This window comes from Papaver somniferum, chromosome 6 (genome assembly GCF_003573695.1).
Source record: "Papaver somniferum cultivar HN1 chromosome 6, ASM357369v1, whole genome shotgun sequence".
Lineage (NCBI taxonomy): Eukaryota > Viridiplantae > Streptophyta > Magnoliopsida > Ranunculales > Papaveraceae > Papaver > Papaver somniferum.
The window spans coordinates 175,158,211-175,230,299 of NC_039363.1; the positions used below are offsets into that span (position 1 = coordinate 175,158,211).

The 72,089-nt window shown below is 37.0% G+C and overlaps 3 protein-coding genes and 1 long non-coding RNA gene across 5 annotated transcripts; 3 read left to right on the forward strand and 1 right to left on the reverse strand.

Moving 5' to 3' along the window:
* The first annotated feature begins 24,286 nt into the window (after positions 1 to 24,286).
* LOC113286456 lies at positions 24,287 to 25,083 on the forward strand. Its single transcript, XR_003329305.1, has 4 exons — positions 24,287 to 24,494; positions 24,604 to 24,675; positions 24,782 to 24,929; positions 25,054 to 25,083. It is a non-coding gene; the product is annotated as an uncharacterized LOC113286456 (long non-coding RNA).
* Positions 25,084 to 48,447: 23,364 nt separating this feature from the next.
* Positions 48,448 to 49,017, forward strand: LOC113291858. The gene has a single exon (XM_026541345.1). It carries the CDS (start codon positions 48,448 to 48,450, stop codon positions 49,015 to 49,017), a length of 570 nt encoding a protein of 189 aa, XP_026397130.1.
* LOC113290190 (pentatricopeptide repeat-containing protein At3g48810-like) lies at positions 48,472 to 53,565 on the reverse strand. Of its 2 annotated transcripts, none has more exons than XM_026539746.1 (2): positions 50,612 to 53,565; positions 48,472 to 49,496 (listed from the first exon to the last, which is right to left on the reverse strand). In XM_026539746.1, the coding sequence occupies exon 1, from the start codon at positions 53,477 to 53,479 to the stop codon at positions 51,458 to 51,460; it is 2,022 nt and encodes a 673-aa protein (XP_026395531.1). In that variant the 5' UTR covers positions 53,480 to 53,565; the 3' UTR covers positions 48,472 to 49,496; positions 50,612 to 51,457. The 2 variants fall into 2 exon arrangements, with proteins under 2 accessions (XP_026395531.1, XP_026395532.1); XM_026539747.1 differs by lacking the exon at positions 48,472 to 49,496 and adding an exon at positions 49,542 to 49,955.
* Positions 53,566 to 53,739: 174 nt separating this feature from the next.
* On the forward strand, positions 53,740 to 56,588 carry LOC113290191 (release factor glutamine methyltransferase-like). Its single transcript, XM_026539748.1, has 3 exons — positions 53,740 to 54,528; positions 55,245 to 55,490; positions 56,247 to 56,588. Exons 1-3 carry the CDS (start codon positions 53,782 to 53,784, stop codon positions 56,376 to 56,378), a joined length of 1,125 nt encoding a protein of 374 aa, XP_026395533.1. The 5' UTR covers positions 53,740 to 53,781; the 3' UTR covers positions 56,379 to 56,588.
* Positions 56,589 to 72,089: the final 15,501 nt, after the last annotated feature.

Below are 72,089 nucleotides of genomic sequence, written 5' to 3' on the forward strand. Positions count from 1 at the left end.
AGATGAAGAGACGCTGAGACGCGGGATTCCACTACTTTTCATATTGTTATGGTTCAGTCATTAACTCTAGACAATATAGCTCAAACAAAAGAAGTTGTGACTCTAGTTCTTTGCCAAAAATAGATTTCGTAAAATATTATTTGTAAGTTAAAAGCATGACGCATCTAAAGTAGTTAGAACTAAGCATGCGACATCTAACAAGATAACAAATAATTAATAGAAATCATAAAACAATTAAATCTATGCAAAAAGTCAATAAAAGAATTAATTCATTTACCACAATCATGAAAAGTTGCTTCCTCCGTTGTCCCGGTGATGGGGTCTAGCTCTGCATGGTGAAAACACACTCAAAGGAATTTTTCATTGCTCAAAAAGGTGTTTACAAGGAGAAAATGGAGAAATAATTCAAAATCGGGTTTGTAACAATTATATTTGCTTAAGACAACTACATCTAGTTATGGTTCAGGTTCAGGCTCTATAAAAGGGTCTAAATAAAAAGCTTTCATCGGTTGGATTTCCTCAAAGCTAAGATCCGGTTCAGGCATTAGAGTCTGGAAAAACTCAACTAAGAACTTAGAAGCACATAACAACAACCTGAATAATTAGGGATCCTCTAAGTCAATTAGATTTGACTCACAAATTTGACCATAATAATGGTCATTCTTAAGAAAATGTGTCGACCCTAATATCCTAAAGTAATTAGGTTTAGTCTCGAAACTTAATAACCGACACATCTGAAAATCGTAAGTTCCCACAATTGGAAGAAAAGTTTTTGATGGGAAAACAAAGTCAATCTTGGTATCATAGCCTGGGTTAACCACATCAACCATAAGATGGGTTTCTAACAACTGAGCTCTCTTATGGACACAACTAGGTTCAGAAAAGAGTGTATGGAGATAATTTTGTAAAATGGCTGAGGCACAAATGTCAAGTCCTACACGAGGGAACTTAAGATTTAAAGGTAAGGCACCGGGAAAGTGATAATCACCCCCAAACTTAGAGTTTTATGTGTCTCTAGATAGACTAGTCACAGTCTCCCTAATTTCTAGGTCATCAGATTCCTGGAAATGGTCAATTGATTCTTCTAAGTCTGGTTCATCCTCACTCATATCTACGAGTTTGTGGTTTTCTAAGATTAGTGTTTCTAAATCGCTAGACTCGAAAACATTATTCTCAGAGTAAACTCTTTCCTCTAAACCATCATCACAATCATATAAAGGATTATCAGCGAAAGTTTCTAGTAAAGGCTCATTACCTAAGGTGTTAATCATGGTTACTTCCTCTGATTTCACTGATAGGCACATCAAATAATGGATTATCCAACAGACTGCAGGCTAAAGGATCATGAACTACATCGTCTAAAACGGTGGTATCTCTAGTCAAATCCTCATCCTTTTGAATAGGTGAATAATTATTAAAATTATTTGGATTTGTACTAGAAAAAACACTATCATTATAAAGCTCAATCGGAGCAACAAATTCCTGATCACTATACCTACATATTTCATGTTCTTCATCAATACTATCCTCATCATGATCATCTTTATAATAACATGAAAAAGATTGAACCTCATCAAAACAGGTAGTGTTACCAATTATAACCTCGTCATCTCGATTATGTGAATAAAAACTATCCTTATTTTCAAGAGTGGTATTGGGAACACTATACTGGAATTTAAGACTATCCTGAGCAAGTTTTTCCACAATCTTATTTGTACTCTCAGTAAATTGCTTGAGGGTCTCTTCTAGAGATAACTTAGTTGACCGCTCTACGGACTCTTCTGGGAGAAGAATATTATAAGTCTCTTTCATAAATAACTTCCGTGTTGAATCATTGAAACTCCTGAGAGACTCTTCTAGAGAAATAGAAGGATTGTTTTGCTCGTATGACCTGTGGGTATGTGGATAGTAATTGGGCTCACAATGGTATGGACCATAACCTTCAAAAGTTTCGCGTTCCCAATCACTATTCACACTATGGTCATAAAAAGGATAATGTCCAAGCTGCTCAGTCGGATACTCATTGTATTGGCTATTATAATACCAGTTCGACATCCTAACTGCAAGGGAATTCTAAACAAACACAAAGAAGGCTGACTCGACCACAACAAGCTTATTTTATCTAGCAAACAAAAAGCATGATGGCTCCACTTAGATTGTTTCTAGACCATCTTCTAATCCTTCGAAAGGGAATTCGTTACAATTTGAGCAAACCCCTCTGAAATACATCCGAGTCAAAGTAAGTTGAATAGAGGCGAGAGAAGCTGCGTAGAGCTTTGATACCCAAGGCCTTACCGCATTACAAGGCGGCGCAGTCACGCATTCAACTCACACAAACCATCATGAACTTCGAAGTATGCTTAAAAGAGTAACCAATATTTTCCGAATGACTTTCCTATTAAGCTCGTTACCCTATCGGTCTCGTTCTAGTCCAAATTTTAAGGCTTAGGTTCACGTAGGTTACGTGTTCCTAAGGCGGGCAAGAAGGAAACGGTGATGAAAACCGAGTCTTTATCTTGATTTGGCCAGGCCTTGCCCTTTACTAGAAAATTAAATCCGATTCCAGGTCCTCAACATATAAGCATACAAAATCATCCAGTAAACCCGCTGACAGGGGATTCACGGGTGTTTAGAATTCTTACCTCCCGTTCCATACGGGGGATGAACCGTTGAAGTCGACTCGAGCCACCGACTCCAATGTCAGTGTACGAACCCGAGGGGCCGAGACGATATCGTAATCGTCGTCCTTCTCTGCACACAGCTTATATTTAAAACTACCCTCCCTTAGGGTTTTAAAAATAATGTCCAAAAGAATGTCCCAAAAATAAAGTCCAAAAAGTACAAAAATAAAAAGAAAAAAATTACAAAAACAAAATCCTATAAACAGTTTCTAAAAATAAAATAAAAATAAAAATAAATTAACTATATACAAAATCTTCTTCTTTACTCCTTTTGGATCCCTTCTTTGTTTCCTTATTCAGCTTCGCTTTTCTTTTCAACACTTTCTCTCTTTTTCTTTAGCTTAGCTCCAAATCTGAAAGCAAATAAGAAATACCAAAAGGCGTAAAAAGGAACAAAAATAATAAAAATAAAAATAAAACCTAAAAACAAATCCGCGTCGGCGGCGCCAAATATTGATGGTATTTTTCAATGATGTTGTAATAAGATGACTTGTTCACTCAGATTTGTTGAGAATTTGTTTTAAGACTTAATAAAGAAAATAAGGAAAAATATATATACACAATTTGTCACGAGATGAAGAGACGCTGAGACGCGGGATTCCACTACTTTTCATATTGTTATGGTTCATTCATTAACTCTAGAGAATATAGCTCAAACAAAAGAAGTTGTGACTCTAGTTCTTTGCCAAAAATATATTTCGTAAAATATTATTTGTAAGTTAAAAGCATAATGCATCTAAAGTAGTTAGAACTAAGCATGCGACATCTAACAAAATAACAAATAATTAATAGAAATCATAAAGCAATTAAATCTATGCAAAAAGTCAATAAAAGAATTAATTCATTTACCACAATCATGAAAAGTTGCTTCCTCCGTTGTCCCAGTGATGGGGTCTAGCTCCACATGGTGAAAACACACTCAAAGGAATTTTTCATTGCTCAAAAAGGTGTATATAAGGAGAAAATGGAGAAATAATTCAAAATCAGGTTTGTAACAATTATATTTGTTACAAACCAAAGAACTACTGTTGCTCTAAGACTATCTCCTGAACTACGACCCTCGGTTGTGGGTCGTTACCACTGTAGCATAAACGACTGTCCTTAGGCGTCCAATGAGTGGGTCGATGTTCTTCGTTTTCTTCATAGCAGCAGAAACGGTGGTTTCCTTCCACTTGATTATCTCGACTTTCTGATGCTTTGCAACTCTCCCAAACTATTCATCCCCTTGCTGACTTCTCAACTCCTCATTTCTATACGCCAGAACCAAATATCTTCGCCTTAATTCCCAAATCTTCTCTCCATTAAAAACAATACCGGGGAATATCTTTACGAATTTTCAGCTCATATAGTTTCCCATTTTATCTCCATCACGCGTCCTCTGGCAGCTAAGAACATGTAAACATGTTTAGAGAGAGTCAAACACCCTAACTTCACACGCCAGCTCATAAAAATCCCTTGGATGTGCTCCTGCAAAACTCGTGCTTCTCTGTTTTCTTCTCGCGGAATATCCAGCCAAATTGGATCAAACCAAAGACCCATACCAAGCCTTTTAGGCTATATCACGTCCACCCATGAAGTTTCAGCGATTTAGTCTACCTCTAACCCATCCAAAATCCGATCGAGAAAACTGCCAGGAGCGAACTCTTCTTCCCGCCAAAAAATGAATTTGAAATGAAGAAGAAGGGTTTCCCCCTATCCAGTCCTGGGGTGCGATTAGAAGATGCCTAGAAATGGGGTTCCCCTTAGTAATTAGGTTACCCCTTATCCAAAGTGAGGGTCCGTATAGCAAATGTCCTCCGGGGGTGCCCTGAGTAACTTTTCGAGCCGATTTTTCCAAGAATGTTTATTTTCCCCACAAGCACATAAAACACCATAATAAGTACGAAATCGACTACTAACAATACGGAAAATTGAGGACACATTAGACACATAAATGCGTCTATCAAGTATGCAAACGGGTACACACACTGTCGTACACTTCCAAATTTCAGTTCAATTCCGTACGCGTACAGGTACGCATACTATAGTTACCGTTATTCAACTGACTTTGCCAGTACGTGTACATGTACGCATACTTTAGATCCCATACTTTACCTGACCTCGCTAGTGCGCATACGGGTATGCATATCGTATACAGGTCTTGGATCAACACCTATGCAAGTACGCATACTGTTCACATAATCCAATCATGGTTAAGTGTTCTAAACTCCCATTTTAATCATTGAAACATTCTTAGAAGACGAGAATAGCTGTCTCACACAAACTATTAGCTTCAAAGCAATTTTCAAGCGATCGAATGATAAATATGAAACATTCCGAGTCTACATCAAATGTCTGTCTCAGACAAATCATGTAAGATGTTACAAGGAGATTTTCACATGATCATCTTTTGACTTTCGTCAAGATTATAAGATGAACTTGGTTAAAGTGAAAGCTTACCAACACATATTTCGAGAAATATGTGAGCGAGTTAAACTCAGCTCGAAATATCAAATGTGTATAATTGAAGTCTATATAGCTATACGACTTTTGTCTGAAATAGGAGATAAAGTATATAAACTTTTGAGTGATAGATGAGTTCAAGTCTCCACATACCTTTTGTTGATGAAGTTCCACAAGATCCCTTTAGTAGTTCTTCGTCTTCAATCGATGAACGTCGTGAGATCTAATGCTCAACTACACTTTCTATCCTAATCCGAGACTTAGCTATAAGTAGACTAGAAATCAAAACTTATAGTTTTGACAAACAAGCTTGAGATGGCAACGCTTGCGAGTTCGACCGAGCAGTGCTCTAAAAATCTCCCTTTTTGTCAATTTTTGTGATAAAACTATCAATATATATAGAATACAAAATAGAGAAACTTTGTAGCTCTCAATCCAAATGCTTAATTTCCTTGGTTCTTCAACATTACTCGAAATCTTCGTTACTTCCAAGTACTCCAGTGATTCTGAACGTGTTCAACTCAGCATCATAGTTGTTGAAGATCCGTAGCTATAACAATGAGAAAATAATTGATCTCGATCATTGTTATACAATGTCATAGTATCATTACACAACATCAAAGTCCAATTGTATCACAACGTTGACAACAATACTATGATGATATATATCACTCCACCTTAGTCAATACTTCATCTCACATGAAAACCACTCCCCCTTACATAATGATCCGTAAATCATATGTATTTTTAGTGTGAACTACACATTAATTCACCCCCTTTTGTCAATAAAAATTGGCAAAGGTACGAAACTAGTGGGATCCTAATGAAATTTCCATAGAGATACTTCATGAGCAAAAGAGAATATATCAACTTTGTTTCGATGATTTCACATAGTCGAAACTAGTGTATTCATCAAGGAGTTTATAAAGATACAAGAAAACTCCTACAATATTCCATATCCGCACTCCCTACAAACATTGGGCAATTAAGAACAAGTTCAATTAAGAAATCTCCCCCATAAAATGTCATTCAGGAAACAACAGCAAGAGCGACCTTAATTTAGCATGAAAAGAAGGATTTCTTTGGACATTAAAAAATCACATAAAACATGAATTTGTATCCAAAATACTGAATTAAATTAACCACAAGAGAACCCATGATTAATTTAATCGAAAATGCTCAACATAAGAGAACTTACGGAGCCACGCAGTACTTACACAAAGATGTGGATCATGGAAAGACCAATACTAAAGAATATTGAAAGATTCATTCTATTTTTCGTCAATATTTGCATAAAGACATATAATAGACTTAATATTTGCAGACAAAAGTCCATCCTATCTTCATCAATATTTGCATACTGACATAATAGGCTTAACTTTTGTTGTCAAAAGTTCATTCTATCTGTTATCAATAAAGACATATGATAGATTTAACTTTTGAGCAAACACGAGACAATCATAGTTCACAGACGCAAACACACATATTCCATAACAAGGTGCAATATATGAAACCATAAAGATTAATACTGCAAAATCATATTCCAAAAAAACTTTAGAATTTAAATAAAGAAATCTAAAAACATTGAAAGATGAAAATCGTCGGCAATAGCTATGTGTACTCACAATAATTGCTATTCTAAACCCTAATTATCCTTCTTAAAACACAAGAATAAATTCTCATAAGAAGTTTCCTTGACAAAAGAAAAATCAAGTTTCTTTGATAACATCATACCTTTGAAAGGGTCCATCATAAAAGGTATCACTGATATCCTTGATTCTTTTGTTGATAGAGACTCCATGTTCATGGGTTAGAACATTGACTTTCCGATCAACAATGCGGGCAAGATGCTAGCTTTGACACAATCCATGATGAGTTTCTTCTGATTTCGACTCAAGATATTTTGATTTTCAAGGATTTTAGTCTGACTATCAATAAGATGATTTATTTGCAGTTGAAGATTCGCAAATTCGACTTTTGAGTCATTCTGAAAGAGACTTAAATCCTTAACAGATTCACCAATCCAGGAGTTGTACTCTTTCCTTGGAATCAACTTTTCAATACAAGTTCTTGAACTGAATCGCATCCTTTAATGTCTTCTTCCATCTCAAGGTTCACAGCTTACTGAGGTGTTGAGGAGTTCTCCATTTTTTTGTTAGGGATGGAAAAAATAGTATATAAAATATATGTTTATAAACAAGAGGAGAATACCCTTGTTAAGGAAACCCTAAAAATTCCCAAGAAAAGACATGGACGATCGTGGACTGGATAAGAGAGGTTAATGGATCAAATGGATCCAAGGAAATACACTCTCTTACTTTCATATCTCAATAATCAAACGAGTCAATTACAAATCATAAAGAAAGAATACATTAGTTAATGGGAGTCAAGAATTGGCTCAACGTTCACAAAACTAAATCAAACACAAGACTAATGGTAACCTACAATAGACTTGAGCAACTCTCAAAAATTATCCTTGCAACTTTCAAGTTAGATACAAGGATGAAGTTACTTAGAGTTGGGTGTCAGAGTGAGATGTAATCCCACCATGAAAATTGAGAAATGAATTGTAAATACCATCTGAAGGTTTGATCCTTCTATTCCTTCCCTTTCTTCGGTTATTCCTTTTTCTAGATGAAATAGTTATAACCCTTTTAACAAATTCATCAGAGAGATTATTCAGAGGATTAAGCCTAGGACCTATATAAATCGGTTCAAGAGGATCATAAGAGAGAGGTATCCACCTTCTAGACTTAGATCTACCAGACTTATTCTCATAAACACTGGGAATACGTATTTTTGGGTGTAAGAGTTTGCACCAAGAGAAGAACCACGATCCCTGTAGAGATTTCGGGATGAGTGATCATTGAAGTCCCTTTTATGAGAGTTCTGGCTTTCTGTAGGAATGAGATCCATTCTAGATATCGTCAGGAAATTTACTCTGTCGACTGTAAAAAGAAGTAGATTTTGAAGATCAGAAATCTGTTTCTTTCTAGCAAAACAATTTTTAACATATTGATTCTTTTTACCACAGAAGGAACAGGTTCATGGAAGAGAAATATTGGAAGGAACCTGTTTTAAATTCATAGCCCTATTAGAAGACTGCAAGTTATGTAAACACTTCTTAGCAGCAACTTCCTTTGGAGAATTTTTCTTCATGTACCGTGATTCTGTCTGAGAATCAGAGATAGACACAGAAGATTTTCTCATTAAAACAGAGTTTTCCTCTTTCAAGGATTTGCACTGTTTTTGGGATAGAAGAAGGGAAGCAACCAATTTATCCTTTTCAACACGAAGGCTGTCCAGATCTGATGAATGAGTCTCGATCAAATATTTTTCTCTAATTGAATCTTTTTTAACAATATTGTCAAGAGTATTAATCTTTTCACGCAGTAAAGTAGTTTCTTGAACAAGTTTTTCGATATTGTTAGAGAAGGACTCAATGATGCTGTAGAATTTCTGTTCTCGACCAAAAAGACTTTTCAAGTTCATCAATAAGATGATCATGTTTTTCTTCAAGAGACTTTATCTTAGCATCTTGAAAAACAATAGTCTCAGCTGTATTTTTTTGACTTCTGGTGAGCTTCGTTTCAGTTTTATACATGATGTTAAATGTCTCATCATAGGGAACGTTATCAGAATCTGATAGCAAAAAATTCCTACCTCGGGATTCAGAAGAATCATCAAAGGAGTTATCCTTGGAGGTAATCCCAAGACATTTATCATAATAAAAAAATTTAGAACTCATTCTTATGGGTGGGAGTTTGAGATACACACTATCCACACAAATCAGATTGCCACAAACACGGACTTATAAGGTCTTAAAAGTGTTTACCTGCTCTGATACCAATTGAAAAAGTGGGGGTCTAACAACCACACCCGATATTTCGCTTAGAAATTTGTATAGACTAACTCCAATATACTTTCAAGAGAATCAACTAGACAGTCAAACTCAATCTTAGGAAAAGTATATCAAAGAGTTATATCTTTATTTCTCAACTCAATCCGCAATCAAACAAATAGGAATTTGCGAGCCCGATTGAATATAAGAAATAACTTGGACGGTATCAAAAACCAATATCCAAGCGTCAATCAATTTAATCAACAACCAAAGGTTGGATTCACAATTGATTGAACTTACGCACAACCTATGATATTTCAATTATATAAACAAATATAATGCGGAAAAGAAATAACACAAACACCAGAAGTTTTGTTAACGAGGAAACCGCAAATACAGAAAAACCCCAGGACCTAGTCCATATTTGAACACCACACTGTATTAAGCCTCTACAGACACTAGCGTACTCCATGTTAACTTCAGACTGGAATGTAGTTGAGCTCTAACCAATGTCACATTGATCAAGGTACAGTCGTGTTCCTTACGCCTCTATAACCACGCCAGATTCTGCGCACTTGATTCCTTTAGATGATCTCACCCACAACTAAGAGTTGATACGACCCAAAGTCGAAGACTTAATAAACTAATCTGTATCACACATAAAAGTCTATTGAATAGATAAATCTGTATCCCAAAGATATACCTATGAGTTTTGTTCCGTCTTTTGATAAATAAAGGTGAACAAGAACCAATTGATATACCAGACTTATATTCCCGAAGAACAACCTAGAAATATTAATCACCTCACAATAATCTTAATCGTATAGTAGCGAAACAAGATATTGTGGATCCACAAATGATGAGACGAAGTTTTTGTGACTACCTTTTATCTTGTCTATCGTAGAATCAATCTCGAGCAAATCTTAGAGAAGATAGTACTCAATACGATAGAATAGGGCAAGATCAGAACACGCAACTACAGAGAAAATAGTTGGGTCTGGCTTCACAATCCCAGTGAAGTCTTCAAGTCGTTAACCTACATGGTTTCGTAAAAAACATAAGGTTACAGGGGAATCGACTCTAGTCGCAATTACTGTCATACAGGAGGTGTGGGGATTAGGTTTCCCAGTTGCTAGAGTTATCCTTTATATAGTCTTCAAACTAGGGTTTGCAATCAATGCTACCTTGGTACCAAAGTACTCAATACTCACTGTTAGATGAAAACCTGATTAGACTCAAGCTAATATCTTTCAACCGTTAGATCGAACTTAGCTTGTTACACACAAATGAAAAGTGACTTCATTTAGATATGAGTAATCGTACCTAAACGTGTGCACCTTTGTTATCTCAACAATAGTTAACCGAAGTTAGCCATATGAACATTTTCATATCAACCACATTCATCTTAACCATAACTAGTTCAAATGACTCAAATGAAACTAGTGTTGGAGTTATTCAATTGTTTATATTCTCATACAAGTATACAAGGCACAATTGAAGGAAAATCGATTTTGATTCACTCGAATCAATTCACGAACATTATAGCCACGGTTTGAAAAAGATTGCATTCCTTATTATATATAAATGTATTAGTTCATGAAGAAACTGATTTTAGAACATAACCCAATCAAGTATGCAAACGGGTACGCATACTGTTGTACACTTCCAAACTTCAGTTGAATTCCGTACGCGTACATGTATGCATACTATGGTACCCGGACTTCAACTGGCTTTGCCAGTATGCATACATGTACACATACTTTAGCTCACGGACTTTACCTGACCTTGCCAGTACGCACACGTGTATGCATACCGTATTCCGGTCTTGGATCAATACATACGCAAGTACGCTTACTGTGCACATAATCCAATCATGGTCAAGTGTTCTAAACTCCCATTTTAATCATTGAAACATTCTTAGAAGATGACAATAGCTGTCTCACACAAACTATTAGCTTCAAACCAATTTTCAAGTGATCGAATGATCAATACGAAACATTCCGAGTCTATATCAAATGATTGTCTCACACAAATCATGTAAGATGTTACAAGGCGATTTTCACATGATCATCTTTTGACTTTCGTCAAGATTATAAGATGAACTTAGTTAAAGAGAAAGCTTACCAATACATATTTAGAGAAATATGTAAGCGAGTTAAACTCAACTCGAAATATCAAATGTGTATAATTGAAGTCTATATATCTATACGACTTTTGTCTCAAATAGAAGATAGAGTAGATAGACTTTTGAGTGATACATGAGTTCAAGTCTCCACATACCTTTTGTTGATGAAGTTCTACAAGTTCCCCTTAGTAGTTCTTCGTCTTCAATCGATGAACGCCGTGAAGTCTAATGCTCAACTACAATTTTTATCCTAATCCGAGAGTTAGATATAAGTAGACTAGAAATCAAGACTTATAGTTTTGACAACTAAACTTGACAAACAAGCTTGAGATAGAAAAACTTGCGATTTCGACCGAGCAGTGCTCTAACAACATTTGGAGAACTTACATATCAGATATGTGAAGACTGAACTGCATTATTTTACTCACTATCTTACCATTCTATATGTTGAGACTCTGCATATAACTTTTAGTAGATATACAAAGAATAAATTTCGAGTCAAGCATGTCTTGTTAAAAATTTCAAGATATGATTCTAGAAAAGATGTACAACAGTCCTTAAAAATATTAGTTCGAAACAACTATTTTATTGTTCGAGAACTAATTTACGGATCAGTTGAAATCACTTATAAATCGCCCATATAAGTGATTTTATCATTTGGGAATGTTTCAAACATCATAAGAATTTTTTTTATGAAATTCTAATATTTCTTCTCAGGGTAGATTGGAAAATAACATCACAAATCATAGATGTCTGAGTTTCAGAAATGGAGGTTAATTGGCGAAGCAGTTCACAAACCTGAAATTTAGTTGGGGACAGTTCTCGAACCTGGTTTGCAAACCGTGGCAAACTAAATTTTTATGTTGGTATTAAAAGGCTAGTAGTTGGCGAACCCGGTTCACGAACCATAGCATCCTGATTCATGAACAAGTCGTAAGGTTCACAAACCGTTTCACTAACGGTTTCGGAAGAATTTATCAAATGCTCAAAGATTTATTTTTAAAATATGTTTAACATTGATATGACTCCCTTAAAAACTTCTAAGAATTCATTGATCACTTAAACACTTATGTTTGTGCATCATGACTAAATTATTAGGTGTTTATATGAGCATCAATTTGCTTATTTTCCATATGTACTTACCAAACAGAAAAACCATTATACACGGTTCTGTAACCATACCATAGTGTATATTCTTCTATTGTATTTTCAAGACTAATTCTCGCATGTTTAGCTGAAACCCTTACTAGCGTTTCATATAAATAGAGAAAGTGTTTGCTTAATTCTCAAGTTATCTTAGCTTGAGTTCTAAGCAACCCAGCTTAGTCTTGAAAAACTATAAATAGAGATGCTCTTTCAACTGGAAAATTTAATCCTTGACACTTTGTGTCCTACTTGATTGCTAGAGTCGTCCTCTTCTCTAAAAACATAATTAAGTCTACTACTGAAAGATTTCTATTTGTGGATTCGTGAAGCCATGTATGAATATATTTACCTTGATAGTTCGTGTATTCTGATCTTGCTTTTCTGTTATCGAGATTCTCGTAATCTATTTCGGAAAGATATATAGAAATTGCAAAGTTTTATTCGTATCAGACTTTGTGATTCCTCGAGATAGATATCTGAAAATTGATCTTAAGTTATTTTTTAAATATTTTTCTCGATATGTAGTAAAAGATCCAAGCTTCTTATTTAAGTGAGTGTAAGTGTTCGGGATTGTGAGGTTTGCTAGCTTTGTCTATTACGAACATAATTTCAAACCTTGATCTTTGATCTAAAAATAAATCAAATAGGTTTATTTGTTAGTGGCATATTGGTATCAAAAGTCTTCACTTAGGTAGAAGAAACTCTTAGGTGCAAAGGACGTTATCCAAGGGAATCAATTGTGTAGATCCTTCTGAGGTTCAAGAAACGTAAGGAGCGTCATTGTTACTGAATCTCTTGGAGGGTGGATTCGGTATCAACTACATTCCAGTCCGATGTATGATAGTATGCTAGTGTCTATAGCGGATTAATAAAGTTTGGTGTCAAATATAAACGAGGTCCCGGGGTTTCTCTGCAGTTGCGGTTTCTTCGTTACAAAAACTTCTGGTGTCTTATGTTTTTCTTTTTCCGCATTATATTATTTCTATTTATAATTGGATTTATGCAAGTTGTAAGCATTCAATCTTAGTAGGTACATCAATTTAATTTTGATCGATTACGAGACTCGTTTCTTGTAGAATTTGTATCATGAAAGATAAATAACAAGTTTTATTACTTCACCTAATTCTGATTGGATTATTTGGATACGACTAGATTGATCTTGGATATTTATTTTTGTGATCTTCCAAGTACTCTTCTTAACAATCAGGTTCACGGACTTCTTATCTATATACATATTGATTAAGAAGAGAAACAGATTTAAACTCTACATACATATTGTCAAGGATCATTAAGTTGGTCTACTTGAAATTGTATTAGGTTTTGTCCATAAAGGTTTCCGAACGAAAAATTTGGTGGTGTACTTGGTACCCATGAGTTTTCAAAGTCTATAAAGATAAACCAACGTGTTGGATCCCAACCAATCAAGTATTCACGAAGTATAATCACAAAGATCAGAAACCAATAAGAGATCTTTTTTTATTCAAATCCCCGGTCTTCAATGCACCTACACAAATATCATGATTCCCTAATGGACAATTACGCACAAAACGGAATCTGTTAACAATGGATGATCACAAGCCTATCTTCAGATTTAAAAAAAATATTTGAACTTTGTGTATCCATGGAATAGCGTGTGACCTTATATCATATAAGAGAAGGATCATATAATAAACAAACTATGCAAAATTAATTAAGGTTCAGCTGTCGTTAGTCAATCAAATCAATAATCGAAAACTAAAATAGCAATATTATTCTAGTTTCCTACCAAAGGTACTCCTAGACGCTTATTGATCCCATAGATATATTTAAAGAGCGGAGGTAAGAGATTTCGCCTAATTGGGTTACTTTTCTCTCTAAGTATGTATTATTGTTAGAGCATTGCTCGGTAGAACTATATCAAGCATGTTTGTAAAGATTAGTGATCAAAACTATATGTCTTGATTTCTAGTATACTTATGACTAAGTCTCGGTCTAGGATAGTTAGGAATAGTTGAGCTCTAGAATCCATGGCAATTATCTTGCAAAGACGAAGAACTACACAAGGAACCGGTGGAACTTCATCCGACTGAAAGGTATGTGGAGACTTGAACTCATCTTGTCACTCAAAAGTCTATCTACTATATCTCCTACTCTTGAGACAACATTCGTATAAGTATGATAGTTTTCATACATAGACATTTGCTATTTCGAGCCGAATTTACTCGCCTATCTTTTTCTCGAAATACGTGGTGGCAAGCTTTTGCTTTAACCATCTTAATCTTTACCCGTGACAAAATTCATGATGACGTTTCAATCTTGAAAATAGCTTTGATGACGATAGTCGATTCTTTATGTCTAACGACTGTTATAACATTATAGAAGAATGTTTTAATGATTGAAATGTAGAGTTGAGAATATGTAACCACCTATGGATGTAAGCATTTAGTGTTTTCGCACATTTGTGTATAAATCCATGTGCCGAAAACCAAGTGCGAGCATATGTGTGCATGCGGTATTGGTTAAGGAGACAGGTTGGGTATGCGTACTCGTACGCATACTGACGGAAATTCACGTCCATGAAATTCTGTTGGGTTTGAAGTTTACGAACTCAAAAAATAGTCACCTCAGGTACATGTACCCGTACGCGTACTGGCGGAACTTTTTTACCCTAAAAAGTCTGCTGAGTTTGGAAATTAAAACTAACTCAAAATCCGGTAGTCTAGGTACGCATACCCGTACGCGTACCCAAGCTGGTTATTTGTCAAATCGGTAGTTCGTGGACTTAAAACAATAAATTATAAGGAATGCAATCTTTGCAAACCATGGGTATATTATTCATGAATTGATTCAAATGAATCATACCGATTTTGTTTCAATTGTGTCTATGTATAAAAACCTAAGTAATTGAACAACTCTTGAACTAGTTTTTATTGAGTCATTTGAACTAGTTATGAGAAAGATGAATACGGTTGATATGAAAGCACTCATATGGCTAACCATTGGTCAACCATTTGTGAACCAACCAATGTATACGTTTAGGTACGGTTACTCAAACCTAAATGAATACATTTCATTTGTGTGTAACAAGCTAAGTTTCAATCTAACGGTTGAAAGATATTAGCTGGGATAAATCAGGTTTTTCATCTAACGGTGAATATTGAATGCTTTGTTACCAAGGTAACCTAGATTGCAAACCCTGATTTGAAAACTATATAAGGAGATGTCTAGCAACTGTGCAAAACTAATCCCCACACCTCCTGTGTGATACTAGTTGGTTTGCTAGATTCGATTCTCCTTTAATCGTAGGTTTCTTCTCGAGACCATGTTGATTAACGACTGGAAGACTTCATTGGGATTGTGAAGCCAAACGAAACTACTTCTCTTGTAGTTGAGCGATCTGATCTTGCCATTTTCTATCATACGAGTTCAATTGGAATAATTGACTTGAGATTATATATCCGATAGGGCAAGATAAAAAGAAATCACAAACATCTTCGTCTCATCGTTTGTGATTCCGCAATATCTAGTTTCGCTACCATACGATTTATATTATTGTGAGGTGATTGATAATACAAGGCAGTTCTTCGGGAATATAAGTCCGATTTATCAATTGGTTCTTGTTCACCTTGATTTTTATCAAAAGACAGAACAAAACTTTTAGGTTTATCTGTGGGAGACATATTTATCTATCTTTGTAGACTTTTATGTGTGATAAATATTTGTTTATTAAAGTCTTCGACTTTGGGTCGTAGCAACTCTTAGTTGTGGGTGAGATCAGCTAAGGGAATCAAGTGCGTAGTATCCTGCTGGGATCAGAGGTATAAGGAGCGCAACTGTACCTTGAATCAGTGTGAGATTGATTAGGGTTCAACTACAGTCCAGACTGAAGTTAACTTTTAGTAGGATAGTGTCTGTAGCGGCTTAATACAATATGGTGTTCAATCTGGACTAGGTCCCAGGGTTTTTCTGCATTTTTGGTTTCCTCGTTAACAAAACTTCTAGTGTTGTTGTTATTTCTATTCCGCATTATATTTTGTTATATAATTGAAATATCACAGGTTGTGCGTTTGTATCGATCAATTGTGAAATCCAACCTTTGGTTGTTGATTGGAAATTGATTGATCCTTGGATATTGGTCTTTGGTACCATCCAAGTTTATTATCCTTGTATTTGATAAAGACTCGCATATTTCTATTTGATTGAGTAAAATCAAATCAAGAAAGAGATTTAACTCCTCGATATACTTTTCTCTAGATTGAGTCTGGCTGTCTAGTTGACTCTCTAGAAAGTATATTGGAGTTAGTCCATACATATTGTTAATCGAATTATTGGATGAGGTTGTTAGACCCTCGCCTTTTCAATTGGTATCAGAGCATGCAAACACGTTCAGGACCTCAAAAGTCTGTGTTTGTAGCGATCTGACTCTATGATGCTATCTCTATTAACATACCACCAGTCTTCGATGGCTCTAATTATTTATGGTGGAAAATTTCTATGCGAGCGTTTCTTCAAGCGAGTGATTTTCAATCATGGGTATATGTTGTTAATGGATGTGATGCTCCCGTTGTTGCAGTAGGTAACGTTAATGTTCCAAAAAATATTGGCGAATACGATACTGCAGAGATACTTGCTGCAAAGCAAAACTATGACGTTTTGAATGCCATCATACATGCCATTACCCCAAATCTTCAGCACCATGTGTCAAATTGCACTAGGTCTAAAGATGCGTGGGATATGTTACAAACCGTATTCGAAGGAAATACCAGTGAAAAGGAAGCTAGGCTTCAAAACCTTAGATCCGATTGGGAAAACCTTCGTATGGAAGATGAGGATTCATTTGATGAGTTTAATCACAAAGTGTCTGAAATTTTTATTGCATCTTTTGCATGGGGTAAGAATATTCCTGAAAAGGACATTATGATGAAAATCTCAGATCGCTGCCACCTAGATACAATTTTAAGAAGCATGACATCATTGAGGGAAATAAACTTGATAACCTCTCCAGAAATACGCTGGTTGGGAATCTTAACATCTTTGATCACGAACTCTCGTCCAAATCTAACGATGTTGCTTCAAAGCACTGAAAGACACAAAAATACTTGATAAAAGTAAAAATATGTATATCTCTGAAGATGGTCACTCTGAGACAGATTCATCAGATGAAGATCTCGACAAATCAGTCTCGATGATCACAAGACAGTTTAGAGATGTTCTGTTGAAGAGAAGTAAACGGTTCTCCAGAGATAAGACAAAGGCATCATTCAAACCTCATAATCGCTTCTAAAAACAAGGACCCAGATGAAACTGATGACAAGGATATTCCTCAGTTCTTTAAGTGTAAAGGATTTGGTCATTTTGCAAACGAGTGTCCAAATCGTAGAAAATACACTGGGAACAAAGGTCTTGCTGCGACACTTGATGAGATGTCTGACAATTATGATTCTGATGAAGAAACGAAATCAAGTGTTGTTCTTCTGTCTGAAAATATTGATTTTGATAATTGTAGCAATACATACATCAATCTTGATAATCTTTTAGAACAGAGCCCAATCAAGATGCAAAAATCTGACCCATCTTTTGGAAACCCTTTACTTAATGTTTTAGGATCTACTATGTGCCTAGAAGCTTCCATTTCAAAGGCTCCTGAACCATTCTTTACGTTGACATGCTCCTATTGTTATCTCAAGGGACATGATTTTTCAAAGTGTTTCAAGTACAAACACAAGATGAGATATGTCAACAAGCTTCAAAGAAGAGCAGATCGTTTAGCCAATAAGTTTAAACTCGCGGAGAAAACAACTAAGGTATGTAAGATCTTGTCCTCTTCGAAAAGACTGGTTTCCAAAGAAAGATATAGACCATTAGAGAGGAAAAAATGGTCTAAACATACTGAAAGGCAGAGTTCCATTGATTCCGTACGAAAGGGTTATGGTGGACAAATCGTTGTTCACCAAAACACAACCTGATTGTGTTGTTTTTTGTGCATCTTGTCTCATGTGCCTATTCAAAATAGACAAGATCTTGCACACCCCAGGCTTTAAAATTAAAATAGAAAATGTTTTCTTTTCTTTTGTTTTTTAGCTTTGAGTTGTTAGGCTTTGGAATTTCTTCATATCACTGTTGGTATTGGAAGGGCCAATTTTCCAAAAGAAGAGGGTTATTATCGACAATTCCACTCTTTATAGGGTTGTGAGTTGGACGTATACGAACCTGTTTAAAGGTTTCAAATCCTTACAATCCTTTTTCCGTCTCTGATACTCTTTATATCTTAAGACTGCTTGTTGAAGTTTAATTGTGAACTCCTCTCACAAAACCATACCATAGAAACTCCAAGCACCATGTCTTTAGATGGTAAAGATATCAATATGATTGTTAAGCCATCAATCACCAAGGAAAAATAAAAATCTCTTGTGTCTCTATCCTTAAAAAGAAAAAGAAGGAATATGAGGAATCCAAGAGCAATTCCTTCTAACTCTCAGAAATTCTCTGATGTTCTTGATGAGTTGAAAGAGACAAGAAAGGAGATTCGACAAATAAAGGCTTGTTTGCTAAGATCTTTGTAAATTCAGAAGGCCCTGGTTCGACATCTTCAGCCAAGACGGTTTGTTGGTATTGACTCCTTCCTCCACGTACCTTATATTCCAATGGTTGTTGACGACAAGGAGTTCGGGAACGATGCAGAATTTCTCAAATATATCAATGCCTAGTAGATCTTCTATTTTCTTTTGTTTAGAAGAATAACTAGAGTTTGGAATAGCCATTATTGTGAGTAGACATAGCTATGTCCATTGTTTTTCATCTTTATTTTTTAGGTTTATTTATTTAAATTCTAAAAATTGGTTTGAAAGATGATTTTTGCAGTATTAATTTTTATGGTTTTATATATTGCAATATGTTATGGGATATGTGTTTGCGTTCGTGAACTATTATTGTCCCATATGATGTCGAAAGTTATCTCCTTTATATGTCGATAAACATGTGTTGATAAAACAAGGAATGAACTTTTGACAAAAAAAAGTAAAGCCTATTATGTCAATTATTGATGGAAGATAGGTTAAAATCTTTTGTTCGCAAGGATTATGTCTATTGTATGTCATTGTGCAAATAGTGATGGAAAATAGAATGAATCCTTGTATATGCCGCAGTATTGATCATTCCCTCATCCATATATTCTATGTGTATATTGCAATGCTCCATAAGTTTTTCTTGTGTTGAGCATAAGACGATTGAGTTAATCATTCTTTTATGATGAACTTAGTCGTAGCTCTGTAAGTTTTCTTATGTCGAGCATTTCCAACTAGATTAATCATAGATTCGTTTGTGGTTATTTTGTTTGTGTATTCCGATTAAATTAATCATGGGTTCTCTTGTGATTAGTTTAATTGAATTTTTTGGATATAGAAAATCATTTTTTATGGTTTTTGGTGTCCAATAAAATCCTTCTTTTCTTGTAAAAGTAAGGTCGCTCTTGTTGTTCTCTTGGGAATGACATAAAATGGGGGAGAGTTCTTTTGAACTTGCGCTTAATTTCCATATCTTTGTGGGGAGTGCGGTTGTGGAATATTTGTGGAGTTATCTTGTATCTTTATAAACTCCGTGATGAATGCATTTAGCTTCGGCTTTATGATTGCATATAAACAAGTTGGTATGTACTTTTCTTTGGTCTTGAAGTGTCTCCATGAAAATTTTCATTAGGATCCCGTTTTCGTACATTTGCCAATTTTATTGACAAAAAGGGGGAGAATTAATATGTAGTTCACGCTACAAATACATATGGTTTTCTGATCATTACGTAAGGGGGAGTGGTTTTCATGTTGAGATGAAGTATTGACTAAGGGGCAGTGATACATATCGAAGTTGTGATATGAGAACTTTGATGTTGTGTAATAATACTATGACATTGTATAACAATGATCAAGAGCTTTTGTTTTCTCATTGTTATGGCTAAGGAACTTCAACAACTATGATGTTGAACTTACAACCTTTGGAATCATGGGAGTACTTGGAAAAGACGAAGTTTTCGAGTAACGTTGAAGCGCCAAGGAGATCAAGCATGTGGACGAGAAGCTACAAAGTTTTATTTATTTTGTAATCCATATGTATTGATAGTTTTGTCACTAAAATTGACAAAGGGGGAGATTGTTAGAGCATTGATCGGTCGAACTCGCATGCGTTGCTACATCAAGCATGTTTGTCAATATTAGTGACCAAAACTACATGTCTTGATTTCTAGTATACTTATAACTAAGTCTCGGTCTAGGATAGTTAGGAATACTTGAGCTCCAGACTCCATCGCAATTATGTTGCAAAGACGAAGAACTTCTCAAGGAACCGGTGGAACTTCATCCGACTAAAAGGTATGTGGAGACTTGAACTCATCTTGTCACTCAAAAGTATATCTACTCTATCTCCTGCTCTTGAGACAACAGTCGTATAAGTATGATAGTTTTCATACATACACATTTGTTATTTCGAGCCGAGTTTACTCGCCTATCTTTTTCTTGAAATACGTGTTGGTAAGCTTTTGCTTTAACCATCTTCATCTTTACCCTTGACGAAAGTCATGATGACGCTTCTTGAAAATAGCTTTGATGACGATAATCGATTCTTTATGTCTGACGACTGTTATAACATTATAGAAGAATGTTTCAATGATTGAAATGTATAGTTGAGAATATGTGATGTGTTTTCAAAGTTGTTGTAGATAGTGATAAAAGGGTTGTTTTAAGACTTGTGAAGGCAATGAATTTTAGACTTAATAAAACTTAAAATAAAGAAAACTTAACACAAAATTGATTTCAAGATATGAGAAATAACCAAGACACTGATTCCACTATTATGCATGAATAAATTATGATAAATAATCCAAAACTCTAATTAACTTTTAAGTCCCTTCTTTCTTAATTCACACATAATCAGGAAAACTCTCAAAAATTAATTATATCCCCTAAGCATAGATTATCTAAACAAAGCATAACCTATCTAATTGAATCACAACTAATGACGAAAATTATGCAAACAATTTAAAACTCTGCAAAAGCAGTGATGGAGTGAATTATAAATTATAAATTAGAGAAAATAAAATAGTTACCAATTATTCATGCGTAAATAGCTTCCTCATTGCCTTGGTTATGGGAGAATTATCTCATCATCATGTTGGAAACACGCTCAGGATTCATTTTTATTGCTCAAAGGAGGTGTACAAATGATGAAATAGAGAAAAACTATAAAAACCGGATTTGCAACAGTTATACGTGTTGCAAACCGAGCTGTCACAAAGAACGATAAAAGCTTTCTGTCGTTGTCACTGTAGCAAATAAGTCTGCTGCAGATGTACGACCCTCAGCTGTGAGTCGTTATCACTGTTGATAAACGACTGTCCTGGTCGGTCCGTTCTTCGTGTTCTTCAGAAATGCAGTAGCAGAAAATGGCAGCTCCGCAACTTTGGTGTTTAAGCTCTATGGTGTTCTGAAACCTCCGAAACTCTCCCTCCTGGTCTCTGCTATCCCAGAAACTATTTATAACCCAACAGCCTCAAAATATCACGCGATAACTTCATCGAATTCTCCATTACTCGGCATTGACGAAAAATATTCTCGGGAATATTTTTCTTCCACTTTTATCTCTTCCACGCGTATACAGCTACTGAATCTTCCTCATTTAACTTCTCCACGCTTCTGCAGAGACCCAACTCAATTCAAACACGATCAACACACGTTTAACCACGCTGTAATCCTGTGGATATCTTCTTCCGTGTACGAGCTGCCATGTTTTCTTCTCACGAATTTTTCAGCCAAATTTGATCGAAAAAAACACTCATACCAGCTTTGTTATGACATATCACGTCTACCCATTAAGTTTCAGCCCTTTAGTCTACCCAGAACTCCTTCAAGAATCGATCGAAAGTTACACAGTTGAGAATAAAATTTTCCCGCCAAAACGAATTTTTGAAATGTTGGAAATGGTGTCCCCCTAACCAAACTGGGGGTGCAAATAGCAGGTGCCCAACTGAGGTGCCCCTTATCCAAATTGAGGGTGCCTTTAGTACTTTTCTCTGGGAGTCCAAATAGCACTTTTTGAGCAAGTTTTTCCACACAAGTGTATTTCTCCCAAAACACCTACAAACACACAAAGCATCAAAATTAGTACAAAAATCGAGCACTAACAATAGAGACATTGAGTACAATTAAACACAAAAATGTGTCTATCAAACACCCCCAAACTTATTATTTGCTAGTCCTCGAGCAAAACTAATAAAAAATAAAGCCGAGTTAATCTCGGGAGGGTTTACCAGAGGTGTACCCACAAAACCATTACTTCTAATTGGTCACAAGTATCCAAAGAGCTATGAAGACATACATATTCTCAACCTAGCTATCTCCAAGTAACTAGAATGCCAGAGAAATTAAAGGTGTCAGCTCTAAAGCTGACTGGAAAAAAGGGGAGACACATCCGCAACACTGTTAGATAAAGAGATATCCGCTACACAGCTAGATAAAAATTGTAAGATGCGTCCGCTGCTTTACAGCTGGATAAGATTAGGAGAGAGATAAAGATGATAGGGACATCTGCTACACAGCTGGACTAATTACGTGTGATGAGTTAAACCAGTGCTAGAAAGATCTTGTGCCAGATTGAAAGCGGACTAACAAAGCAACCAAGTGTATCTTTTTTCGACTCTCTCATAGTGCTCAGTAGAAACAACGTCTTCTTCGGTCTTCAACTGTTGATAAACTATCGAACCTCATAGAATAGAGCTGGCAAACAAGCTGAAACCCGCGGGTTAACCCGTGCCCGGCCCGTAAAAACCCGAACCCGGCTCGGCTGGTTTCTAAACAAGCCGGGTTCGGGTTGGAGAAATGCCGGCTTGTGAATAAACGGGTTAACCCGTCCCGGCCCGTGAAACCGCGGGTACAACCCGTAAACCCGTCCACAATAACTAATTAGTAATTTTTATATAATCCTGTCCGTCGGATTATCTAGGGTTAATCACATCCACACGATTAAGGTATAAAAGGAGAAACCCTAAAACTAAATGAAGTGATATCTTTCTTTTTTATCTCTCTTTTTTCTTCTTCTTCACTTTCTTTTCTGGTTTTTCTTTTCTCTTTCCATTTTTCTTCTCCACCGCACGAACTGTGAGTGAGTGATTCATGATTCTTCTGAAATTTGAATAAACTTAATGAATAAGTGAATCAAGGAAAGAGTTAATGAGTCTGTGGAGTTAATTTTGGTTAGGGTTTCGTGATGATTGAAGAAAGAGGAATCAGTAAAATTAGGATTAGGGTTCTAGAATGGATTGAAAATTTTATATCAAATTGAGAATGAAATCAAGTAATGACGGGTATTGGGTGTTAAGTTTAAGGTTGAATTTTTAGTTATTGATTTTCAATTTAATTCACATTGAAGAATCAGTGAGTTAGGGTTCCAACATGAACTGGAAATTTGATTGGTGATGAATACGATGAAATTGAAAGATGATTTTGTTAAATTGAGGTTTAGATTCGTATAATAATTGGATGAACTCCATCGATTAGGGTTCTTAATAGAAAAGAGAATTCATGGTTCACGGGTTTGAAACTTAGTTGAAAAAAAAAAAAAATTGACGGTTTAGGGATATGATGGAATCAAGTTGAAGATTAAGAAAAGGGTGAATCATTTGTTTCAATTTGGAATTAATCTGAGAACCTGTTATATGGATATTAGGTTACTAGTTTGAGATGAAGTGTATGTGAGTTGGATTAGTAATATGATGGGATGAAGATGGGTTTGCGTTTTTGTTGTTGTTGATTAGCTCAAGAATATGGAGGTAAGGCTTTCACGGTTTCTGGTGATACAGTCGTTTTCTCGAATTACGCGGATCAAAGACTTTACAAGCAGATAATTGGAGGTCTGGTTTCTTATTCTTCCCATTTTTTATGAAGTTTTCAGTAGTGTACTTTACTGTGTTTCTTTGTTCTGGGTCTTATAGACAAAAGTATTTTGAGTTGGAGAAAATTCAAGCCTTTATGTACAAATTAACTCAGCTTGGTACACTTAAGATTGGACCTCAAAGGTATTAACTTCATATTAGCTATGGGTGTTTCCATGTTTCACACCTGTCTAATTGTACTAGAAACTGCACCTTTTTTTAATAATTCATCTGTCAAATATTTAACATTCCATTGGTGAGCAGATTCCTTTGCCATACCAATTACTCCAGATTATGGTGGACCTGTAGTTCATTATGCAGATGGAGTATTTGATTTAGGATCTCAAAGTTATGTCACAGTAAGGGAAGGTAAGTTTCTAGGAAGCATATGTACTTGTTGATAAATCCACTTTTTTTACTTTACCCGTTGGTGTTCATCTTATGGTTATTCTCAAGTTTGTTTTCCTTTCTTTGATAGATACTCGTGACAGTAGCATAAATCCCACCACGACAATTGTATCCATCACCTTTAATGGCGAAACTAACCAAGGTAAACATTATCACAAAACACATGTCTTGTTTATATATAATAATTAACCTGACCCATATGTTAGTTCTGGGCTGGTTATTGGATCTTTTGTTTGGATTTGTATCAGAACCAAAAGTGTTAGTTGGTGGAAATGACTTCTACGCATTCCCCCGTCTGGATTCCAAAGGAGAGCGGCTTGCTTGGATTGAATGGGGTCACCCTAACATGCCATGGGATAAAGCACAACTTTGGGTTGGTTACATTTCCAAGGATGGGTGTGTATGCTTTCGTGTTTATACTGTCACATTTGTGGCTCCTTTATAATCTACCATAGTTTGTGGGTTTTTAAGCTACCTTTTGTTCCTGCAAATGAACGTTTTGATTTTTCCACCTGTGCAGAGATATAAGCCAAAGGATCTGTGTTTCCGGTGGTGATGCAGACAGTTTGAGATGAAGTGTATGTGAATTGGATTAGTAATATGATGGGATGAAGATGTGTTTGCGTTTTTGTTGTTGTTGATTAATGTTGCAGATTAGTGGTAGTGATAACGAGAAGATTTATGAATGAAATTGAGATGCAGGTGATGAAAGTGGTGGATGTGAATTGATTTTAGGTTAGAAACGATAATCCTAGGTTAGGGTTTGATTCTTTACTCTTTTTCACAGTAGACTAGAGAACTTATAATTGTGTTTTTTTTCTATGTAATCCTATGTTTTAGTATTATCCCCAAGTTATGTTCTGTGGTTTGGTGACTTTGGTCTCTGTTTTGTCACAAATTAACTTAATGAAATTATAATTTTATTTTTAATTAAACAAGTCGGGTTAACCCGTGAACCCGCAAGCTTTACCCGTTCCGGGTGCGGGTTGAAGAAATGATCACCCGTGAAGAATATCGACCCGCGGGTTTTAACCCGTGTTAACCCGAACCCGTGTAACCCGTAACAAGCCAGCCCCGGCCCGCCCATTTGCCAGCTCTATCATAGAACCTTGACAATTAACTATTCTCTTCGATTTCTTGCTTGACTTATAAATTTCTTCTTCCCTTTGGCCTTATTGAACAAAACGTAACGATGACTTTTTTTTTTTCATTTTTCATTTTTTTTCATTTCATTTTTTTTATTGGAAACAAAAATTACAAGACAACAATTTACATGGCCATGAGAGAAGGACTTTCAAAACTTGGATCTTCGCAACTTGTGATGTCTTGGTATCATGGATTCTAACAACTTATATCATTTCCTCTTATAACTTCAACTTTGATTTTTGAATTATTCTTTTCCATTTTTGCTTCTAAACCTAAAACGTCTTCAACTTTCTTCATAGATTTTGATGTCGCTCCGCTTGTTGATGATGATAAGTTTCTACTGAGAGAGAGTCGCAATTCAGTAACTAAGACTACATTGTGAGGTTGCTTTGTCTTTCTGGCATTTCCTGACCTACTTGCCTTTCCATCAGGTATGGTTAGGTCCATCATGGTTACCCTCTAAAAGGAACAAGTTCTCTCCTGAATTTCAAGGATCTCAATGTTTTTTTTCTCTAATATCTCAAAAGGTTGTTATCCCTAGCATTCCAATTTCTATCTTTTCGATGAGAAACAATATGTAAACTTAGCTAACCGGATACCATGTGACGCTAGAAGTTTCAAAAGTGCAACTAAAATGTTCTTCCCCACCCCCAAACTTAAATCTAACATTGTCCTCAATGTTTCTAATGAAAGAGCAATACCAAAAGTAAAATAACACGAGGAGAAGTTGGAAAGATAGTACCTGAGTGAAGAAAATTAAAAACTAATATACAACATACAACTTCCTTGATGGTCAATCAAGGGTAAACAGGGTCCTCCAGAGGGACCTCCTCAACATCACCTGTAGGAAAGGGCTCTAAAAATGGTTTCAATCTCTGACAGTTAACCTTTGAAAAACTACTACCATCTGGTGTCTCAATTTAAACAGCTCCATGAGGAAAGACAGTGCGAACAATAAAAGGACTCGTCCACCGAGAACGTAACTTCCCAGGGAAAAGATGTAAATGGGTATCATACAGAAGAACTTTTTGACCTGGAGAAAATGACTTCCGTAAAATATTTCTATCATGCACAAGTTTCATTTTAGTTGGGCTCCTGCCTTGTCAAGTGAAAATTTTAGTTGCTTAACAGCCCAATAAGCTCTATGTTCTAACTCAACAGGTAAATGACATGCCTTTCCATACACAAGACGATAAGGCGACATTCCAATGGGGATATTAAACGCAGTACGGTAATCCCATAAGGCATCAGTAAGCCTAGACGACCAGTCTTTCCGATTAGGATTAACTGTTTTCTCTAATATACATTTTATTTCCCTATTGGAAACCTCTACCTGACCACTAGTTTGCGGATGATACGGGGTAGCTACCTTATGTGTAATACCATATTTATTCATCAGAAGCCTAAAAGGTCCATTACAAAAGTGCGACCCTCCATCACTAATTATAGCTCGCGGTGTACCAAAACGTGTAAGTATATTAATTTTCAAGAACTCAATCACAACCATATGGTCATTGGTTTTACACGCAACCGCTTCAATCCACTTAGAGACATAGTCTACGGCGACAAGGATGTATGTCTTACCAAAATAATTAGGAAACGGACCCATAAAGTCAATTCTCCACACATCAAAGACCTCAACAACTAAAATAGGGTTCAAGGGCATCATGTTCCTACGGGAAATGGTTCCTAATTTCTGGCAACACTCACAAGTAACACAATAACTATGGGAGTCTTTAAACAACGAAGGACAATAGAATCCACACTGCAATATCTTAGCAGCAGTCTTCTTAGCACTAAAGTGACCCCCACAAGCATGATCATGACAAAAGGAAATAATACTGGACTGGTCACTCTCAGGTATACATCTCATAATAATCTGGTCTGGACAATACTTAAACAAATAAGGATCATCCCAAAAGAAGTGATTAACCTAGGCAAAAAACCTAGAACGATCTTGTTTACCCCAATGTTGGGGCATTCGACCAGTAACAAGATAATTCACTACATTCGCATACCAAGGTGCTTGGGTAACAAAGAACAATTGTTCATCAGGAAAGTTATCCCTTATAGGAAGGGATTCATCATGGGAATCAACAACTAGCCTAGACAAGTGGTCTGCTACTACATTTTCGGCACCCTTTTTGTCTCTAATGTCTGGAGAAAACTCTTGCAACAAAAGTATCCACCTAATCAATCTAGGTTTCATATCCTTCTTAGACAAAAGATATTTCAAAGCAGCATGATCAGTATATATGACGATCTTAGAACCTAAGAGATAGGGTCTAAACTTGTCTAAGGCAAACACAATGGCTAACAGTTCCTTCTCGGTAGTGGTATAGTTCAACTGGGCATCATTCAGAGTTTTGCTAGCATAGTAAATCACATGAAGTAATTTGTTTTCTCGCTGACCTAGCACAACACCAATAGCATAATCTGAAGCATCACACATGATCTCAAAGGGTAGGTTCCAGTTGGGTGCCTGGACTATGGGGGCGGTAGTGAGTAAAGTCTTAAGCTTTTCAAAAGCCTCTAAACAAGCATCATCAAGGACAAACTTAACATCTTTTGCAAGCAAGTTGCAAAGAGGTCTAGAAATCAAGCTAAAATTCTTAATGAATCGACGATAAAAACCTGCATGCCCTAAGAATGACCTAATATCTCTTACGGTTTTTGGGACCTGTAGAGTCTTGATAAGGTCAACTTTGGATTTATCTACCTCTATACCCTTAGAAGATACGATATGCCCTAAGACAATTCCTGATCGAACCATGAAATGACATTTCTCCCAATTAAGCACTAGATTCTTTTCCTTACACCTAGTCAACACTAATGACAAATGATGCAAGCACTCATCGAAAGACGAACCAAACACTGAAAAATCATCCATAAAGACCTCTAAAAACTTTTCTACCATATCGGAAAATATGCTCATCATGCAACGCTGAAAAGTCGCAGGGGCGTTACATAGCCCGAAAGACATGCGTCTATACGCAAAGGTACCAAAGGGACAGGTAAAATTAGTTTTTTCTTGGTCTTCTGGGGCAATAACGATCTGATTGTAGCCTGAGTAGCCATCTAGAAAATAGTAATGACTATGTCCAACTAATCTCTCTAGCATTTGGTCGATAAATGGAAGGGGAAAGTGGTCCTTCCTGGTGACCTTGTTCAATTTCCTATAGTCAATACAAACACGCCAACCCGTGGTCCCTCGGGTCGGGATTAACTCATTGTTATCATTCTGGACTACAGAATACCGGATTTCTTGGGAACAACCTGAACGGGGCTGACCCACTTACTGTCTGAAATGGGGTAGATAATGCCTGCGTCTAACATCTTAAGAACCTTGGTTCGAACTACTTCTTTCATATTAGGGTTTAGTCTTCGTTGCATCTCCCTAGAAGGTTTGGTATCTTCCTATAAATATATTTGATGCATACAAACAGTAGGACTTATACCATTAATGTCTGCTATGGTCCACCCTAAAGCTTCCTTGTTGTTTTGAAGGACGGTCACTAGCCTACTTTCCTGATCACTATCCAAGTCGGAAGCAACAATCACAGGTAAAGTCTCAGACGGTCCTAAAAACACATACTTCATGGTATCTGGAAATGGTTTTAGGTCCAACTTAGGAGGCTCTTCTAACGAAGGAACGAGGGTAAACTTAGAAACTGGTAGTGGTTCGAACTTAGGTTTCCATCCGTTACTAATGTCTAACAAAGGGGTTGAATATAACAAAGAATTCACCTCATTAATCACATTATCATGATCGAAATCAATCCCAATGTGAGCTAGGCATTTTTCTAACGGATCTTCTAACAAAGTGTTTGGTAATGACTCCTCAACTAATGTTCCTATCATGTTTACATCTTCTATGCTCGAGTCATCTAGTTCAGAGGGTAACTTACTAATATGAAAGACGTTCAGCTCAATAGTCATATTACCAAAAGACAAGTTCATAATACCAGTTCGACAATTAATGATCGCATTGGATGTTGCTAAAAATAGGCGACCTAAAATCACTGGTATCTGGTTCTCTGGGTCAGGGACAGGTTGGGTATCTAGGATAACAAAATCCACTGGATAAATAAACTTGTCGACCTCAATAAAAACATCCTTGATCACACCACGAGGAATTTTAACGGACCTATCAGCTAACTGAAGTGTCATATGGGTAGGTTTCATATCACCAAGTCCTAGATTGAGGTACACATGGTATGAAAGTAAATTCACGCTGGCTCCTAAGTCAAGCAAAGCTTTCTCAACACGGTATTTACCTATTGTGCAAGAAATGGTAGGGACCCTGGGTCTTTATACTTAGGAGTAGTGGTATTATGAATAATGGAACTCATGCGACTAGCTAGGAAGGCTTTCTTTTGGACACTAAGCTTACGCTTTCGCGTACACAAATCCTTCAGAAACTTAGCATACGCGGGAATATGCTTAATCGCATCCAACAATGGTAGGTTTATAGTAACCTGCTTAAAAACCTCCAATATATCATTAAAGTTCGACTCTCTCTTAGTTGGAACTAGCAGCTGGGGAAACGGGGCTCTGGGAACAAAGCCGGGCTCAGCAGGACCCTCATTGGTCTCTTTAGAGACTCTATCAGTCTCCTCATTTTCTGGCTCAGAAGGGTGAACTACAGCATGTTCACTATCAGGCATGACAACCTTATTGTCAACTTTCTTTCCACTCCTAAGGGTTGTAATAGAGTTCACATGATTGTGATGAGTCCTAAAAAGTGCATATTTCTATATATTTTTCTTGGCATTTAACTCATCTTTTGTGCATTAATTCTACATTTTATCCCATATTCTGTATTTTCAAGAATAAATATTTTTCTTACTTAATTTTATATTTTTAGGTAATAAATAAAGTTTGGATGAATTGCGGAGCGGAATAGAGCAGAAAAGTAGTGAAAAGCCGGGAGGAGTTACGCAAGGAAGCCGCGAAGAACGTTGTGCACAAAACCAAGAGGCTAGGAATGGTCTTGAAGAAGAATAATTGTCCTTAAAGAAGATATGGGCTTGGCATACCCAAGGCCCAAAACCCTTACTCAAACACATTTCCACTATCCAAGCCCGTCTCGGATTTCAGCCGTCAGATCGAAGCATTTCAGCATCCTACGGTCGCTCCATCATCGCACATCAAACTCCGAAGTCCCCGCTTTACATCGCAACGCCCATCTCCACCTTTGGTCGTCCGTTTTGCTACATCCCTTCATCCGACGGTCGCTCCACGCTTACCTCTGTATCGCCGTTGGATCCACCTACCATCTTCCCATCCATCGCTCCTTGTCGCAGATCATCAAACCTCGCTGAACCCGCCTAACACCCAAGTATCGAACACCCTATACCCCTAGCCAAACATCCCCTTCCCCTTCTTCCATCGACCTCTCCTCCTCCATACCCTGTGCAGAACCACCACCACCTTCTCCACCTGCTCTGACCTCGCCACAACCACTCCCTACGGCACCAAACCAACCCTAAACCTAAACTCATCATTACCATCACGTCCTATTTCTTTATCAACCACTAATTTCTCCAATTTCTCACCTTTCTTCTCACTGAAACCCTAAGTGAGAAATTAGGGATATAAGTGATGTTAAAGCAACAATTGGAGCATGAGATGAACCAGGAGAAGTAATTGGAGAGTGGGTCGACGAGATGGAGTGATTATCTCAACAAATTAGGTAAATAAATTTTACCTAATTTTCTGTTTTTGGGGAAAAGGGGCTGGAACCCTAATTCTGATATTGGGAGTATAAATTTGTAATGTTTTGTTGTGTGTGAGGAAGGGGGATATCAATAGATATCTCTGGACTAGCCAGTAGAGAATTGGAAACAAAATTTATTTTGATGCAATTCCAATTTCAGTTCTTCTTATACAGTTGACAGTTGAATGTTATGTGTGTGTTGTTTGAATTATCTTGCATGATGTTTATTGTTGTTTACATGTTTAGCATGAGCTAAACTGCATTAGGCTGAGGCTCAGTTGAAGCCTTATGCACTGTCAAATGACAAGTTGCTAGGATAGTTAACTCCTTGCCCTGTTTTGCTTGAGCAATGGGAAGAGATTACCTGTTTTGCTTGTTTAATTTCTTGCAATTTGTAGTTGTTGTGCACTGAAATCAGTGCACAAACTCACCCCTGCCCTTGGCTCACAGCCTTGATTCCATGCTGTTTTGTCATCTTTGCTTTGTTAACTGTTTTAGTTCTTTGCAATTGCCATATTACTTTGCCTTGCTCACTGCCATAGTGTCTTGTCTCCATTGCTATCTTAGGAAAATTTCTTGTATGCTCCCACTCCCTGTGGACTGATCCCTTGCTTACTCTCTATACTAAAACTTGACCTTGTATTCTTGCAAGTCTTTTGTGTGTATTTTCCAACCACACCAAGTTTTTGGCGCCGCTGCCGGGGAGCTGGCTGCCATATTTTTGAAGTTTTCTTTGCTGTTCTGTGGCCTTGTTCTGTAACTGCATACTCTGCTGAAAATTGCATCTTAGCTTGCTGTGCTTGAAGCTGTCTCCTGAGATTCACCAGGTGCTTGATGCTGTGCTGGTGCTGCCAAGCTCCCTGATGGTCCTGATCTGCTGAAGCTGATCTTGCTGGGCTCGAGCAACACCAAGCTAAGCCTGCTGCTTCATCTGCGAACTGGGCTCCTGGGCTCGTCCAACTGAGGTGGGCTTGTGCCACCATTACTGCTGGGCTTCACCACTTCAACTGAGCTGGGTTTCGTTGTTGTTGCTGCTGCTGGGCTCTGTTCCACCTGTTGTTGCTGGGCTTGAGCGCGAAGCTGCTAAGGACGATCCTAAAGCCCAACTGGGCTGTTCAACTAAAAGGGAACAAAAGCCTAACTGGGCTTCCCTCCTTAACCAAGTAAGCCTAAACCATGAGTAACCCACTTGGGCCCCATTAAATATTCAATTTGGGTATGTAATAATTAATTTATTTTTAATTTGGGCTTGTAATAATTATTTTTATTTTTTTTTCTTTTATTTTCTTTTATTTTTCTTTTATGGGCTTGTAATTATTTATTGTTGTTTTTATTTTCTTTTGTGGGGTGTGATAATTTATGCTAGGCTAAGTTCTTCTTAAAAAAAAAAAAAAAAAAAAATTCCCGAGCCCAGTTTTAACCAAAATCCCTTGTTAGTCCAACACCCATTCAAAACCAAATCTTCGTAACCCTTGTGGGCCAAATTGTTTCCGATTGCTCTGTCTGACCAACATGTTAGTCGAGGTACCTACAAGGACATGATTGTGACCTATAGAGACCAAAAAAACAGACTTGTTAGAATTAATCAAGAAGAACCTATCGAAATTCTGAGTTCTGAGGTAGACATCCCAGATCAAACCGAAACAATGGGAGAACCCCGTACCCTCAAGGATTATATGTACCCAACTAGAGTCAGTCAACCTTCTTGTATTGTGCTACCCGAGGATAATGGCCATTATGAGCTGAAATCGAGCACAATACAGATGCTTTCTATTTTTAGAGGTGTTGAGAATGAAAACCCGTACCACCACGTGAGAGAATTCGAGGAAATTTGTGGAACTCTGCGTTTCACTCAAATGTCCGACGAAACCCTAAAGTTAAGGCTCTTTCCTTTCTCCCTGAAAGATAAGGCAAAGGCATGGCTCTATGCTTTACAGCCTCAATCCATCATGACATGGGATGACCTCATAAAGGAGTTTTTCAAAAAGTTTTTCCCGAATCACAAGACTGCGACAATTCGTCAAAGTCTGAATAGCTTTGTGCAATTAGAGGGTGAGACCTTAGCTAGATACTTGAAGAGATTCAATGAATTATTGCTCCAATGTCCCCATCATGGTTTTGAAAAATGGAGACTTGTGCAAATTTTGTATGAAGGTCTAGATGTGTCCACCCGAACAACGGTTGAGTCAATGTGTAATGGTCTATTCGTAGACAAAACTGCTGATGCGTCTTGGGACTTCTTGATTGAAGTAGCTGAAAAGACGTAACAGTGGGAATCCATCCGTGAACCCAGAAAGACTACATCCGAATCTAAGGTTTTTAGGATTGAAGCAGATTTCGAGGGAAGAGAAAACATGGCATCAATAGTTAGGAGATTAGAAGAGTTAGAACTACATAAAAATTCAAAACCTTCCACCACTACTCTCCGAGAACATGTCGCTTCATCTGTATGTGCCGATTGTAACGATCCCAACCATCAATTCCAAAATTGTCCCGATTTGCTTGCAGTCCAGGAATCTAGGCTTGAACAGGCACATGCCATGTTTCAAAAACAAGAACATAACCCCTATTCACAGACCTACAATCCAGGATGGAGGAACCACCCCAACTTTTCATGGTCCAAAGGCCCCACTCAAGGAGGACCATCTCAACCCACCCAAAGCTATCAAAACAATCAGGGATATCAATACCCTAGGAACCCTCAACAACAATCATATCCTCAACACAATACCGACAAGAGAATATCCAACATAGAAGAGATTGTCCAGAGTCTGGTGCAAGGTCAGAAAAATCTTGATCAAAAGATGGGTCAACTCTGCGATTCCATGAGCGAGAGAGAAAAGGGTACACTTCCTAGCCAACCCCAACAAAATCCAAAGAGGATATTTCAAGCAGGCACATCATCTTGTAATGAAACCTCACCCGATCAAGTCCATTCCATCACCACTCTTCGAAGTGGTAAGATTGTTGAGAACAATGTAGGCATACCACAATCAAATGAATCTGAGCCAAACATATCATTGCCTACACCACCCCAGAAAACCAATGAGCCTGAGCAAGTTGGAAAATCTGACAATTCTACTGCTGTGAATGTCCCTTTACCAACTCATGCTCATGTCGCCCCATTTCCTCAGAGGTTAGTTTATCAACAGAAAAGCACCTACTACAATGAGATGTTAGATCTGTTCAAGAGAGTCAACATCAACATTCCTTTTCTTGAAGCAATCAAGCAAATCCCTGCTTATGCCAAATTCCTCAAAGACTTGTGTACTCAAAAGCGCAAGCTCAATGTGCACAAACGTGCTTTCTTAGCTGAGCAGGTGAGTTCCATCATTCTGAACAAAACTCCACCCAAGTTTAGGGATCCAGGATGTCCAACAATTTCTTGCACTATAGGAGAACACACGGTCAATAAAGCGTTATTAGACCTAGGTGCAAGTGTTAACCTACTGCCATATTCTGTTTATGAGCAGTTAGGTCTTGGGGAGTTGAAGCCAACATTTATCACTCTACAACTGGCAGACCGATCTGTCAAGATTCCTCGTGGAGTGGTCGAAGACGTTTTGATCAAGGTTGACAAATTCTATTTTCCCGTAGACTTCATTGTATTAGACACTCAACCTGTACAAAACCCAGACTGTCACATTCCTGTCATCTTAGGACGTCCTTTCATGGCTACGTCCAACGCAATCATTAATTGTCGTAATGGAGTGTTGAAACTGTCTTTTGGCAATATGACGGTAGAATTGAATGTGTTCGATATTAGTCAACAACCTGTGAATCTTGATGATGATGATGTGCATGAAGTTAATATGATTGAAGGATTAATACAAGATTCGTTGAATAACATTCTATCCGTCGACCCCTTTCAAGCATGTATGGAGAACTTTAACTCAGATTCCTATGATGATGCATACTGTAGTGACGTCCTATCTCTGCTCGAATCTGTACCTCAAATGGACGTCACTAAAAGGAAATATGAAGTGGAACCACCCTTAATCTCTGATTCCAAGCTCATTCCATCCATTGTTGAGCCACCCAAGCTTGAATTGAAAACATTGCCTAGCACTTTGAAGTACGCATTCCTAGGTTCCTATGATACTTTACCTGTCATTATTTCATCATGTTTAGACACGGAACAGGAAAGTAAGCTCTTAGAAGTACTTAAGGAACACAAAGAGGCCTTAGGATGGACCATCTCAGACCTCAAAGGAATAAGCCCCACCATTTGCATGCACCACATTAATCTCGAAGAGAATGCCAAACCATCTAGGGAAATGCAAAGGATACTTAATCCTAACATGAGAGATGTAGTCAAAGGAGAAATCCTGAAACTACTTGATGCGGGTATCATATACCCAATACCAGATAGTAAATGGGTTAGTCCCATTCAAGTTGTGCCTAAGAAGTCAGGCATTACTGTAGTTCAGAACGACAAGAATGAATTAGTCCCTACTCGTACAACCACAGGATGGCGAGTATGCATCGACTACAGGAAGTTGAACACAGTAACAAGGAAGGATCACTTCCCGCTCCCTTTCATTGACCAAATGCTAGAACGTGTGTCTGGACACAGTCACTACTGTTTTCTAGATGGCTTTTCCGGTTATAACCAAATTCACATTGCTCCGGAAGATCAGGAAAAAACTACATTCACGTGTCCATTTGGGACGTTTGCTTATAGACGTATGCCCTTCGGGTTGTGTAATGCACCTGCTACTTTTCAGCGTTGCATGATGAGCATTTTTTCTGACATGATAGATAGTTTTCTCGAGATCTTTATGGATGATTTCTCTGTTTTTGGTTCCTCGTTTGACGAATGTTTGAAGCATCTTGCCCTCGTGATATCCAGATGTAAAGAAAAGAACCTTGTTCTAAATTGGGGAAAATGCCATTTTATGGTGAATTCAGGAATAGTTCTAGGACACATCATCTCAGAAAAAGGAATTGAAGTGGATAAAGCTAAAGTTGACCTCATTCAACATCTACCACAACCTCGCTCTGTGAAGGAGATTAGATCATTTCTAGGTCATGCTGGTTTTTACCGGCGATTCATCAAAGATTTCAGCAAAATCTCCAGACCTCTGTGCAGTCTTCTCTCCAAAGATGTTGCCTTCAATTTCGATGCTGCTTGTGTGAAGGCATGGGAGGAATTAAAAACCCTTCTCACCACCGCTCCTATAGTCCGACCACCCGATTGGAAGCTTCCGTTCGAACTTATGTGTGATGCCTCTGATTATGCTGTTGGTGCTGTTTTAGGACAGCGAGTTGATAGACTACCATATGTGATATACTATGCTAGCAAAACCCTTAATGATGCCCAACTCATTCACAATTCTCGTAAATTCCGGACAGCTAGCTAGATTTCGACCTTGGTTCTTAGCCTGAGAAACTATCTCTTGGTGATTAGTAGTCATAACATCCGATCTTTCTTTACACATGTGTAGATACACTTTACACTCTTATCACATGTCTTTATTTGTTATCAGTGCTAGGATTGTGCCTTAGATAGCTAGATTGACATCTCCATTTTGCTGTGAGCTTAAACTGACTTGCACATGTCACATTTGATGGAATCTGAGCTTATATTTTGTCCTAGAACTTTGTAGGTACGTTCTAAGCAAACCTTCACGAGACTTCACTCGTCCACTAGGGACACTTAGTGGTTTAAAAGGCTTAGTACATACGCTAAATGCATTCAAGAGACCAGCGACAGTGGTATAGGTAGGATTTCCTTAGTTTTACTTGAGGACAAGTAAAATTCAGGTTTGGGGGTATTTGATGAGTCCTAAAAAGTGCATATTTCTATATATTTTTCTTGGCATTTAACTCATCTTTTGTGCATTAATTCTACATTTTATCCCATATTCTGTATTTTCATTGTTTTCAAGAATAAATATTTTTCTTACTTAATTTTATATTTTTAGGTAATAAATAAAGTTTGGATGAATTGCGGAGCGGAATAGAGCAGAAAAGTAGTGAAAAGCCGGGAGGAGTTACGCAAGGAAGCCGCGAAGAACGTTGTGCACAAAACCAAGAGGCTAGGAATGGTCTTGAAGAAGAATAATTGTCCTTAAAGAAGATATGGGATTGGCATACCCAAGGCCCAAAACCCTTACTCAAACACATTTCCACTATCCAAGCCCGTCTCGGATTTCAGCCGTCAGATCGAAGCATTTCAGCATCCTACGGTCGCTCCATCATCGCACATCAAACTCCGAAGTCCCCGCTTTACATCGCAACGCCCATCTCCATCTTTGGTCGTCCGTTTTGCTACATCCCTTCATCCGACGGTCGCTCCACGCTTACCTCTGTATCGCCGTTGGATCCACCTACCATCTTCCCATCCATCGCTCCTTGTCGCAGATCATCAAACCTTGCTGAACCCGCCTAACACCCAAGTATCGAACACCCTATACCCCTAGCCAAACATCCCCTTCCCCTTCTTCCATCGACCTCTCCTCCTCCATACCCTGTGCAGAACCACCACCACCTTCTCCACCTGCTCTGACCTCGCCACAACCACTCCCTACGCCACCAAACCAACCCTAAACCTAAACCCATCATTACCATCACGTCCTATTTCTTTATCAACCACTAATTTCTCCAATTTCTCACCTTTCTTCTCACTGAAACCCTAAGTGAGAAATTGGGGATATAAGTGATGTTAAAGCAACAATTGGAGCATGAGATGAACTAGGAGAAGTAATTGGAGAGTGGGTCGACGAGATGGAGTGATTATCTCAACAAATTAGGTAAATAAATTTTACCTAATTTTCTGTTTTTGGGGAAAAGGGGCTGGAACCCTAATTCTGATATTGGGAGTATAAATTTGTAATGTTTTGTTGTGTGTGAGGAAGGGGGGTATCAATAGATATCTCTGGACTAGCCAGTAGAGAATTGGAAACAAAATTTATTTTGATGCAATTCCAATTTCAGTTCTTCTTATACAGTTGACAGTTGAATGTTATGTGTGTGTTGTTTGAATTATCTTGCATGATGTTTATTGTTGTTTACATGTTTAGCATGAGCTAAACTGCATTAGGCTGAGGCTCAGTTGAAGCCTTATGCACTGTCAAATGACAAGTTGCTAGGATAGTTAACTCCTTGCCCTGTTTTGCTTGAGCAATGGGAAGAGATTAATGCTCATAGTGCATGTGATTGATTGTTCTGTCAAAAGACAGTCAATGCTAGGGGCAAACTAGTGAGCAAATTAGTTTTCCTCCCATTCTAGATGTATGCATAGGATATTCAACTCAACCTAGAAATATGTTGTTTGATTAGGACACAAGGTGGATTCTAAGCCTTGGCTTAACCACAATACCGTATTTCAGTCACTTATAATTCAGTTCTGTTTTGCTTCCTATTCAGTTATCTCCTTACCTGTTTTGCTTGTTTAATTTCTTGCAATTTGTAGTTGTTGTGCACTGATTTAACTCACCCCTGCCCTTGGCTCACAGCCTTGGTTCCATGTTGTTTTGTCATCTTTGCTTTGTTAACTGTTTTAGTTCTTTGCAATTGCCATATTACTTTGCCTTGCTCACTGCCATAGTGCCTTGTCTCCATTGCTAGCTTAGGAAAATTTCTTGTATGCTCCCACTCCCTGTGGACTGATCCCTTGCTTACTCTCTATACTAAAACTTGACCTTGTATACTTGCAAGTCTTTTGTGTGTCTTTTCCAACCACACCAGATTGTACGATTTCTCTGCTTTAGGATTGGGTTGAGTTTGACTAAGAAACTTACCTTTTTCCCTCAAAGATTCATTTATCTGACTAACCTGGTTTTTTAACTCAGAAATAGCTTGGGAGTTAGCATAACCTATATTTTTACTTTCTTCTATCCCTTGAGCAACCATTAGGTTGATCTTATCAGAGTTTTTAATAAATGAGGCTAGAGTGTCTTCTAAACTTGTGATCTTTTTATCCGAAGGGTTCTGAAACTGGGGTTGACCTGAAGAGTTCTTAGCATAACCAAAACCTGGGGGAGGCTGAGAATTACTAGACTGACCTTGATTCTGGCCCTTAGACCAAGAAAAATTAGGATGGTTTCTCCAACCAGGGTTGTAGATTTCTGAGTATGGGTCAAACTTCTGACGGTTCTCAAACCTAGCGTTGTTATAGACAGCATGGGCTTGTTCTTCACTAACATGACCTTCCAAAAATGATTTATTGGGCTCTACTCCACAACTAGAGACTTGAGCGGCTCTAATCCTATCATCAGGTTCAACAAGAGACCTATAATTAGGATGATTCAATTTCAAAGCTTCTAACCTTCTAGACAAAGAAGCAAACTTAGCATCTGACTCGAAGCTTGTATCTACCACATTGGTGCTACTTCTATTGATCCGGAGTCTTTTAGGGGGTTCAACACAAGACTCCCACTGTTGGGATTTTTTAGCAATAGCTCCTAAGAAGGTAAAATCATCATCAACATTTTTACTGGTGAACTCACCAGCGCACATAGACTCGACCATGACTTTGGTCGAATAGTCTAAACCATTATAAATAATCTCAACAAGTTTCATCTTATCAAATCCATGGTGAGGACACTGGGATAGGAGATCATTGAATCTATCTAAAAACCTATAAAGAGACTCTCCCTCTTGTTGCACACTAGCACTAATTTTCTGCCTAACAGCTGCAGTTTTATGCTTAGGGTAGAATTTCATATAGAAAGCAGCAACAAGTTCCTTCCATGTTTCAATGGACTCAGGTGGTAGGTTTTTCAGCCAGGTCTTGGCTTTATCTCTCAAGGAAAAGGGAAACATCTTAAGTTTCAAAACTTCATTAGTGAGGTCTTTTATTCTAACTGTCCCACAGATTTCCTCAAAGTCCCTAATATGAAAATAAGGGTTCTCATCATATTTTCCTAAGAACATAGGGATCATCTAAAGAATACTAGGTTTTATCTCGAAATTAGCCGTACTGGCTGGAAATTTGATGCACGAAGCTCGGTTGGTCCTAGTTGGGAACATGTAATCTTTCAAAGTTTCCATCGCTGGCACAACTGAAGTACTAGGGGTACCTTCCTCACGAAGAGACAGATTTTCAAAACTGAAGTTTCCAAAAACGGGTCTCTCAAAAGAAGAGTCTTCGAGATCCCCGCTTTCACAAGAAGAACTTCTAGGCTCGTCATTAATCAAACGTCCAAAAATATTTCTTTTTCAAGCCCTTTCGGGCATACACTAAAAAAAACAAAAGAAAAGGAAAAAAAATCCTAAAAGGAAGGGAAGTTTTATACAAACACAAACAAGGCTGACTCCACCACAACAAACCTACTGATTTCTAGCAAACAAAAAGCATGATGGCTCCACTTAGATTGTTTCTAGACCATCTTCTAATCCTTCAAATGGGAATTCGTTACAATTTGAGCAAACCCCTCTGGAATCAATCCGAGTCAAAGTAAGTTGAATAGAGGCGAGGGAAGCTGCGTAGAGATTTGATACCCAAGGCCTCACTGCATTCCAAGGCGGCGCAGTCACACATTCAACTCACAGAAACCATCATGAACTTCGAAATATGCTCAAAAGAGTAACCAATATTTTTCGAACGACTTTCCTATTAAGATCGTTACCCTATAGGTCTCGTTCTATTCCATTTTTTAGGTTTAGGTTCGCGTTTAGTTTCGTTTTCCTAAGGCGGGCAAGAAGAGAACGGTGATGAAATATGAACCCTTATCTTGTATGGCCAGTCCTTGCCCTTTACTAGGAAATTAAAGCATCCGTTTTCAAGTCCTCAGCATATATGCAAACGAAAGAATACAGTAACTCGCTGACAGAGGATTCGCGAGTGTTTCGACAAACTTACCTCTCGTTCCAGACGGGGGATGAACCGCTGAAGTCGACTCGGGCCACAACTCCAATGTCATGTACGAACCCGAGGGGCCGAGGTGATATCGTAATCATCGTCCTTCTCTGCAAACAGTTTAATATTTAATACTACCCTTCCGTAGGGTTTAAAACTAAAAGAATGTCCAAGTCCAAAGTCCAAAAGAAAAGGAAAGTCTAAAAAAAATATAATAATAATAAAAAGAATGTCTCTCTTTTTTTTAATAAAAACAAAAAAAAAAAATCTTATTTCACTCCTTTCGCTTTGTCTTTTACTCCAAGTCTTTAATTATTCACCAAAGCTTTGGCAAAATTTTCTTTCGCTCCCAATTCTAAAATCTGTAAGGAAAAGACAAAAACCCAAAAATGTAAAGAAGAACAAATAAAATAAAAACAAATAAAAACCTTAAAAAAATATCTAAAAACTCTAGCCTAAAGACAAGTCCGCGTCGGCGGCGCCAAAATATTGATGTGTTTTCAAAGTTGTTGTAGATAGTGATAAAAGGATTGTTTTAAGACTTGTGAAGGCAATGAATTTTAGACTTAATAAAACTTAAAATAAATAAAACTTAACACAAAATTGTTTTCAAGATATGAGAAATAACTAAGACATTGATTCCACTATTATGCATGAATAAATTATGGTAAATAATCCAAAACTCTAATTATCTTTTAAGTCCCTTCTTTCTTAATTCACATATAATCAGGGAAACTCTCAAAAATTAATTGTATCCGCTAAGCATAGATTATCTAAACAAAGCATAACCTATCTAATTGAATCACAACTAATGACGAAAATTATGCAAACAATCTAAAACTCTGCAAAAGCAGTGATGGAGTGAATTATAAATTATAAATTAGAGAAAATAAAATAGTTATCAATTATTCATGCGTAAATAGCTTCCTCATTTCCTTGGTTATGGGAGAATTAGCTCATCATCATGTTGGAAACACGCTCAAGATTCATTTTTATTTCTCAAAGGAGGTGTACAAATGATGAAATGGAGAAAAACTATTAAAAACAGTATTTGCAACAGTTATACGTGTTGCAAACCGAGATGTTACAAAGAACGATAAAAGATTTCTGTCGTTGTCACTGTAGCAAATAAGTCTGCTGCAGATGTACGACCCTCAGTTGTGAGTCGTTACCACTGTTGATAAACGACTGTCTTGGTCGGTCCGTTCTTCGTGTTCTTCAGAAATGCAGTAGCAGAAAATGGCAGCTCTGCAATTTTGGTGTTTAAGCTCTGTGGTGTTCTAAAACCTCCGAAACTCTCCCTCCTGGTCTCTGCTATTCCAGAAACTATTTATAACCCAACAGCCTCAAAATATCACGCAATAACTTCATCGAATTCTCCATTACTCGGCATTGATGAAAAATATTCTTGGGAATATTTTTCTTCCACTTTTAGATCTTCCACGCGTATACAGCTACGGAATCTTCCTCATTTATCTTCTCCACGCTTCTGCAGAAACCCAGCTCAATTCAAACACGATCAGCACACGTTTAACCACGCTGTAATCCCGTGGATATCTTCTTCCGCGTACGTGCTGCCCTGTTTTCTTCTCACGGATTTTTCAACCAAATTTGATCGAAAAAAACACCCATACCAGATTTTTTATGACATATCACGTCTACCCATTAAGTTTCAGCCTTTTAGTCTACCCAGAACTCCTTCAAGAATCGATCGAAAGTTACACATTTGAGAATAAAATTTTCCCGCCAAAACGAATTTTTGAAATGTTGAAGATGGTGTCCCCCTAACCAAACTGGGGGTGCGAATAGCAGGTTCCCAACTGAGGTGCCCCTTATCCAAATTGAGGGTGCCTTTAGTACTTTTCTCCGGGAGTCCAAATAGCACTTTTTGAGCAAATTTTTCCACACAAGTGTATTTCTCTAAAAGCACCTACAAACACACAAAGCATCAAAATTAGTACAAAAATCAAGCACTAACAATAGAGACATTGAGTACAATTTAGACACAAAAATGTGTCTATTAATATCTAACCACCTATTGATGTAAGCATTTAGTGTGTTCGCACATTTGTGTATAAATCCATGTGCCGGAAACCAAGTGCGTGCATATGTGTGCATGTGGTATTAGTTAAGGAGACAGGTTGGGTATGCGTACCCATACGCACACTGGCGGAAGTTCACGTCCGTGAAATTCTTCTGGGTTTGAAGTTTACGAACTCAAAAACCAGTCAGCTTAGGTACGTGTACCTGTACGCATACTGGCGGAACTTTTTTCACCCGAAAAAGTCTGCTGAGTTTGGAAACTAAAACCAACTCAAAATCTGGTAGTCTAGGTACGCATACCCGTACGCGTACCCAAGCTGGTTATTTCTCAAATCGGTAGTTCATGGACTTAAAACAATAAACTATAAGGAATGCAAACTTTGCAAACCGTGGGTATATTGTTCATGAATTGATTCAAATGAATCAAACCGATTTTGTTTTATTTGTGTCTATGTATAAATACCTAAGCAATTGAACAACTCTTGAACTAGTTCTTATGAGTCATTTGAACTAGTTCTGAGAAAGATGAATACGGTTGATATGAAAGCACTAATATGGCTAACCATTGGTCAACCATTTGTGAACCAACCAATGTACATGTTTAGGTACGGTTACTCAAACCTAAATGAATACATTTCATTTGTGTGTGACAAGCTAAGTTTCGATCTAACGGTTGAAAGATATTATCTTGGATAAGTCAGGTTTTTCATATAATGGTGGATATTGAATGTTTGTTACCAAGGTAACCTAGATTGCAAACCCTGATTTGAAAACTATATAAGGAAACGTCTAGCAACTGTGCAAAACTAATCCCCACACCTCCTGTGTGATACTAGTTGGTTTGCTAGAGTCGATTCTCCTTTAATCGTAGGTTTCTTCTCGAGACCCTGTGGATTAACGACTAGAAGACTTCATTGGGATTGTGAAGCCAGAAGAAAATATTTCTCTTGTAGTTGAGCGATCTGATCTTGCCATTTTCTATCGTACGAGTTCAATTGGAATAATTGACTTGAGATTATGTCTCCGATAGGGCAAGATAAAAAGAAATCATAAACATCTTCGTCTCATCGTTTGTGATTCCGCAATATATAGTTTCGCTACCATATGATTTAGCTCATTGTGAGGTGATTGATAATACTAGGCTGTTCTTCGGGAATATAAGTCTGGTTTATCAACTGGTTCTTGTTCACCTTGATTTTTATCAAAAGACATAACAAAACTTTTAGATTTATCTGTGGGAGACAGATTTATTTATCTTTATAGACTTTTCTGTGTGATACGGATTTTTTAATTAAAGTCTTCGACTTTGGGTCGTAGAAACTCTTAGTTGTGGGTGAGATCAGCTAAGGGAATCAAGTGCGTAGTATCCTGCTGGGATCCGAGACGTAAGGAGCGCAACTGTACCTTGAATAAGTGTGAGATTGATTAGGGTTCAACTACAGTCCATACCGAAGTTAGCTTGTAGTAGGCTAGTGTCTGTAGCGGCTTAATACAGTGTGGTGTTCAATCCGGACTAGGTCCCGGGGTTTTTCTGCATTTGCGGTTTCCTCGTTAACAAAACTTCTGGTGTCTATGTTGTTTCTATTCTGCATTATATTTTGTTATATAATTGAAATATCACAAGTTGTGCGTTTGTATCGATCAACTGTGAAATCCAATCTTTGGTTGTTGATTGGAAATTGATTGATCCTTGGATATTGGTCTTTGGTACCATCCAAGTTTATTATCATTGTATTTGATAAAGACTCGCAGATTTCTGTTTGCGAGTCTGGCTGTATATTTGATTCTTTAGAAAGTATATTAACTCCTTAGAAAGTATATTGGAGTTAGTCCATACAGATTGCTAATCAAATCAAGAGAGAAATATTAACTCCTCGATATAATTTTCTCTAGGTTGATTCTGGCTGTCTAGTTGATTCTTTAGAAAGTATATTGGAGTTAGTCCATACAGATTGCTAATCGAATTATTGGGTGAGGTTGTTAGACCCCCACTTTTTCAATTATGAATAATACTACTAGTCGGCTATCATACTGACTACAAAATGAAATGCGTGTCTCGAGATAAATTTGTAAGATAAAAAAAGTTTATTATTTATAGAACAATGTAGTTTGGACACCAAGGATTTTCCATAAACGGAAATATTAAAATATATACAATGAATAAAAATTCCCGGTTTTGTCTAATTTCAACCAATATCCATAGATTTGCTTTACTTACTAAGAAAGCATAGACATATAAATTCGAAAACTAAATAAAAGATTCTCAACTATTTTGGCCCGGGATCTCATGTGGAGTATCAAAGCATATATTTAAACAATAAATACATATGATTTTAAAACATGTTCAAATATTCATAATGTTGACATTGTGAACTTTCCTAAATAGCAACTCTTATTCAGATATCTATGTAAACCCTAAAGTGTATACATAAACCGGAAATACAATTGTTATTAGGGATCCGTCCTGCAAGTGATACCCAAGATAAGGATCGGTCCAGCAAAAGATCCTTGGGATTCTTTTAACTATGAAACAAGTTTTCTCAAGTATACTTCCTTAAACTCATGTAATTAAACACAGTTTTCTAGGCATGAAATCAATCCAAAGTTTAACACACAGTCTAGTAAATAATTATAAGGATAGTACATGTCGCATATATGAAGTTCAAAAGGTAAACATTATACTTCATATTCCAAAATACCAAAATTGTAGCACAACTTGTATATTCTTCCTTGATACGTTGACCATACTATAATGGTTAGGTCATTATTACTAGAGATGCATATACATAAAAATTCGTATGTTATGTTTTCAATATAAACGAGTTGAAAGCAATGTAGATAGAAATGGAAAGAATTCAAGTGTGTACTAGTAACCTCGAACAAAAGGATGATGTGTTCATTGATGTCGATACGTTTTCATGTTCTTCAGAGTAACACGAGTTTGTCTCAACAATTCTGGATTTCCTAGTCTAACCATAGTTTAATCTAGTAATCTAATTAAAAAACTCAAGTTTTAAAACCAAATATACCAAACTTGACATACCAACGCGTGGTGGCTTCAACCGAGTAATTCTCTAACACATATGAATTCCCATACATAGTTCATTATCTTGAGTTGCTTCACCGTTGTGAATGCTTCTAATATCAACTACTCTCGATCATAACTCGAAATAACAAAGGACTAAATCAATTTCAATAACCAACTCAGTTATCGATTATCCAAATCAATCTTTAGGGCAATGATAAAGCATAGTAAATTATCTTCCGTTTATATCAATAAACTCATTTGGTCATAGATCAAACCAAGATAATAATAATTTAAATAATCAATCTCATGAGGCTCGCTGGTAGGCTAGCACGACAACCTGTTAAAGTAATGTAGTAGTGCAATGTTGGAGCTTAGATTGTTAAGCTTCCAACTATTTTCTTGTACTAATACTGTTAATAAATTATTGATTAAAATCAATCTCATTGAACAAGCTTCATCCAAGCAACTTCATGCAACTAAAAAGTTTGTTCGATCTCTCTATAAGGCTTATGTTTATCAAGATAAGTAGTCAGTGGATCCGTATGCAAGAAGTAACACAAAGATCCGAACCAAAAAGAAAAATATCCAGACTTCCATTATAATCTTAAAAATAAGTCCTGTAAGCAAACTTGATTCCACTATTGATCAACACATGCAGAACGAAGTCTGTTAAATTTAATTGATCAACAGTTTTATCAACAAATATAGAATTGCTCATATTTATTGTAGTCAGTTTGTATCATAAGAGAAAGACTATTGGAAAACAAGTTTGATCTATCAAGGATAACTACAATTTTAGTATTTTACCAAATAAATAATCAATAAAAACTAAAAAACATTATGATCTAGTTTCCCACTAATGAACTACTAAATGATTTTTTTTTATCCTAAAGAAGAATTTAAACGAAAGGTACGCAAGATGTTTCACCTAATCAGATTACTTATATCTTTTAAAAACTCGGATTCCCACATGATTCATTAAGATGTATGTTCAAAGGATAAGTTTGTACGAATACAAGAAACCACTATCTATAGTGTTATGACCAGGAGTTGTTTGGAAAACAAGATACTACTAACTTCGGAAATCCTTAAAATATGCAATGAATGTTTGTTTTCGAAATTAGCAAATACCAATTATATTCCAACTCATAAACTAATATATCTCATAGATAACAACCAATATTATCTAACATACATCCATGTACTTACTAATGTAGTAACCGGAAATATATAGATCTCTGGGATATGATAAGCATATAATTCGATACCAAAATATGAATTGAATTAATATAGTAACTAGAGATATGCAGATCTCTGAGATATAGTAAGCATATAATTCGATACCAAAATAGGTACTAAAAATTAAAATTGGCCATAAAAAGTCGACGATATTAATTTAAAGATCATGACTACTCTTTTACATCCTTAGGGTACCAATTTATAAATTAAGATGACTTTTCTGAAAATATTCAATATCGTTGACTTAATGAAAAGTCATCATAGTCGTAATTCAGTATCTTACAATCAAAAAAGAATAATTAACTCATAATTAAGCAAGACTCTAAATAAGATTCCTAACTAAAAAGGGATAGTTTTATCGTTTAAAAAAGAAACATGGTTGAGGGGAATTAGAAGATTCTACGTATAGGGGACACCCCACAAATTGCCATTTAAAAAGAAACATTGTTAAAGGGAATTAGAAGGTTCCACATGAAGGTGACATCCCACAAATTTGCCGTTTTAAAAGAAACATGGTCAAGGGAAATTAGAAGGTTCCACATAAAGGGGACACCCCACAAATTAGGGAGCACTTACCATAACAGTCGACATAGTTTTTCAATGCGGATTATTGCAGTCGACATGATTTTACATTGACTTACTATGCCGACTATTACAGTAACATATCCCTCAATTTGTTAGGAAGTCTCTTCTGATATGGATTCGTTTAGACTTTAGATAAATGACGCCATTTTGTCGCTCCCATTTAATCCACAGAGGATGATCTGAAATGGAAAATATTTTGGAATGATTTTCAGAGATAAATTTTTGAAAATAATTTGGTTACCAATCAAGAGATTCTCATCAATTTCTTTCCTAAACAAAATTTTCTTTTGCATTAGCTGAATCGTATTTAATAAAAACCGTGTACAAAGCCGAACTTCACTTCTCAACTATGGCTTCATTCCTTGCCAGGGTCTCCTCTATGGCTGTTCTTGTTTTCATTATGTTTCTAACATCTCATCAAACTCTATCAAAGAAGTTCGTCAATGCAGATGAGAAATTATTCAGAGAATTATGCAGCAAAGCCAAAGACGAAGGAACGTGCATTCAGTGTGTCAAAGGCGGTAAATGGAGTGCTGATGTGGATGCAATCGGGATAGCTATCATTCTAATGGACTGTGCAAATTTTCATGGCGCCTGCTTGGTACAGAATTTTACTATATTGGCTTCTCAAGCTACAGATGAACGTGTAAAGAACAGCCTGCTGGAATGCAAAGCCCTGATGTCTGCTGTACAAGATTTCCAGTCTGTGAAAGATAGTCTTTATCGTCAAGATTACTTCGATGGATACTTAGGCATGTCCATGTACGCACAATATGGTGCCTTATGCCGTTCAAAACATGTCATAGATGAGCTTGGACCAGAAAAAGTGCCATGGCAAGTGTTTGATGGGATTACTGTGTGGGTGAATCTTTCTGAGGCTGCTTTAAAAATTATCGAACCATACTACCAACCCAGCTAGTTATGTACAAAAATATTGATTTATGTTCCAAATAAAAAATGTGGATTGATGTGGTTGAATTGTTCCTATATAAATTGTTTCAAAATAAAAATCGTACCGGGTGGCCATATTGTTTCTGTACTCTTTTCTCTGCAGATGTCTGAGGAACTGAGGGGCAGTAAAATGCAATCTGAGACGCTGATCGACCTCTTTTCTTTACAACATCTTGACAAAAGCTGCCACGGAAGGTAATATGTCGAGGAAAACATACATCTGCAAGCCCAGCTTGACATTTTAGGCGTCAGTATAGGTGGTGACATATGGAGAATCGTGATCCCCCCATGAACCTTGCGAGCGGTTTCCCTTATTTGAACAAATCCTAGTTGCACACCATCATAGACGCTGATCTCAGGTGCAAAAGATGATGGGCCTACAGAGCAGGTTACGAAGAAAGATCGATCAATCCAGCTGTAACGCACAAATTTACCATCTTTGATGTTCTGCAGATTCAAAAAGCATGACCTTAGTGAACTGATTGATAAATTGCAAAAAAGCAAACAAAAGCAAATGAATACACCTAACTAAATGAGAAGAACAAAAAAAAATGCTGGATCCATCTATATAGACGAAAACATAGAACTAGTACCCTGGAAATAATCAGAACAAAAAGAAGTATAGAAACCAACGCCACCTAGCTAAATACTGAACATATACTGTATACAGTTTATGTGACAGTCGACATCATGTTCTAGAAAAACATCTTAACCCCCACCCACAGATCCAGGTGAATCATTATTAAGTAGAGAACATAGGTAATAGTGAATTTTTTGTCAAAGCCTGTAAAAAGAAGGGAGATAGACATAAAGGTTCTTTAAACACAGAATCCAAACCCGCTACTGGTGGCTACGGCAAGGGAGATAGCCTGGACATTCCCAATAGCAGGAGAAGATCTTCCTGCCCTGCGGAAAGAAAATAGCATAATTCCATTATAAGGACTCCGGCCAGAAGTAATACCAGTTGGCTAGGCTAAAATCCCTTTGACATAACAGAGAAGTTCCTAAGAATTGCTGTGACTTGATAGGGAGATAATACAGAATAAAATAATTTACTTAGTAGTCAGGCAGAGATACCACAAAGCAAACGGTTTTGGATCTCTAGATACCTACGATAGATCTTGAGAACCCGTATTCCACTAGGGGGACAAAGGGTCCTTAAGTGTGGCGTAGAGGAGGATACTCAAAAATCAAAATTGCCAACATAGTCAGAATGTGACAAATATGAGAGTTAATACCCAAAATTCCATTGAAGCACCGGTAGTTGAGCGATTTCTATATTTAAAAATCTGAGCATTTCTAATTTGAACGCTATAAGTTGTTTGAATAGGAAGTGATGTTGTCGTATGTAGTATCAGAGGCTATGTACTACTCAAAAGGGAGACACTGCTAATTCATTTTGTACCTCATTTAAAGAAATTACTAATCTGATAGAGGGCCAACCAATTTTAAGCAAATATTGGGTGATCTGTAGTTACTAGATGTAATTTGTAAGGTACTCGTCATTTGGTTCGTGAAGGTAAATGAAAGGAATTTGGAAGAAAGTACATGGTCCAACTTACCAAGCACAGCATCTCCTGGAGTTGTTGATTGTAGCTGTGATGATGATGATGTTAAAGCTGCACTCTTAATTGACAAAGAAAAACTATGAAAAGGAACAAGTTGTGCCAGATGCAGTCGTTTTCTTTGCTTCTGAAGTTTAGGAGCTTGGCGCTAATGAAATAATGTACTTAGAAGCATAAATAGATGGTGTACAAGCAGCGGAGTCGTTTGGAGAGAAAAGAAGCCGAGCAGGGGAGGCATGTGCTATGTTTACTGAACATCTGAACTCCAATTTCAGCGCTTGCTTTGAAAACAAATCAGATGCAAGGAACAACGTCTGTGCAAACATCAATCTCATCTTCTCACAAATTCCTGATAGTATGTTGAGCACTATGCTTCACCCAGAATATTTTCTACCAAGTGAATCAATCCAGAAAAGCCCAGTGCGCAGAATACACTGGATGCTAACACATTCCATGTAGCAACAGTAGGGGAAAGCCTTTCTTTCAACAACTCATCAAGATAAAACAATGGTTCTTCCAAATTAAGCACTTCACAGAGACCATATATAAGACTTGTGTATGTAAATAACTCGTGGTTGCACCTGCGGCCATTCTTTCCTGATGCAGTCATTTCCTTCTGAAGTATAAGAGATTGTCGCTGATGAAATAATGACCTCAGAAGCAGAATAGATGGTGTAGAAGCAGCGGAGCAACTTGCCAAGAACAGACTTGGAGCATGGGAAGCAGGTGTTGTACTTGCTGACACATATGAGCTCCAACTTGATTTGGAAAAATTCAGATGCACAGGACAATGTCTGTACCAAAATCATTCTCATGTTCTCACAAAACCCGGTACCCTGAGCATTATTCATCACCTAGGATATTCTCCACCAAGGGAATCGATCCGGAAAAGTCCATTGTTTTGAAAACACTGCGCATTAACACATTCCACGTAGCACTATTAGGGGAAAGCCCTTCTTTCAACAACTTATCAAGATATATCATAGCTTCTTCCGAACTACAAATTTCACAGAGACCATATATAAGACTTGTATATGTAACTATGTCGCGGTTGCACCCTTGTTCAGTCATTCCTTCCATCAATTTAAGAGCATCACTAACATTACCTTGCTTGGAGTAGGCGTGAATAAAAGTGTTAAAGGTTATTGTGTCGGGATGAATCCCCGTAACAACCATTCTCCCAAAATATTGTGCGGCCTCATCAACCATACCAGCGGTGGATAGACCATAAATCATGGTATTATAAGTTACTAAATTGAAATCGATTCCCCTTGTCATCATGTCCTTAACAAGCCGGAAAGCTTCTTCAAAATTGCCTTCCTTGTTAAGACCATCCAGCAGCTCATTGAATGTTGTGGCATTAGGTGAACAGTCAGAGCCATGTTTTTCCATTTCATCAAACACTTCCATGGCCCAGTCTACTCTTTTGCTGCTACATAATCCTTTTATGAGTGTGTTAAATGTTACTGTATTAGGAGGGCAATCCTCCAATTTCATATTCTCAATAAGGAAGTAGGCTTGGTTGAACATACGCCTCCTACAAAGGGCATCCACCATGCAGGTAAACGCCACAATATTAGGGCGACAACCACATGTTACCATTCTATTCCACATCTTGGCTGCACCATCCAAGTCCCCTGACTTCCCTAACCCATCAATAAGAGTAGTATAGGTTCTAACATTTGGAGAGATGCCACTAACCTCCATTTGATCAAAAAAAGATAGGGCCATATCAAGATTTTCATTGATGCATAAACCATGAAGAACTGTATTATAGGTCACAACATTTGGATCACAACCTTCTCCAGCCATTCGATCCCACACATCAAGAGCTTCATGCACTGCTCCTTTCCTGAAAAACCCATTCATCAAAGAAGTAAAAGTACGAATATTAGGTTGACATCCTCTCACAAACATTTGAGCCAAAACAACAAGAGCCTGATCAACATCCATCGTATTAGAGAGAGCATCTATAATAGTAGTGTATGTGATCACGTTAGGGACAATTTCCCTACTCATCATTTCATCTAACAAAATGAATGCCTCCTTGATATCCAAATGCCTGCAAAACCCATTAATCAAAGCATTATAAGCGGGCACAATTGGATTAACCCTGGCTATGAGTTCCCTCGCTTCCTTTAACCTTCCAAGCTTGCATAAAGAAGATACAATAGTAGTATAGCTCACATCATCAGGAGAACAACCTTTCTTGGACATTTCCACAAGCAACCCATGTGCACCATCAACTCGGTTATTCTTGCACAATGCCTTGAGAAGAATGTTATACGTGAAAACATTAAGCTCCACGCCATCTTTCTTCATGTTATTATAAATCGGTATAATCATTTGAAACTTATTCTCGTTAAGCAACGCATCCAAAACATGATTATAAATCTTAACAGTCGGTTTACAATCGAAATCTCGTATCCTATAAAATGTCTTTAAAGCTTGCTCAGCTAAACCAGCTCGCTTATAAGAATCAATAACACTAATAAATATATCTTCAGAACAACTAATCCCTTCTAACTTCATTTGCTGTAATAAGTACTGAACACCATCCAAAAATTCCTTTTCTTGACCTAATTTATCAATCATGGTTTTGTATGTTAAATGAGTGTGTTTAAAAAAGGGGACTTCAGCATCCCCACCATTGGCAACAGACTTGAAGTATGCTAATGCTACCATCATATCTTTCTCATGATTCAAACGTTTTACAACATGATACTCATTCTGGGGTGGATTACTAATCTTTTCTGTATTCAGGATTGTTTTAGGGATTGCTTGTGTTTGTGTATTGAGGAGAAATGATATTTTTTGAGGTTTTCTAACTTTCAGTAGCAGTGAACATCCCTCTTTCAAATGCATATTCAAAACTAGATAACAATAGACTGATTCAGGGTTCAGAGGTTCTTACCTGTTCTGTTCCCTTCCCTTCTGCTGCCTATACTCCAACCCCTGAGACAACAAAGAAGACACCCCCTAGAAAAAGGAAAAGTGTCGCTGGCCATGACAGGTACGGCCCGTTAAAGTTTTGACCCTTCAAGTGGCCATGACCGGCCCGTTAAAGTTTTGACCATTTCATGTCATCTATCATCATCATTTCTAAGGTTTTTCCATTTCTCCATGGAAACTTTGAGTAGAGACCAGTAAAGAGGAACACTAAACAGATGATTCTAAGTGGATTTCCAAGGTTTATCCGGTTTAGAGTCTCACCATTATCTCAGAATTTGAAACAACCCAAGAATAATCTTCAAACTCTTTCTCATTCAACTTATCACCATGGAATTGTTTCATGTTTATCTACAATTCCATCGAAACCCATATCTTCAAGCCAGCTTCAAATTCCGATGTTTTTAAGAGAACCCATTTACTCTGCAACTGTATCAGACTTGGAGAAATGGAAGAATTGGGCAAAAACCCTAGTTTATTCAGTTGGGTCTAAGTTCTTGGAAATTGATAATGGACCTGAAGTTAATACCTTGTGTAGAGAAATTCAATGGTTAATAGAAGATGTGGTAGTTGAAGAGCAAAGGGTTTCAACTGAAGAGAAAGTTGTCAAGTTAAGAACTGAAATGGATCAGCTTTACTTTCTATGGAAACAGAGGATTGAAATGAGAAGACCTTTTCAATACATAGTGGGGTGTGAGCATTGGAGGGATTTGATTTTGTGTGTTCAAGAAGGGGTTTTGATTCCAAGACCTGAGACTGAAAAGATTGTGGAGTTGGTTCAGGAAGTGGTTGCAAAAGATAATGGTTTAAGTGAGGGTTTGTGGGCTGATTTAGGAACTGGTAGTGGTGCACTTGCTATTGCAATTGTGAAGGTTTTGGGGACTCAGGGAAACGTCATTGCGACGGATTTGAGTCCAATTGCTGCATCTGTAGCTGAATTCAATGTCAAGAGGTACGATTTGCAGGTTAGTCGTTGTTAATTCATTCCGGTTTGAATTTTGATTCATTATACAATTTTTGCAATCTTATTGTCTTAGTAATGTCGTATGTTTAGCTAGTAATCCGAAGATGTCTATAACACAAATAATAATGAGAGCATCTGCATGTTCTCGAAAATGTACGGGGCTTTAGAAATTTTATATTATGCTTCGTAAATCAGCAGTGATTTGGTTATAAATTTCCTAGCAGTCTCTTCTCATGGGGATGTGGAAACTTATGTTAAAGAAATTAGTCATGTCTAACAAGTGTTCCAGTATGTGAAACTTCGAGTAAATTCTATGAAGACAGAGACCATCCTCACCATGTGCATCTCCCTCAGTTTTAGACCAAAAAGAAGCCACTATGGTAAGTTTTGAGGTACACAAATGAGAGAAATCCACATGGGTCTCAAGGACTTCTGCGTGGAATAGTCTGGACGGACCTTCAATGTCTGTTCGAACTTCTAAATTAGACTAATACTGTATCTAAGTCACTTGACATCATGTGAAAACTACCTCAGTTTGTTTGTTGACCCAAATCATGAAATAATCTTTTTTCTTCTGACGAATGTTCACGTACTATCAACAAAAAAGGAATGATGCAGATGATTTATGCATACCCCAAAGATTTTCAATTTTGTCAAGTGTCATTTTCTTCAAATGAAGCGTCTAAGACATCATCTACGTGTGAATGTGCTTTTCAGGATAAAGTTGAGATAAGGCAAGGATCTTGGTTAGAACCACTGGAGGATCTTAAAGGAAAACTTGCAGGCTTTATTAGTAACCCGCCATACATACCAAGTGACCAAATTTTTGGGCTTCAAGCTGAAGTAGGTAAACACGAACCAAGACTTGCACTAGATGGGGGTGAAAATGGCATGGATGATCTTCTTCATCTCTGTGAAGGAGCTACTTCCATGTTGAAGCCTGGTGGGTTTTTTGCTTTCGAGGTACGCATCTTTTCTTCATATTTATTTACAATTGATCTGTTTCCCCTTGTTTCCATGTTGAAATTTCTGGTGCGGTAGGCCCTTCCCCTAATTTCTTGTCGCGAACATGCTTTCTACCAACAAGGACTAGATTAAGATGGCTGATCTATAAATCTGCATTTTAGGTATTGAGTTATGGAGTCTGAACATCCAACTGTAGTATTAGCTACTATAAGTTCACAACGACTTCTTGTAATCTGTAATGCACATCATATTTTTGGTACACTCTATGACTATCACTGTCAATTAGACAATTGAACACTTCAGGAGGAATATACAAATACTGCTTCAAGAGAAAACGAAGGATAAATGTCAGTGTTCATTGAGTCTCCATTCTCTTTTAATCTACCAAAATTACCAAGTAGAGATTACATTTGATTGTCAAGATGTTAAGAGGGTTTTCTTTAATAAAGAGGCCACCAATGTAGGCGTCTATGATATTTTCTGGCAATTAACTCTAGCGAGTGGAACTGTGCGAGTATAAATAAAATTGGCCAGTGAAATTTGAGAGTTAAAGAACATCTTCCAAGTGGTTTTCCTTTTCAGATTATACTAGGTCTGTTCTGTATCTAATGTCAGGTTATCGCTGAAGTTACTAGTGCAATGCTTAAGACTAATTAAAAGCATTCTTGATTTTTATCAGATTAGTTTCCTTGCAATATCAGTACACATTATGCACATTCGTTAGACTTACTTTGTCCATTTCTAACTTTGCAGACAAATGGTGAAAAACAATCCAAATTTCTTGTAAATTTCATGATGAACCATCCAGAAAGCATATTTCAAGATGTCAGAATAGTAGCTGATTTTGCTGGTATTGAACGTTTCGTTACCGGATTCTGCCAGTAAGAATGTTATAACTTTCTGTCTGTGTTATTTGCTGGCTAGGTTACAACGTCAATTGCTTTCACATTATGTGTATCAGGATAGGCTTACACAATTTTAGATTCTTTTGTATTTTTCTCGATTCCTCTTGAAAGTAGGCATTAACTGTGGGATATTGTGATATGTACCGTTTTCAGTCTTAAGATATAGATTACAGAGAAAATGTTTCAAGCATTTGAAAATTTTGTATTTTCATCTGGAGCAATCTATTGGAGTATAAAAATGTCTGTACAATTTCATAAAGTGTACAGGAAACAGTTGACGGAATCCTTCAACCTCTGAAATTTTTTTGGGCACTTTGTACTGTGGAACTTGCTTGATTATCATCTTGACACTTATGATTGCTTGAATTCTCCAAAGATGGCAGGTCAAATTGGCATCCTTGCTAATGTTGTGTGGTTTTTAAGCATTATAAACTAGTGTATATTTGTGGTTAAATTGTTTACCAGCGATCCCAGCTTTGACTCTGCAGCACAGCAGCAATCCAAAACTTGCCAAACAATCCCAACTTTGTCCCAGAAGTTAGAAGTTACCCCATTATCTGAAATCTGTCTGGTGGCCGAAAATGCACTCTGCAATCTGCATAGCCTCCAACATCTACCACTATATGGTCGTGTGAGTCTAAAATGTATGTTGTGGGAAGAAAAAAAATTACCACTATGAAAAACTTGTCTCGTGATCTAAATTTATTGATGAATAGACCTGAAATACAAATGTCATTTTGAATTTGATTTGAAATATGCATCGTCAGTTCGTCACCCAAATTTTCAACGTGACGCACGAAGTGTGTGAGTAACCCAAAATGCATCGGCAGCCTCAGATTTAAATTTAAAATGCCTAGGCATTGGGACCGACATGTCTAGGGGCGGACGAACGGTGGAAAGTCTTCGGACTCGAAAGGAAATCTGACCCTCAACAGGGCACTACACCAAATTGGTCCACCCTTGGCTTTTTTCGCATTGGGACTCAAAAGGAAACTGACCCTCAACAGGGCACTGTACCCAAAATGTAACCTGTGCCCAGAAAACTTCTAAGAAGTCGCTTTTTTTTTTACTTTGAAGGTTAGATGCATAGAACTAAAATGTAATAAGACCACGCCCAAACGAGCCCAGCCCCATTTTTAGATTGTTACATGTACATGATTAAGGTTAAGCGATGGTTTTATGATTAAGGTTAAGCGATGGTTTTACGCTAGGGGGAGTATGGACCGGTTTTAACCTCATCCGCATTCAATCCAATACATTACGGATTTTAAATTTGGCACCCGCATTCAATCCAGCATTCAATGGATTTGTATCCAATGGATGCACGGATGGACCGATTGGATGCTGATAATCCAATGAATTTGTCTTAGTTAAAATTTATAATATAGAAAATAAAGCCAACAAAATGACTCCTTGTTGTAGATGGGGAAAAACGATTTGCTGGTTTTTAAGGAATTGAGGAGACGACCGTACGGAGGAGACCCCTCGAACCGAGTGAAATGTTAAACCTCACACAGATGCACCGATGCAAAGGGGGTGTTTTAGATTCGAGAGATTAATATGTAGTACTCCGGCCTAAATCAAGACAATGACCGTTCTAGAGTAAATTCGGTCAAGAGAGGATGGGTTGATCTGTAGGAGGGAAGCTGAGAAATGTGTGGAATCAATGGTAATCAAAGATTGTGGGTGCGTGAATTCTGAATATAATAAGCTCTGAATGATTGAAATTTCTCAATTGAGAGTAGTTGCCCAATTGATAAGTTGATGATCTCGTGTTGTCGATGAGACGTGAGATTGATGATACTGTTGATGCCGATGATTCAATCATGATTCAGAGACTTATTTATATTGTTGGAATTTAAGACACCATGACCCCATGAAGTGTGACAGTTGATGGAATCAAGGAGTGGGGAAGTGGAGATCGTGTTTGTAACCAGTTGCTCAACGTGTGGAGACTTGGTCGATTTTCCACCCACTACCTCGTGAATTCCTTCAACTGATTGCACGTCTTGCTCATATTCCATCGTGTGTTTGAACACACGTGTCGTAGACCGCCAGACCAAAACCCTAAGTGATATCCCCCCAAAGTGACACGATTAATGTCTCGTGGTATGTTAGTCAATTGATGACTTCGTGATTTGATGGGACGATGAGTCCATGTAGTTGCTGAGTTGAACATGATGTTCTGAAACTCATGAGTTGAACATGTCATGAGACAGAGGTATAGTTCTTACGATGAAGTGAGAAAGTATTGCTCATTCGATGGATCGTTGAATATTGATTGTTGAACCAATATCCCTTGGTTTGAGCAAATATTATCATCTGAGCAAGTGTTGCTCATGTGATGAATTGTTGAATATTTGATCGTCTGAGCATGTGTTGCTCATCTGATGGATTATTGGCAGCGTACCGAAAATATTAATTAGAATACTGGTCGTCGAACCGAGCATAATTAATAAAATTAATGACCATGAGGTCGTCGTAAAATTATTAAGGTTGGAATCTGGAATGATGATCCTTGGATTCAGAAACCCTAATTTGATCAATTGATGATCAATTCATGGTTCGTCAGAATTTTAACCATGGGACGAAGGAGGGAGCGACTACATGGGACTGTGGATCAACCATGTAGTGTCCATATGCTTACGTGAGCAAATACAAAGAACTCCTGAAGAGTTGACGATTTGTTGGTGAAAGAATGATCAAATGCTGGTTTAATCATTTATTCGAAAATGCTCGTCTGAGCCTTAGGTGAGAAAACTTAATTAATTATAACGGAGTGAGGGACCGACCATGGGGTCGTGAAATCGGCCCTGGGTAGTCACGTGACCGCCTGATGATCGCTTCATGAAAATCCAAATTTTTTGGAAGAGTCTTGGACCTAATACGTGCAATTGTGCAAATTAGGTCAAAACTGTGAAACTTGATGGGACCGGCTTCTGTAAGCCAAAGAGCCAATCTTGGTCGGTCAAGATAGTGTGCTCGTTTCCCCAAGGCGTCCGCGTCTCAGTCCTGAGAATTTTCATATTTTCTGGCGTGCAATTGAGCATCCATTCGAGAAAATATGCCAAAATTAGGGTTTCGACGAAACTGATGAAAACACCATGAGATGATGGAAAATAATTATAAAATAAGGAATAAGGAGGCGTGGGACCACCGAGGCCAAGGCATGGTTGGCCGGTCGTTACCATGGTCCCGTGGTGCCATTTCCTTAATTTTATAATATTTTTGATGATTTTATGAAGAATTTTAAGAAATTTGATGAATTTAGGGAGCTTCCATGAATTGAAGGAGTTTTCATGAGTTCAAGGAAGAAAAAAATATTAAAATAATAAAAACATGGGCATGTGGGACCGTGGGGGCATGGCTGGCCGGCTAAGGCTCGGTCCCACGAATTTTCATAATTTTTTATATTTTTAAAGTATTTTTCATGATTTGAGAGAATTTTTCCTAATTTGAGAGAAATACCATGAAATCAAGGGAAAAAAATAAAATAATAAAACAAGGGGCGTGTGGGACCGGCTAGGGCATGGCCGTCCGGCTAGTGGCCCGGTCCCACAAGTTTTCATAATTTTATTTATTATTTGATGATTTGTGCAAAAATATGATGAAATCAAGGAGTTTTTTCATGAAATTAGAGAAATAATAATAATAATAAAATAATGGGGAACCGTGAGATGTGGAGCCGGCTGGGACCAAGGCATGGCTGGTTGGCCAACGGTCACGCCCCACACTTCTTTCCTTAATTTTTTATTATTTTTTACGAATTTATGAAAATACCATGAAACCGAGGAGTTTCCTCGAGACGAATGAGATTTGTAAAATGAGAGAATTTTCATCAAATCATGGAAAATAATAAAAATGCATTAAAAATATAAAACTGGCGTGGGATTGACCACGACATGGTCGGTCAGTCGTGTGTCCGTTCTCCCAGCACCCTGGTCAATATTTTTAATTATTTATTATTTTCTTCCCTATTTTGCATAGGTTCATCGTTTCGTTGTATTTTGAAATACTCGTTCGTGCGGTGACTGTTAGTGTATCGTCATTGAATACACTTTCACCATTTGAATCTGGACTTACTTAGAGGTAGCTCAGATGCCCGGTTGTTGATTATTTATTACTAATTGTGGAATTCAGTGGAGAATAATTCACAAAACTGAGTAATAAGATGTTTATTATTAATTCATAGGATCAGCTGAGGATTCGACTACGAATTCAGAATAATAAAGTGAGCATTACCATTCCATGGGATCATAGATTCGACCATAGAATCGGAGTAATTAAGTTTTATTTATTACCATTTATGAGACTAGTTGTGGATTCGATCATGAAATCGGAGTAATGAGATAATATAGTTATTGCTATTCTATAAGATCAAGTCGTGGATTCGATCATAGAATCAGAACAATTGTTTATTTCCATTCCATGGGACCAGTCGTGGATTCGACTATGGAATAAGAGCAATTTTTATTGCCATTCCATGGGACCATTCGTGGATTCGACCATGGAATAGGAGAAATAATAGATTATTCTGGGAATTCAGTAGTGAATGTCACGACAGAATTAATCTTAATTAGGAATAATTAACTTTGTGTCTCTATACTAGCAGAGCAAGCTGTCTAGGAGCATTAATTATCCCGATATGAGCTTGTTGGTAAGTCATATCCTTTATATAGTCAGGGTAAACTCGTTGTTTGTTCCTGAAGACGTTATCGCACTATACTAGCAGAGCAAGCTGTCCAGGAGCCGTCCATCTCGTGATACTATATAAAAATAATCACTGAAAGTGTACAGTATTCATGAGATATGCCGTTGTCCAGTCGTGAGACTACATATCTACATGTACTCTGAGAGAAAGTACTCTCCGTTGAGAATTCGATGAGAGACCCATGTCTCAATACTCACGTCTGATTGCTGGATCAGAGCTTCGTATAATTATGAGTTTACGATTTTAGCCCTTGTCGAAAATCCACCATATACACTTGTAAAACCTACATATCTTATATATATATATATATATATATATATACAAATATAACTAGATCACCGCTGCTACGGTGGGAGGGCCGACCGAAGAAAAACGTAACACCGTTATGTGTAATAGTGTTATAAGATTAAAATTGATATGCATCCAATTTATGGTAGTTTACATAAATTTCCCCCATTTTTATGCATCTTTTGTGGTGGTTTGCATCAATTTATCTCATTTGCTATGCATCCTTTGTGGTGGTTTGCATCAGTTTCCCCCATGTATTATGCATCTTTTGTGGTGCTTTGCATAATGTCCATTTATTAAATTTTAAAAGTATAAACATCGTCGAAATTTTCGTGAAAACTCTATATCTTATATTGTTGTTTATACTCGTTGTGTAGATATTTTTAAAACCTTTCCAATGACATAAAATTTGTAAATTTCCAAGGCACGGATTTTTAGATATGTTATATTAAAATTTGGTTTCCAATTATACCCCTGAAAAATAAGATATACAAGGAGTTACAATAATTAGACTAAAAGGAGAGGACATTTTGGGTTTTTCATGTCCCAAAGACTACCACCAAATTCAATCTTTTTATATCAAATTGAAAATTTGTGTTAGGTTCCATTTGACAAAAAAGTGGCCATAAAAGGGACTCCCTCCCTAAGGGCCCTTCGGGCCCTCCGGTCGGTCGGCCCAAAAATGTGATGGACAACACCCCAAGCAAACACCTTAAGAATTCTTAAACAATGTAGTATATTCTAGAACTATATAAATGCCCTTAGTTTAACGAAATCTGGATGTCCAACGGATTTTCAAGATTACATCCAGACCCGATCCGTAATCCGTTGGATCTCAAAAGTGTCATTCACATCCAATCCATTAACGAACAGTCCGGACATTCATCCGCAAAAGCACAGTTGGTCCTGCTTAAATCCGTGGATTACGGGCCAAATGCTCACCCTTAGTTTTACCTATTCGTCATCCACACTTTTCCTATTTACTACTACCTCCGTTTCTAAAAAGAGATACTTTCATTTTTTTCAATTTGGCCTATTTTTAAGGCTAAAATGAAAAAAGTGAAAGTATTTTTTTTTATAAACGGGGGAGTATATTTCTATCAAAATACGAAAATGCTTAACTAACCGACAATCTCTCCCGATAATTATCCCGTAAGAGAGACTGAAAAGGACCCACTTTTACTGTTCCTATCCCGATGTTATAGTAGCAGCATAACCACCACCCCGTCCCCTATCGGGATTTTTATCGGGAGAAACTGTTGGTCGGTGTAGCATTACTCATCAAAATATTACAAATTAATAGTACTTTTTAATTCCACATTTTCATATTTTCCACCTATTTCTATAAGTTTGGAAGATTCTTGGTGCAGCTATCCAAGCTGGATCTGGAACAATCTATGCCTCCATCTCTGAAGAGGCAGAAAATCTAACTTTTCTTGAATCAGCAAGATGGGATACAATCATGAACTGGAAGCACTTTTGGATAGAAGGATATTGCAAGGGAGTTATTGATTTTGAGCAAGGTCAGACAAACTCAATTCAGTGGAGAAATCAGGCAATAATATCTGAAGCTAAAAGGGTTCTGAAATCATACAAGTTTTTTTTGGGATCAATCATAGAAGTAGTAATAAGGTTGGAGAAGCCTTAGCAAAACAGGAGAGAAATCAAGGGCATCACAGATAACAATGGAGACAAATGTCAACTTTTACTCAAGATGCTTTAGATTATGATTCCAATTTTTTAATTTCAAGTGATTGTACATACAATCTGAGGATAATATTTTTATGGAAGTTTCTCATATATCAAATTCTACTTTTAGATAAGGGCGGCCAACAGGCTCAATAGCCTTCTGTCACTTTTTGGGTTTGCATCAATACATTGACTTTCAAGGAAAAAAAACCTACAAAAATCAAATTAAATTTGACTATAACTATTACAACTCTTATTTTTTTCTTCCTCATTAATCACTTTTTTTTAATCAAAAATCAATTCTCATTCTTCTTCTTTTTTAATCCCCTTTCCATTAAAAAACCAATAATCCTAGGTTAGAGTTCCGTGCAATTACGGCACACCAAAAATTAATATTTCTTTATCTTTTATCATTTAATTAGACTGGACGGATTGGGATATACCCGATTATGGACTCTTTTTAAGGGGATAACCTAATGGATAAAGTTACAAAACTACCCTTACCCATTATAATTAAAATTACCCAATCGTTTTATCAACTTATTCCCATTTCATCTTCTCCTCTTCCATCTTTGCCTCTACCATACCTCCACCCCCAGCACCTCCATCAAAAACTCGTCGATTGATTCGTCGTAATCGTCGATTAATCTTCAAACATGTAGCCGCAGCCTATTTGTATAAAACATAAAAATTGAAACCTAATCGAGATGACCTTGGAATTGGAAAATTTGTTCAATACAAACGGAAGAAAAAACAGTTGAAGAAGAAGAAATCACTGACATTGCTGAAACCAAAGAAATGACGCGGTTGAGAAAGTAAGTGACTACTTAAACTCACTCCAGTACTTCAATTTTTTGTTTGCATGTCAAATTAGGTCAGAAAATCATAATTTCTGAATTTGGAGTTACGTAGCCAGCAGGGTGTCTGTTTGAATACCTTATCGGCTTTTCATATTTAGAAGTAGTCGTTGTCTTCTTAGGTTGAATATCATGCCGTCTTTTCATATCTGGAAGTGGCATTTACAGTGTCGTCACAATATTGAACCTTAAAACCTTGCCGACTAATACTGTGAAAATCCTTTTGTTCATGAGTCCCATTTGGTTATTAGATGGCATGTTATTTGAATGCAACTCTGCTGACTATTTGTTAGTTGGTATCACATAGATGATAGACTTTTCGGACTAATTGCTGACCAAAACTAAATTTCTCAGTGTACCTTTTTTCTATTCGTCGTTACTTTTTTTTTTTTGCTAAGGTGACGACTAGGGTTTAGTGGGCACCTAATTTTATTGTCATACCTGACGACTAAGCTTATTTTTTATTTAGTCGTTTCCATGTTCAACTATTGACCCTAACGACTAGTTGAAGAATATTTTCGTTATTGTTGTTTAGGATGTAAAAGGTCAAGCAAGGAAAGAAAAATACTACTCATCCTTCAAGACCTCCTCGCATAGGTGACAAACTCTTGACTGCAACACATCGAGGCGAACATGTGGTGCCCGGAACGCTTAGAATCAGTGAATGGGAAGAGACTCATCCACCTGAACCAAGTGATTATGATGAAACTCCAGATGAAAACCAATCAATTCCATCTAGTAGAAGAGGTAATGATGATGATGATCAAGGAAATTCACCTACTGAAGGTGGTAATAATGATGATGATGATGATGATCAAAGTGTTCCACCTTCTGGAGGAGGTAATGATGATGGTGATAAGGAGAATATTACATAAGCTAAGTTGAAAAAAATTGTAAGTATTTGTACAGTTTCTATCTCATAAGCTAAGTTGTTTCATCATTCATTGTAACAATATACTAATGAAGTAACTTTGTGTTGTGTGTTTGTCGCACAAACTCGTAAAAGCACTCTACTTGGAGGAAATCGCGGGGAACCATTTATGTTTGATGAAAGCTATCATTTCATGGTTCCAAAATTCCGGAGTATGAGCACCACGACTATTTCTCTAATTCCTCCGATGAAGTTTGATAGCTTTACAAGTTGTTATGTAGACTTTGTAGGTATATCTCTATGTAAACCTTCACGAGAGTTATATTTTATGTTTCTATCAATGTAGTAACCAATATTACATGAACAAAGTAGATATATCTTTTTAGATTCTGTTTTTTGTTGGGTATAACTAAAGGTTGGCAAGGTTGTAAACTGCGCAACGTGTCGGCTAAAACAGGGTCCTCATGTTCCAAAATTACTACCATGTCGATTATACATTATCCGAAAGCAGGTTAACAAATTAACAAAATACCGTCTAATTAAGCATTTACAACACTTTTCCTTTATGCCAAAAATCGTATAGTCGACATTAGGATTTATTATCAGCATGCCTGCTGCCAATGGTCGTTGTCTTCCAAATTTGTCGACCTTGCTGACTTTTTATACTTTCAGAACTGAAAGTTTGATTCCTTCTGTAATTTTGAGTATGAAATCACTCAGCAACTTTGCAACCCCATTTTTACAAGGTTTGGATTGTGCCGATTCATTTCCGTTGAAAAAAATTATCAAAATAAAAAAAAATCCTTAAAATCATAGCACATAATCCATGAGTTAAATATAAATAAAACCTACTTTTAATCAACTAATTAACTTACTAAATTAATTAACCTAATCATATTTATTAGTGTTACTTAAGCAAGGACAGATTAACCATTTTTTAAAATATGTGGCTAAGAGGTTTTTTGTTTTACTTTAAAATGAAATAATTTTTTCTCATTAGGCATACCCCAATTAATGTGGGTATACCCAATCTCACGAGTTTAATTAGTCGTGAAATAAACGAATTATTTGGTGAATGTAAACCATTTTTACTGAAGATTCCATGGTTGAAAATTTAGGAAAACAATATCTAAATCTTAGATAAACCAAACATCCGAAGTCTATGTTAATGTTAATTAACAAGTCTAACTCTATGATGGTTATTTGTGTTATGTTAATCAAAACGAATAAAATTTTCAATCTATGCATTTTGTGATGAGCGTAATTTCCTTGACTCTATTGATCTTGTGTGCAAGTAAATATGATAGAGCATACATTGGTATATCAAGTTTGGTTGTCATATATTTAGTATCAAAATCATCTAGAGTCGCTTAATTAAATACTAGAGTCAACTTCGTTTAGGTTAGACTAGAAAGTATAGGAATGTTGAGACATACAAGTATTACACCGAAGACCTGAAGAATGTGAAGAAGTAGCAAACTACAACGACGACATCATCCTTCCACTTGAGGTTAGTAATACTGACTTGATTTTTTTTTATTCCTAACGTATCTTTCAAGTCGTGCTATATTGAAAACATAAGTGCGAAGCTGTATATACTATACATATTGTATAATACTCTAGTGATGTGACATGATCATAGTATTAGGGAATTAGACTACGAAGTATAACGCTTATATTTTAAACTTCGTAGATATAACATTGACATAATCTTGTATATGTCGTTGTGATTATGTGAATGGGTTATGGTGAAGATTTCATCCTAGGAAACAATGTTTTACATTTTTTAAAAGGAAGTACATTCATGAACTTGTTTTATTAATCGAAAGGAAAATCATGAGGCTTATTGGTTCGGCTATTCACTGCAAATATTTGGATGACCAATGTGTGTGAGATGGTAGAACCGATCTTAACTTACGTTATGTATCTTGGTATAACTAATCACAATGTCTGACTTATGTGATTTGGTATGACTGGTTTTTATTAATTGGTGTAATCGATCCTAAGTAATCACCATGTGATGGTATATAATCGATCCTTGTAATTGGTGTGGTTGATCCTAGTAATTGATGTGACCGATCATGATTATGTGTAATCGATCCTTGTAATTGGTGTAACCGGTCCTGTTAACTGGTGTGACCGACCACAAGTAATACCATGTGTATATGGATCGATCCTTGTAAATGATGTAAGCGATCCTAGTGACTGGTGTGACCGATCACAAGTATTTCCATATTTATGTATAACCCCGATCCTCGTGATTAGTAGAACCGATTAAACCCATATATGTGATTTGGTATTTGATCAATCACATAGTAATCTTGGAATACAGGTGAACCAATTTTAAACTTGTTTGGAAGTGTGGTATAACCGATTCCATGAATGCAAATCCATATAAATATGAAATAAGGATTTGTCGTGAAAATATGTCAACATACTTTGAATACGAGCAGTAACTCTTATCATTTATTATTCAAAGATACTCCTTAGTATTCAAGGTAATCATGTGCCGAAATAAATTGAGAATCTTTTAATTAAGGTTTTTGGTTTATATGTTTTAATTACCAGCAATTAAATGCATATTTCTAGAGAATAAAAATTAGTAATGTGCATTTACTAATTGGAGATTTTCTATTAAGAGATTTCAGAAATATTCGACAAGCATTTATTGGAAATAAGAAACCGAATTTTTTCATTCATTGCATATCTTGAGAATATTTTAGGTTTTGTGAATTCGTTGGTCTATAAATACCTAAGTTCGCATTTATAGAAAACTATCTTAAGATCCAGGCAAACTTCATTTTTTGTTGTTTCTGGTGGAGCCTATTCGGAGAGGAAAGTATCCTAATTAGGTGAAATCTCTTACAACCGCTCATTTAAAGACTTCTGGGGGATCAAGAAGATCAACGGTTACCGTTGGTGGGAAACTAGATAATTGCAGTGTTATTAGTTTTCAATTGATTTGATTGACTAACAGTTTTTCAAACTTTGATTGCACCTAGTTTGTTTATTCTTGAGAATCTTCTCTTCTGATATAAGATTCACTCAAACTAGATCGAAGTACCGATGGGATCTTTAGAACTGTTATCAGATCTAAAGACATCGTGTAATAATCCATTGTTAACAGACTCCTTTCTTTGCGTGATTGATCACAAAAGATTAAAGTGTTGTTGTGAAGGTTATTGAAGATTAAATAATATTTGAAGACGAAGAAGATTTCTTATTGGTTTTTGTATTTTGTGAATTGTGTTGCACAAACCTTGATCGGCTGGGATCCAACTAGAATCCGATTTATTTGATTGATTAGTTGTGTGAGATCGGAATTCTCAATGTATCTCTTTGAGATCTATTTTGATTGAGTGCGAACCTATACTTGACTATTTCGGTAGTTAAAGTTAGATTGATCTAACCAGACAAAGGAGTTTATTAGATTAAAAGGAAGAGACTTTGTAAACGACTCATCTATATCTTGTAGCAAAAATTGATTAGAGTGGTTACCAAACAGATTCTTCCTTTGTTGTTTGGAATACGATCCAAAGGACTTGCTATTCACGTGTGTGACTCTAGAAGTCGAAGGCGCAGGGATACCGAGGGAACTAAGTAGCTAGGGGTAGTCTGCTTGAGTCTCAACTATACGAAGTTGGTTTAGATTTTGTGGGGTTTTTCTGTATTTGCAGTTTCCTCGTTAACAAAATATTGCTATGTCTTTTACTTTGGTTTTCGCCCTATAATTGTTTATTATAATAAAGTAAAACACGCATACGTTAACTCCATTATACTTGATAGTGATCCTATAGAGTTTGGTTATTACCGAACCTATTATATAGTAGCACACCTTGATTGTCGTATCGTCTCGATCTTGTATCCATAGTCAATTACACAAGTTATCTTGTTGTCGTGTTGTGTTAGAGCACTGCTCATTCGAACTCTCAAGTGTTGCTATCTCAATCTTGTTTGTCAAGTTTAGTTGTCGAAACTATAAGTCTTGATTTCTGGTCTACTTATAGCTAAGTCTCGGATTAGGATAGAAAGTGTAGTTGAGCATTAGACTTCACGGTGTTCATCGATTGAAGACAAAAAACTACTAAGGGGAGCTTGTGGAACTTCATCAACAAAAGTTATGTGGAAACTTGAACCCATCTATTACTCAAAAGTCTATCTACTCTATCTCTTATTTGAGACAAAAGTCGTATAGATATATAGACTTCAATTATACACATTTGATATTTCAAGCTGAGTTTAACTCGCTTACATATTTATCGAAATATGTGTTGGTAACCTTCCGCTATAACCAAGTTCATCTTATATTCTTGACGAAAGTCAAAAGATAATAATGTGAAAATCGCCTGGTAACATCTTACATGATTTGTGTGAGACAGTCATTTGATGTAGACTCGGAATGTTTCGTATTGATCATTCGATCACTTGAAAATTGCTTTGAAGGTAATAGTTTGTGTGATACAGCTATTCCCGTCTTCTAAGAATGTTACAATGGTTGAAATGAGAGTTTAGAACAATTGGATTTAAGCATAGTATGCATACTTGCATATATGTAAACCATGTACGGGAACCATGGTATACATACCCGTATGCGTACTTGTTGGTTTTGTGAAGTCCGTGAACCTGGTATGCGCACCGGTACGCGTACTGGCGTAAGGTTCAGGTCCGGGATATTCTGCTGAGTTTGGATGGTATGCGTACCAGTTCGCGTTTTGTTGAAGCCTAAACTTAGTCCGACCATTTAGGTACGCGTACTCGTATGCATACCTAAGTGGATAATGTTTCAAAATCGGTTTGTTCATGAACTAATACATTTATATAATAAGGAATGCAATCTTTTGCAAATCTTTGCTATAATGTTCATGACTTGGTTCAAGTGAATCAAAATTGATTTTGCTTCAATTGTGTCATGTATACTTCTATGAGAATATAAACAATTGAAAAACTCTAGAGCTAGTTTCATTTGAGTCATTTGAACTATTTATGGTTAAGATGAATAAGGTTGACATGAAAGTGTTCATATGGCTAACTTCGGTTAACTATTGTTGAGACAACAATATGCGGACGTTTAGGTACGGTCGCTCATATCTAAATGAAGTCACTTTTCATTTGTTCGTAACAAGTTAAGTTCGATCTAACAGTTGGAAGATATTATCTTGAGTCTAATCAGGTTTTCATCTAACGGTGAATATTGAATGCCTTTTACCGTGATAACATTGATTGCAAACCCTGATTTGAAGACTATATAAATGAGAACTCTAGGAACTGGGAAACCTAATCCCCACACCTCCTGTGTGATATTAATTGCGACCAGAGTCGATTCTCCTTTAACCTTAGGTTTTTCACCAAACCATGTAGGTTAACGACTTAAAGACTTCATTCGGATTGTGAAGCCAGACCCAACTATTTTCTCTGTAGTTGCGTGATCTGATCTTTTTGTTCCTATCGTATTGAGTACTATCTTCTCTAAGATTGGATCGAGATTTAATCTTCGGTAGGCAAGATAAAAAGTAGTCACAAACATCTTCATCTCTTCGTTTGTGATTCCACAATATCTTGTTTCGCTACCATACGATTAAGATTATTGTGAGGTGATTGATATTTCTAGGATGTTTTTTGGAGATATAAGTATGGTATATCAATTGGTTCCTTTTCACCTTGATCTATCGAAAGAAGGAACAAAACTCATAGGTTTATCCGTGGGAGACAGATTTATCTATACAATGGTGTAGATGGGAAAAAAATGATTTGCTGGTTTTTTAGGGGAAAATGATTTGTTGTGGAGAGACGACCGTATGGACGGAAGCTCCTCAACCGAGCAAACTGCCTAACCTCAAACAGATGCACTGCACAGGAGTGCTTTGAGTTCGAGAGATCAATCTGTAGGACTCCGGCCTAAACCAAGAAAATAGCCGTTCCAGAGTCAATTCGGTTACAAAGAGGAAAGAGGGTTGATCTGTAGGAGGGAAGCTGAGAGGTGTGCAATATCGATGGTGATCAAGGATCGTGGATGTATTTAAGGTTTCTGCAAGTTTTCTGTGAACTGTTGGGTTCGAATAAGTTCTGATCGATTGATTTAATTCTTGAGAATGATTGCTCGGATTAGAATTCTTCTGTTAGACGAACGTTGTCTATCTTGTTCAATCATGGATTCAAAGACTTATTTGTATTATCAGAATAGTAGACACATTGATCTCCAGTAAGTGTGACGGTTGCTCGAGTGAAAAAGTGGGAAAGTGGGAAATCGTGGTTACACCAGTTCCAGGTCGTGCGAAGACTTGGTTGATTGGCCACCCACTACTTTGATAACTCCCTCAACTGCTTGCACGACTTACTCACATTTCTCATCGTGGATGAACACACGTGCCGTAGGCCGCCAGACCAAAACCCTAATTAATATCCCCAATGTGACGTGATTGATGTCTCACGAACGTAGAGTCTGCAGGGCAGACGTATATTTGATCAGTCAGTCGTTGACTTCATTAGACGATGAGTTTAAATATTGTTCAGTCGAGCATGATTGCCGAATGCTCTAGGATTCATGGATTGAACATGTCTGCTGGGACGTATAATTCTCGAATGAATGATATTGAAAATTGAATCAACATAATGAATATTGATAGTCTGAGAAAATATTGCTCATATGATGAATTGTCAAATATGGATAGTTGAATCAATATTCGAGCATCTGAGCAAATATTGCTCATTTTATGAATTACTGAATATTGATAGTTGACTCAATATTCGAGCATCTGAGCAAGTATTTTTCATTTATTGAATTACTGAATATTGATAGTTGAATCAATATTTGAGAATTAGAGCAAGTATTGTTTATTCGATAAATTACTGAATATTTATGGTTGAATCAATATTCGAGCATCTGAGCAAATATTACTCATTTGATAAATTACTGAATATTGATGGTTGAATCAATATTCGAGCATCTGAGCAAGTATTGCTCATTCGACAAATTATTGGTAGCATGACCAAATAAAATATTAATTAAAATATTGATAGCTGGAACGAATATTGTATAATGAATCTATATGTTGATTGCTGGATCAACATAAAATTATTAGTGTTTTAACTTGCTCGGAATCATGATTTGCAAAGCATTTGTTCGAAACCCTAATTTTGACCAATTGATGATTTACTGAAAGTAAGTCACTGAGTGAAGGAGGGATAGGCTACATGGGATGATGGCCGACCATGCAGCGCCCAAGTGCTGGAGTGAGCATGCGCCAAAGTCCTTTGTTGACCAGGTGGTGAAAGAAT

Coding starts and splice junctions, on each gene's coding strand:
- LOC113291858 (XM_026541345.1), top strand. CDS start 48,448: ATGGCTTCATTCCTTGCCAGGGTCTCCTCTATGGCTGTTCTTGTTTTC.
- LOC113290190 (XM_026539746.1), bottom strand. CDS start 53,479: ATGCATTTGAAAGAGGGATGTTCACTGCTACTGAAAGTTAGAAAACCT.
- LOC113290191 (XM_026539748.1), top strand. CDS start 53,782: ATGATTCTAAGTGGATTTCCAAGGTTTATCCGGTTTAGAGTCTCACCA. Junction 54,529..55,244: donor TCAAGAGGTACGATTTGCAG/GTTAGTCGTTGT, acceptor TGTGCTTTTCAG/GATAAAGTTGAGATAAGGCA. Junction 55,491..56,246: donor GTGGGTTTTTTGCTTTCGAG/GTACGCATCTTT, acceptor CTAACTTTGCAG/ACAAATGGTGAAAAACAATC.